The sequence below is a fragment of the Taudactylus pleione genome, unplaced genomic scaffold (assembly GCF_031769625.1).
Source record: "Taudactylus pleione unplaced genomic scaffold, aTauple2 ptg000381l, whole genome shotgun sequence".
Taxonomy (NCBI): Eukaryota; Metazoa; Chordata; class Amphibia; order Anura; family Myobatrachidae; genus Taudactylus; species Taudactylus pleione.
The window spans coordinates 9148680-9220768 of NW_028284782.1; positions in this window are offsets into that span (position 1 = coordinate 9148680).

A 72089-nucleotide genomic window follows, 5' to 3' on the forward strand; every position below is an offset into this window, starting at 1 on the left:
TAGTAATGCCCCCTTCAGCAGTGCACCTAAGGTAATGCCGGCTGAGGTAATGCCTTGTATTAATGCCCCTGTACTAGTGGCCATATGGTAATGTCCCCATAGTAATGCCCCTGTAGTTCCCATGTGGTAATGCCCCCATAGTTCCCAAATAGTAATGCCCCCTAGTAATGCCCCTGTAGTCCCCATATGGTAATGCCCCCTAATAATGCCCCTGTAGTGCCCATATAGTAATGCCCCTAGTAATGCACCTGTAGTGCCCATATAGTAATACCCCTAGTAATGCCCCTGTAGTGCCCATATAGTCATGCCCCTGTAGTGCCCCCTGGTAATGCCCCTGTAGTGCCCCCTGCTAATTCCCCTGTAGTGCCGCTTACACACACACACAAAAAAAAAATACTTACCTTAAACCCCGCTCTTTTGACCGCTGCCGTCGGGTCCACCCGGCTGCTCCTCGGAACTATGGGCGAGACGTCATTACGTCGCTCCCATAATGCGCATGGCGAGAACTGGAAGCTGGAGTTCAGGAGACAACTCCAACGTCCGGCTAGCGCGGTGCTGCAGAGAAGGAGCCGGGTGCCCACTGGTAATAAAACCTCAGCGGGCGTCCGGCTTGGAGCCCCCCTGCAGGGCCTGGCTGGAGGACACTGGCGCCGGGTGCAGCAGCGCACCAGGTGCACGTGCACCTCCAGCCCCCTCCCTAGTTGCGGCCCTGCCAATTACAGAGGAAGGGCCGGGCGCACAGTGACGTCACGATGCGATATGTGCCTGCGCCGCGGCCACACACAGTACAGGTGATGGGGCCGCTGGGGATACCATCCTTGGGGGAGCCGGGGATAATACTTTTTTTTTGTTGCCATGCAGGCGGCGGCAGGTCGGGGGATTTATTATTTACTATTAGCCACAGACTTGCGGCAGATGCTCTTTGTGTCCTGAGCCCTCGGGGCCCCTCAGAACCCCTTGTACCCCCCTGTCGCCAGGCCTGGGGATGGGCAATCTTCAGGGCAAACACTATTGTTTAATGTGCCATAATGGCTAAAGATAGAAGTTAATTTAATATGAATATTTATAAATATTTATATATTAAATGCTGTATATTATTTATTTCTTGATGCTTAAAACAAGAAACCCACGGTCACCTTCTCGTGTAAAGTCAGCCATGTTTAGAGTAGACACAGTATATCTAGCAGAGGGAGATGCAGAAGTAGGTCCGATAAACTAGTCCAGGGACCCGGTACACATGCATTCACTAACAGGGTTTGACAGGTGGATTGCTGGAAAAAAAAGGTCAAAGCAGTCAAATTTATACAGAGATGTGCACACTGGGTGTAATTTAGGGCCCTATTTACCAATATAATTATTACTAAAAAAAGATGAAAGGGTGTTTTCACACCCTTTTCAGGCGCGCACACAGGGGGGGGTTTCCGAGTACCTAGAAACCCCCCCTGTCCACCACGGCCCGCTGACCGATTTTTTTCTTTTACTTTTTAAAAGAGTAGCACTCAGGGACTTGTCACTGCCTTATGTAGGGGGAGCTGCAGCAGTAGCGTGCAGCTCCTCTTAGTATTTTCTCCCAGGTTATGAGACAGCTGGCTGGGCGAGCCAGTGACTGTCTTCACTGACTCTGCAGCGGCGGTGTCTTGCATGCCGGAGGGGCCTGGCGGCAGGGGGCTGTGTTCCTGTTTTTAGGTGAGTGACGTGTTTGTGACTGTGTGTGTGTGTGTCAGTGTTTTGTATGCGTCTGTAGAGGGCTGCATCCGGCCGCCCTGACTTCTCTGATCCCAGCCTGTGCGGATGTTAATGCAGGCTGCTGCTTCCAGCAGTGTGCAGGTGTACACCCCTCTCCATCAGGAGGATCAGGTTACTGAGAGCCTCTTCCTCGTGGATGACTGCCTCCATAAGTACTGCTGCTGGCCGGGGTATTTCCAGCGCTGCCTCGGCTGCACCATGGGAACAATTAAAAGAAGGGCACTTCCAATTTATTGCAGATGCTCAGCGTGTGGTCCGGTGCTCAGTGCTGAAACCTGACTCCCAGTGAGGGACCTTTGCTCCTTATACAGCCAGGACAAGCCTTGGTGCACAGCCACTGCCTTCTATTCTCACTACCATCTCACACAGCTAGACACATGTTATAGTGTTATCTTACAGTGCAGACACAGCTAGGAATTACAGAAGTAAAGTTAAACAAGAGACTCATATGCTCACTGCAGGGTTATTATGATGTCACAGCTCATTTCCTCATAATAAATAAATACATTCACATTATAGAAAACTGTATTACATCATTGAATATTTACTAGTGCTAAGCTGTTGATGTCATAAAGCTTACAAGCATTACCATTACACTTACACACCAGAAACAGCTATTTGTGACTATAGAAACACTTAAAGTACATAATAAAGTTTATGTTGCAGACTTATTCTGATTAGACGTTTTTGTCATTGGTTCTGTAACCAACTATTCGGAAACCCCCCTTTCAAAATCCTGCGTTTGCCACTGCTTTTCACATTATTTTAGTATCACATAAATGTATTAAAGGGCAATTAGAGTAGTTTTCATGAAAAACTACTCTCTGCCCTTTAATGTGCATACATATTTTTAGTATGCAGATCGCATTTCCCATACTTGTAATGGGAAATGTGATCTGCCTGAGATTTAATAAAAATATATTGTTAAAAATACCAGGGGAAGCCCTGTGATAATGATGCCACCTGCAGATGACGTTATCCAGGGTTTCCCCCGGTTCCCCGACACCTGCTCTGTGATCAGCTTTGTGGTCTAAATAAAGAAATGAATTGAGGCGCTTGGTTTGAAAAGGAAAAGCCAGCGGATATACCGGGCCATGCAGTTGGAGGCAGACCCACAGCCTATCCACTCTCCCTGGGGGACGAGCTGCTGTTTAAGCCGTCCAAACCGTAAATTCCCGCTGACGAGCAGTGGAAGCACCCCATATACGGAGATACAGAGGACCGGCTGGAATGCTGATTGTAACCATCTTGTGTGAGTAATTCATTTTGCGGTGATATTACACTGCCCGCATGGAACATTTTGAATACGGGACTTACCTGTACTAACACAGAACCTATTTACATCCATTTCTCTGGTTTCTGGACATTTACTACAGATTTACCGTTTTGGGGTTCATCATCTTATGTTACTGTATTACATCCATAGGAGAACGAATCACCATTAGACAGATTACCAGCAGAATATTGATAGTGTGATCAATATATATTTCCAAAATGCTCCCTGCACTAGTTCAATTGTGACTGAGATATAAACCAATTGAGATGTGTATTGGTATGCTCCCCTGAATGTTACCTATATAGATTGAGAGACACCACACAGTTTTCTTAGCACTAAATATGTTGTATGAATAAATTTATTTTTAATTAATTTTTTTGAGATTTGAGCATTTTTTCCTTTTCAAACCAAGCGCCTCAATTCATTTCTTTATTGTGCATCTTTCAGTAGGATTCGCAGATCCTACTTATTGAGGCAGCTATTTTGAAAGGTATATTGACCACCTGGGAGGCGCACCTACCATTGTTTTTTTGTGGTCTAAATAGATGAAAGGTGATCACTGGAAAAAAAAGTAAAAAAAAAAAGCACTAACCTGATTCCAGGGACCGGTGATCGGTGTTCCGGGGATGTCCTCTGGGGCTCCGGTCAGTTGTGAGCCAGGTCAGCTGCTGCATAGAACAGCTGACAGGGGTCACAGTGCAGGAGCCGGGAGGTCAGCTGACCAGAGTCCCAGATGGAGGACTTCACCGATCATCGAGGTAAGTGAAAGCTAAGCAAAGGGGGAGTCGTGGGAGGGGTTGGTGAGTTGGCGGTGTATTCGCGGACACCTCACTGTATTTTTTTTAAATAATACAGCGAGAAGACTGCTGATGGAATTCGCAGGGACAGACCTTTATCACAAGCTCGGTCCTGCAAGGGATTTTTGATAAATCCCTGTGATATTTCTGCCTGAATTCGAATTTAGGAAATATCACACTGCAACCGCATTTTAAATGTGAGTTGTAGTCAGGGTCAGATTAACAATGGGGCGGACGGAGCTTCAGCTCCAGGCCTCCAATGAAAATAGGCCCACCCTCTACAGAATCAGCTGGTGAAAAAAAGTTTTCCTTACATAGCCTCTAAGAGGCCGTCCAAGGCTCTGCGTGTTTAAACCCCACCGACCCGGCAGCAACATTCCACCCACCCCCATCCTTTCCTGCCCATTCGACAGGGGCTCCGAGAAAGCCGAGCATAATACAAATGGCGGCGCAGTGGAGGGCTTCACAAGCCCTCCCTGCGCTGCATAGGATCTCAGCGCATCTTCCGCACCACGTGGCGTCACGCTGTGCGACGTTACCTATATGCTGCAGCCACCCCACTGTGCCTAAATGAACAGGCATGCCGCGAGCACTGAATCAGTAAGTAGCTCAGCCCTGCCGGCTCATCAGCTCACACCATTACCTGTCCAACTGATGAGATCCAGCAGAGCATCAGGAACCAAGGTAGGTCCGCTGCAAACTGTCTAATGCTCCTGCCTTGCAATTCGTGACACTTTGACACCAAGTGCACCCCCTAACCTGACTTTTACATTACGCACATACTGTAAATGAATGGTTATCTTCACATAGAAAGTAAACCGTTATTCAGGGTATGAATTACCACATATTGTAATATAATAAAATGAAGTGTGTGTATGTGTACAGTACTAATATATATATATATATATATATATCATATATATATATATATATATCTAAATATATATATACACACACACTATATATATTATATATATATATATATATACTGTATATACATATATATATGTATATATATATGTGTGTGCATATATTATAAGGATACTGAATTTAAACCTCTATAAGCTGCTGCCTATACCTTCTAAAAACCTGCCTATACCTTCTAAAATTGACGCTATTTGCGTACGCAGTCATTCAATAAATAAATGCCTTCAGACTTTGAGAAAATGTGTTTCAACGCACAAAGGTTGCTATTCAAGCAAAGTACAGATTGTTACACTCTGTGATCTAAATACAATTTAGCGCAAAGATATTATACAGACCAAAGGTACAGGTATACATACGCACACGCTCTGGGACCAGATTCCGGCATCAACAAGAAACCTCCATCAACAGCATCAGCATGAAGACTCCAGATTGGGGTCAGAACACACATATATATACCCTTACAGAAATAGACAATACAATAGAGAGGTTTGTTGTGATCTCATTGGTTCTCCATCACGGTGCTTCTGTTACAGGACATTTAACAGGTTGATTCAAATGGACACAGGTCAGCCTCCGACAGCCTATTGTCTCTTCTATTACCCCTGCATGCAAATCTAAGCTGTTAATTTTACAAAGTACATTTTGGTGTTTTAACTCTCTACAGTCCATAAGTTGAGAATGCATGTTGCGATCTTCACACCGATGATACCGGGAAGCTGTTGAAAAAGTGCAGATCAGTATAATACCAAACACGGCTTACTTATCATGTATTAAACCTTAGATACCAAATAGTCTTTATTTCACAGCATTAGTAATAAATGGATAAAACTTGAAACTTATACTTTGAAGCTATGGAACCTTTTACGTGAATGTGCAGTGTGTATTAGGGGTTTGGGAAAAGACTCTAGTTAACTTGGGACAGATGCGTACACACAAAGCTAATAAACAGCGTTCACATGCAGGATATCATGCATTCGCTAAAGTGCGTTATGATAACAGCGCAACTGTGCGTAATGTGCGGTGCTTATGCATGTGAATCTATTTATGATGGATGTAATATATATATGTATATACAGTATATATATATATATATACATATATATACACATATATATATCATCCCTTACTAAATTTTTTAAACTGCAATGCAATGTGTTATGCGCAGTGAGCTTCACTCTCAAACACGGTGGAGACCCACCGCCGATTGCTGGTGCCATCCTGTCTGACAGTGAGTTTAAAAGCTTTCTTCTGCCTAATTAGGATACCTGTGTCAGTTCTTTTCAAGCAGATTTCTTACCATTGTTCATTCAGTAAAATTCAAGTGTCTGGGCCATATTACAATTGCCACAGCTACACCTGTCCACATGTGGGGTCTCTCCATTTACATGCAGAAACACCCACAGTTCCTGGTGTATTGTCTTTTTTAATTACTTTTCTAAGGAAGCTGTTTTTCTAGTTGTTTTAGTATTTTTCTATGCAAGGTTGTCCCCAGAATGGGCCTGTGATGGCTTCTAAAAGGATTACCAAGAACATTGCCATCTGTACTTAGCTCGTGAGTTGTAACTTAAAAAGGCACTGGGCGGCCATTCGCAAAATGGCGTCGTGCAGATTCTTATTTTTAAGATGGAGTCTGGTTGCCATTCCCATTTGTAGACTCTCACATTACATTACAGATAAAAACAAAGAGAGGAGGGAGACTGAAGTTTTTGAAGGTAGGTGCTGGTCACGCCCACTGCGGAAGCACACATTAGGCCTTTTATAAAATGCAGCTCCAGGCCCATGTTGACCTTAATCTGGCACTGGTTGTAGTAAATATGGCCCTCTGAGTCTAATGCTGTATCGATGGCGCACGCAGTTGGCCAATGTTTTAATAATACTTGTAATAAAATATTAGTCTAGTACTAGGTCTCAGTCCAATGATGTCCCATATAAAATTTGTTCACTCCCAGTTTCGCATGTGGGTTTTTTTCAAGTACCCTGTACCCTCCTCCCTGGTGGATCTGAGCCCCGCACCCGTGTGAGATACACAGTGCATCCGGAAAGTATTCGCAACACTTCACTTTTTCCACATTTTGTTATGCTACAGCCTTATTCCAAAATGGAATAAATTCATTTTGTCCTCAAAATTCTACACACAATGGACCTCATTCAGAGTCGGTCGAAGCGGCCACACGGTCGTACTGGAAAATGGTCCGGATATTCAAATGTTTCCCTCGCAAGTTGCGTCCCTAAGTTCGGATCAGTAGTTGGCCGACCAAGGGGAGGAAGCAGTCGGAAGACAAAAAAATACGCCCCCTTCTCGTACGCATTGCACGTCATCTCCGGGCATATAAGGATTAATCGAGACCATCGGGAACCATCGGAACTGGTCGTAGAGCTTAAGGTTGACCATACCCTCTCTTAAGCTCTACGATCATGTCAAAGTAAAAACCTCCCATGTCACATGTGCCATGACTCTACTTTGTTAATTATGCACTCCCATAATCCGTATGCACTCCCATAAAACACCGTTCACATCTCCACTCCCCCATTTTCCAGCACCTTCCCCTGTTACCACCCACAAACGCCTCCATCTGTCACTCAAACTACCGACCTGGCTGTGTTCAAGGAGAGAGAAATTTCTGATCGTAGCGGCTAGTTTGCGCACGCGCATTGCGAACTTTACGCATGCACAGTTTAGCGAACATCGGTGGCGTACGACCGTGCGGCCGCAACGACCGACTCTGAATGAGGTCCAATACCCCATAATTACAACGTGTAAAAAGTTTTTTTGAGACTTTTGCAAATTTAATTTGAAAAAAAAACTAAGAAATCACATGTTAATAAGTATTCACAACCTTTACTCAATACTTTGTTGGTGCACCTTTGGCAGCAATTACAGCCGCAAATCTTTTTGAATATGATGCCACAAGCTTGGCACACCTATCTTTGGGCAGTTTCACCCATTCCTCTTTGCAGCAACTCTCAAGCTCCATCAGGTTAGATGGGAAGCATCGGTGCACAGCCATTTTCAGATCTCTCCAGAGATGTTCAATTGGATTCAAGTCTGGGCTCTGGCTGGGCCACTCAAGGACATTCACAGAGTTGTCCTGAAGCCACTCCTTTGATATCTTGGCTATGTGCTCAGAGTCAAGAGCGCTCTGGAGCAGGTTTTCATCCAAGATGTCTCTGTACATTGCTGCATTCATCTTTCCCTCTATCCTGACTAGTCTCCTAGTTCCTGCCACTGAAAAACATCCCCACAGCATGATGCTGCCACCACAATGCTTCACTGTAGGGATGGTATTGGCCTGGTGATGAGCGGTGCCTGGTTTGCTCCAAACATAACGCCTGGCATTCATGCCAAAGAGTTCAATGTGCTTTTTACTAAAGAGTGGCTTCCGTCTGGCCACTCTAATATACAGGCCTGATTGTTGGATTGCTGCAGAGATAGTTGTCCTTCTGTAAGGTTCTCCTCTCTCCACAGAGGAATGCTGTAGCTCTGACAGAGTGACCATCTTCTCCCCTGATCGCTCAGTTTAGACGGCCGGCCAACTTTCTGAACTTCAATGTCAGGTCACCATGACAACAGTAACACCACCCATGGGGAGGGGCACAAAGGGATTCCCCCCCTATTAATGTAGAGACATTCCATGATGAACACCATGTCCCTGAGGAAGGCCATTTAGGCCGCAATGCGTCAGACTCTCACTAACATACTCAGACTCACTGAACTTATGATTGAACATTGGGGAGCTATGCTCTAACTAGACTAACTTCGGGCACTACCAAGTTAATACTGGACTTTACACAGCGATTAGCAGCACACACTTGACATCTCGCGATACTGCTGCACCCGGAAGTGACGTTAGTCACTGATACAAGCCCAGCACCAGCATCGAGTGTGAAACCAGGTACACACTCGCAACGAAGAACACCGGCAAGGCAGAACATCCGCACTCCCCACAATCCGGTGGGTAAAGTGACCGGCCACAGCGGTAGACCACTAGGCACACACTCCCACCAGAATATAGCAACACCGGACATCGACATTTACTATCAGATACACAAGTGCCTGGATTTTCAACAAGGGAAAGTTAACGGACCAGAGGGCATGGACCGCCGCCCCTCCAGAGCGTTCACCCCCACCATTGCTTTTTGTTCTCTGATTCTTTAGACTTTTTTTTTTCAACATTTTTGCTGCATTTCCCCAATTGCCTCTGTACTTTTTATTTTTATTTATTTTTATTTTTTCCAAGTACCAGCGATCACAGTGGATAGTGTGTTATAATTGACCCAGGCTAGGAGACATATAGCATTCTATAATTCATGTTAAAGTATTTACATATTTTGAGGAATGCGGTGACTCCTACATAATTTTATTTCATTAAATACATAATATTTGGATAGAATTATAGTTTTGTGTTCTATTTATCAATACAGACATATAGATTACATCAGCATAAGAGGACACTGTGGCTAAGCTCAGACACATTTGTTTCTATTTATCTTTATTTAAGAGGTTGTATTACCTCTTATACCCCTTTCAGACATGTCGAGAATCCCGGGAATTTGGCCTGCCTCAGCCAAATTCCTTGGTTGCCGCGTATGTCTGAAAGGTACCACGTTCCCGGATAGCCGACTCTTCAATCGACTAGGGAATTTCCCGGGACTTAAGTCCCGGAAATTACCCTGCTTATGTCTGAATGGTGCTACCCAGGAATTTACTACCCCCGGGCTGCACCAAGCAGCGTTTACATTGATTTGGCAGCGCAGAGTGTCCTATAGGATGCCCAGCGCTGCTGCTTTGAGTTGGCAGCGTGGATGTTCAGCACTGCTGCTTTGAGTTGGCAGCGCAGAGCGTCCTATAGGATGCTCAGCGCTGCTGCTCACCACCCCCAACGCTGGACGCCGGGGACACCCGCCAACGGGTCTCTGCCACAGCAGGCCGCCCGCACTCCCGCTGGACCACCAGGGCACATTTATATAATTTAATAATAATAAAATAAAATGCCTGAAGTGATTAGTCGGCTGCCTGCCATCATCAGCGGCAGCCGGAGAGGGGATAGGCTAGGGAGGGCAAAGGAGAAGCAGGTAATATTAAAAACTTAAAAAACCCTGCTTATGTCTGAAATGGGTCTACCTGGGAATTTCCTGGATAGACGCTGTAGTGTGAAAGGGGGGTCTCGACCAAATACCTGGGAATTTGCACAGGATAAATTCTCAGGTCTTAGCAGGAAATTTCCCGGGTTGTATGTCTGAATGGGGTATTAGTGTCAGCAGACAGCTATTACACATATAGAAGAGCAAGCGCAGGTTCCTTCTCCAGATTATTTCCAGAAGAGAGAATAGAATTGCTACCATACAGTAGATTTAGGTAATTATTGCTAGGTGTCTGTAATGATTTGTGCATTCCATGGGTCTTCAAATTTTGACTGGGGTGGAGTCAAGAGCCTGACTGCCGCTACCATTGCCCTATTCCATTTTCTCATTGACTGTTAGGGCATCTCAATAAATCCCTGCCTGAGGATTTCAGTGTCTTACTATAGAATAAGATTAAAATCTCTTTTTGAAAAGCAACATAGAAACATATCTGTATTATTGCCAAACTCACTGGATGTTATTGTCACCATCAATAAATAGTATATAATTTTGGTAGGAACTAGCAACATTATTTTTAGTTGTTATTTTGGCTAATTTAAATATCAAGACGTTTATATTTATATACACATGTGATTTACACATATAGGGATACTCTCTAACTACTAAATTATTTATTGAGCTCTGTGTATATACTGTATGGGAAAGATGTAATAGGGTCCGAGTTTTTTTTCCAAGATAAGCTCGGACCATCTCGCTTATTTAAAGGTCAGAGTTTGTCCCACAACTCAGCAAATGTAATAGACTGCGAACTTCGAGGCTGTAACATTATGCGAGTCTGTGTGAGTTTTCTCCTATATAAAAATAAAAAAAAGTAAAAAAAAAAAAAGTTAACGACAGGCGCTCCCCCCCCCCCACAAGTATTACCAGCCACGGGCTCTGTTGAGCCTGTTTTGGTTCTTAAAGAGAGAGGTGGAACCCCTTTATTGGGGGGGTCCCCATCTCCTTAGGGATCCCTGACCTGGGCTGACTAGTGGTCAGGTGTCAAAGCTTTGGCCGGGTAACCTGTTAAAAGGGTCCCCTGGCTGTGGCCCCCACTAGAAAGAGTCTGGTGAAGGTTATGGAAAATACAGGGGACCCCTATTCATTTGGTTCCCTTTAGTTCCAATATCAGGACTGGCTCACTGAGCCCAGTGTTGATGATGAAAATACAGGAGAACCCTATATTTTTTCCCCCCAGTATGTACACAACCAGGACTGGTTCAGAAAAGCCTGGTGCTGGTTATGCTTTTAGGGGGGAACCCCACATATATTTTTTTTATTTTTAGGGTTAGGATGCAGGAAGGGAGGGTTAGTGGGTGAAGGGAGGAGGGTTAGGATACATACCCAGCCCCTGTCGAGATTGTGAGCATCGGGATGCCGCTGTCTGTCTTCTGACCACCGGAATCCCGACTGCCAGTCTCCCATATGTATTCCATTTAAATTGTGTCTGTAATAGGCCTTTTAATTGCAATTGCAGGTGGGTATCTCATAACCAGTAGAAAACTAGCTACAGCAGGGGCGGACTGGGAATTCAAAGTGGCCCTGGAAAATAATCCTGACAGTGGCCCTATGAGCACGCCGAAGGCGGGCATAAAAGTGGGTGTGGCCTTGATGTGGCCTTGATGCAAGGGGCATGGTCTTGTGTGAAATGCCATGCCTGCAAGCTACTCTCCTTGTATTCATCATGCTGGGGGAATGCCCACCTCTCCAAGAGCAGATGGATATGCCCCCAGCCCTTCTCTGCAGTGTATAAATACAGCGGGCATGTGGATAAGTATTCTCTTACCTTGATGATTTCTCTGCAACAGGGAACCTCTGAAGAAATTGATCCTTCCAGGACAGGCAGTGTCTTTATTCAGTATTCACTATTCATGCAGGAAGTCACATGGTCTGAAAGCCACCTGTTTGCATAGGAATAAAGCCAATGTCATCAACATGCAACAGAGGTTCAATCAGATAATACATAGTAACATGAGTTTTGGTTCAGGGCAAAATAGGAGTTTCCCTGATAAAACAATTATATAAAAAATATATTTGCTAATATTGTATAATTTATATCAATAATATGGTTTCTTTAGAATTGTGTCTAACTAAAGATTACCGTTTCCCAGCCTTTTCTTTTAAACCTACCAGTGGTCCTACCTGTGTGTCTCCAGCACCATTCCCCATGTGTCTTTCCAGCACTATCCCTGTGTCTCTCCTGCACCATTCCCATGTCTCCCCTCTGTGCCCCCAGCGCCAGCTAGCCAGGACCCCCAGTGCCATTTCCCAGGGCCCCAGTGCTCTATTATATTACACTGTGACCGACAGTCACCTTCCCGGGTATCACACCAAAATATACTCGTACACTGTGTCCCACAGTAACTTGCTCCTGTATCACCCACAGTAAGTGCCACCCACCTGCTCCTATATAACCCTCAGTGCCCCCTGGCCCTGTTTCACCTCCAGTAAGTGCCCCCTGCTCCTATATCACCCACAGAAAGTGCCTCCTGCTCCTATATCACCCACATTATGTGCTCCCTGCTCCTATATCACCCACAGTAAGTTCCCCTGCTGCCCCTGTTTCACCCACAATTAATGCCCTACTGCCCATATATCACCCACAGTAAGTGCCTCCCTGCCCATTTCACCCAGCTAGTGCCCTCCCTGCCCCTGTATCACACACAGTAAGTGCCCCCATGCCCCACCAATAATTGCCCCCTGTAAGAGCCCTGCCCCTGTATCACACACAATTAGTGCCCCCATGCCCCACCTATAATTGCCCCCCTGGTAAGAGCCCTCCCCCCTCCAGCCTCCTTCTCACTGCCGTTGGAGCTGGACTGCTCTGTTCTCCACCATTTGCTGCTGATCTCGTAGCCCGGCTCCACCTGCCTCCCACATTGTCAACCACGACCCTGCCTCCTACGCTGTCCCCAGTTAATAAAACCAGGCTGGCGGCCGGCCCCACAGTGTGTCGGCCCACCGGGAATATTCCCGCTAAATTTAAAGGCCAATCCTCCCCTGAGCTACAGTATCATCATACTATTTCTGATTTTATCCATCATATGCATTGAATATTGTCTCCTTGTTAGTTGATGCATTTTTGGCTATCCTATTGCCTGCTACATGTGAAATAAAAATGAATGAGGTAACATGGTCTACCATGATGTGTGATACGGTTACCAGGTGCATGCTGACCCGGCTCCACCCACCTCCAGCCTCCTTCTCACTGCCGTCGGAGCTGGACTGCTCTGTTCTCCACCATTTGCTGCTGCTCTCGTAGCCCGGCTCCACCTGCCTCCCACATTGTCAACCACGGCCCTGCCTCCTACGCTGTCCCCAGTTAATAAAACCAGGCTGGCGGCCGGCCCCACAGTGTGTCGGCCCACTGGGAATATTCCCGCTAAATTTAAAGGCCAATCCGCCCCTGAGCTACAGTATGATCATACTATTTCTGATTTTATCCATCATATGCATTGAATATTGTCTCCTTGTTAGTTGATGAATTTTTGGCTATCCTATTGCCTGCTACATGTAAAATAAAAATGAATGAGGTAACATGGTCTACCATGATGTGTGATACGGTTACCAGGCCACTGATTATATGGAAGAGTAATCCTGATACACTCTTTCCTATCCTGCGCAAGTCCAATGAAACCTTGATACCGAATTGCTAAATAGATCTCTCTATCTGCTAATTACTTGACACATAAATTAAAAATAAAATGTATTTTATTGTCTACATTCTCTATATGTAGATTAGGGGTGAGCGGGTTCGGATTTCTGAAATCCGAACCCCCCCGAGCCCCCCCGATCCGAGTCCGATCCGAGTCAGGCTCGACTTTTCCCGCCTGACTCGGATCTGACATCGAGGCAAAACGTCATCATCCCGCCTTCCGAGTCTCGCGGGTTTTGGATCCTATATAAGGTACCCGCGTCGGCGCCATTTTCTCACTCGGCTGTGGACAGTGAAGAGGGAGGGTGGGAGTTAGTGCTGTGTAGTGTAGTGTAGTGTAGTGCTGCTGTTGTCCACTACTTCAAAGTCCATAGGGGCTGGCTGTGTTGTGCTGTGCTGCTGTTGTTAATAGGGGCTGTGTCCACTACTTCAAAGTCCATAGGGGCTGGCTGGACTGTGTTGTGCAGTCAGTTCCAAAGTCCTGTGCAGTGTCCCAGTCCTAAAGGGGTGCTGTAGTGTTGTCCAGGGGGTGCTCTGTCCATCAGGGGTGCTCCCCCCAAGTGCTAAAAAAATAATATATTTTCTGTGTTTGTGAATTGTGTGCGCAGTAGCCGCACGTGCATCAACAAAGTAGTGCCAAGCGTGCGCCTGTGTCATAAGTAAAGGGCCGGCTGGCTTGACCGTTAAGGGTGCTGTAACCCCCGAAAGTACACTCCAGTCCAAACCAAAAAAAAAATTATTTTCTGTGTTTGTGAATTGTGTGCGCAGTAGCCGCACGTGCATCAACAAAGTAGTGCCAAGCGTGCGCCTGTGTCATAAGTAAAGGGCCGGCTGGCTTGACCGTTAAGGGTGCTGTAACCCCCGAAAGTACACTCCAGTCCAAACCTAAAAAAAAATTATTTTCTGTGTTTGTGAATTGTGTGCGCAGTAGCCGCACGTGCATCAACAAAGTAGTGCCAAGCGTGCGCCTGTGTCATAAGTAAAGGGCCGGCTGGCTTGACCGTTAAAGGGTGCTGTAACCCCCGAAAGTACACTCCAGTCCAAACCAAAAAAAAATTATTTTCTGTGTTTGTTAATTGTGTGCGCAGTAGCCGCACGTGCATCAACAAAGTAGTGCCAAGCGTGCGCCTGTGTCATAAGTAAAGGGCCGGCTGGCTTGACCGTTAAGGGTGCTGTAACCCCCGAAAGTACACTCCAGTCCAAACCTAAAAAAAAATTATTTTCTGTGTTTGTGAATTGTGTGCGCAGTAGCCGCACGTGCATCAACAAAGTAGTGCCAAGAGTGCCCCTGTGTCATAAGTAAAGGGCCGGCTGGCTTGACCGTTAAAGGGTGCTGTAACCCCCGAAAGTACACTCCAGTCCAAACCAAAAAAAAATTATTTTCTGTGTTTGTGAATTGTGTGCGCAGTAGCCGCACGTGCATCAACAAAGTAGTGCCAAGCGTGCGCCTGTGTCATAAGTAAAGGGCCGGCTGGCTTGACCGTTAAAGGGTGCTGTAACCCCTGAAAGTACACTCCAGTCCAAACCAAAAAAAAATTATTTTCTGTGTTTGTGAATTGTGTGCGCAGTAGCCGCACGTGCATCAACAAAGTAGTGCCAAGCGTGCGCCTGTGTCATAAGTAAAGGGCCGGCTGGCTTGACCGTTAAAGGGTGCTGTAACCCCCGAAAGTACACTCCAGTCCAAACCAAAAAAAAATTATTTTCTGTGTTTGTGAATTGTGTGCGCAGTAGCCGCACGTGCATCAACAAAGTAGTGCCAAGCGTGCGCCTGTGTCATAAGTAAAGGGCCGGCTGGCTTGACCGTTAAAGGGTGCTGTAACCCCCAAAGTACACTCCAGTCCAAACCAAAAAAAAATTATTTTCTGTGTTTGTGAATTGTGTGCGCAGTAGCCGCACGTGCATCAACAAAGTAGTGCCAAGAGTGCGCCTGTGTCATAAGTAAAGGGCCGGCTGGCTTGACCGTTAAAGGGTGCTGTAACCCACAAAGTACACTCCAGTCCGAACCAAAAAAAAATTTATTTTCTGTGTTTAGCCGCACGTATATATCAAATCGATATAACATAAATGGAGGACCAAACTTTCTCCGATAAAAATAAAATAGAGAAAGATCAAGAACCACTTCCTCCTAGTGCTGAAGCTGCTGCCACTAGTCATGACATAGACGATAACATGCCATCAACGTCGTCTGCCAAGGCCGATGCCCAATGTCATAGTAGAGGGCACATACAATCCCAAATGGCAAAGTTCAGGAAAATGACCTTGAAAAAGACATTTAAATCAGCTGAAGAGAAACGTAAACTTGCCAATATGCCATTTACGACACGGAGTGGCAAGGAACGGCTAAGGTCGATCCCTAGTATGTTCATGACTAGTGGTTCAGCTTCACATGACGATGGAAGCACTCCTCCCACTAAAAAAATCAAAAGAGTTAAGCTGGCAAAAGCACAGCGAAGAACTGTGCTTTCTAAGAAGATATCACAAATCCCCAAAGAGAGTCCAAGTGTGGTGGTGGTTGCGATGCCTGACCTTCCCAGCACTGGACGGGAAGAGGTGGCTCTTTCCACCATTTGCACGCCCCCTGCAAGTGCTGAAAGGAGCACCCACAGTCCACTTGCTGATATGCAAATTGAAGATGTCACTGTTGAAGTACAACAGGATGAGGATACTGGTGTAGCTGGCGCTGAGGAGGAAGTTGGCGAGGAGGATTCTGATGGTGATGTGGTTTGTTTAAATCAGGCTCCGGGGGAGACAGTTGTTGTCCGTGGGATGAAAAAGCCCATCACGGTCATGCCTGGGCAGAAGACCAAACATTCCACCTCTTTGGTCTGGCAATATTTCTATCCAAATCCGGACAACAACTGTCTTGCCATATGTACCATATGTAAAGGTGAAATAAGTAGGGGTAGGGACGTCAACCACCTAGGAACATCCTCCCTTATACGGCACCTGCAGCGCGTTCATAAAAAGTTACTGTCAAGTTCAGAAACTTTGGCTCAGACCGTAAGCAGTCCAGGGACACCTAAATCCCGTTGTCCTGTTGTATCCAAGCGCCTGCAAACCACACCGTCAACTCCCTCCTCGTCAATTTCCTCCTTAGTCAGGATCGGAAGTAGTCCTGCAGGCCATATCACTGGCATGACTGACTCTCCTATCCGGGATTCCTCCGGAGGATCCTGCATTGCTACGCCTACTGCTGCCGCTGCTGCTGTTGCTGCTGCTGCTGGGAGTCGTTCATCATCCCAGAGAGGAAGTAGGAACACCACTACTTTTACTAAACAATTGACCCTCCAACAGTCCTTAGCGAGGAGGATGAAGTACGACAGCAGTCATCCTGAAGCAAAACGTATAACTGAGGCCTTGACTGCTATGTTGGTGTTAGACGTGCGTCCGGTATCCGCCATTAGTGCAGTGGGATTTAGACAATTGATGGAGGTAGTGTGTCCCCGGTTCCAAATCCCGTCTAGATTCCACTTCACTAGGCAGGCGATACCGAGACTGTACAGAAACGTCAGAAAAAGTGTCCTCAGTGTCCTGAAAAATGCCGTTGTACACAATGTCCACTTAACCACGGACATGTGGACAAGTGGAACAGGGCAGACTAAGGACTATATGACTGTGACAGCCCACTGGGTAGATGTATCACCTTACGCAGCAACAGCAGCAGCGTCACCAGTAGCAGCATCTCAGAAACGCCAGCTCGTTACAAGGCAGGCTACGCTGTGTATCACCGGTTTCAGTAAGAGGCACACCGCCGACAACCTCTTAGAGAAACTGAGGGAAATCATCGCCCAGTGGCTTACCCCACTTAGACTCTCCTGGGGATTTGTGATATCTGACAACGCCACCAATATTGTGCGGGCATTACATCTGGGCAAATTCCAGCACGTCCCATGTTTTGCTCACACAATAAACTTGGTGGTGCAGAATTTTCTGAAAAGCGACAGGGGCGTGCAGGAGACGCTTTGGGTGGCCCGAAAAATTTCTGGCCACTTTCGCCATTCAGCGACTGCGTTCCGAAGACTGGAGCGCCAGCAAACACTCTTGAACCTGCCCCGCCATCACCTGAAGCAAGAGGTTGTGACGCGGTGGAACTCAACCCTCTATATGCTTCAGAGGATGGAGGAGCAGCAAAAGGCCATACAAGCCTATACATCCACCTATGACATAGGCAAAGGAGGGGGTATGCACCTGACTCAAGCGCAGTGGAGAATGATTTCCGTGTTGTGCAAGGTTCTTCAGCCCTTCGAACTTGCCACACGTGAAGTCAGTTCAGACACTGCCAGCTTGAGTCAGGTCATTCCCCTCATCAGGCTTTTGCAGAAGCAGCTGGAGAAAGTGAAGGAGGAGCTAAGACGGAGCGATTCCGCTCGGCATGTGGGACTTGTGGATGAAGCCCTTCATTCGCTTTGCCAGGATTCCAGGGTGGTCAATCTGTTGAAATCAGACCACTACATTTTGGCCACCGTGCTCGATCCTAGGTTTAAAGCCTATGTGGTGTCTCTCTTTCCGGCCGACACAAGCCTGCAGAGGTGCAAAGACCTGCTGGTGAACACACTGTCAGCTGAAGCGGAACGTGACACGTCAACGGCTCCTTCTTCATTTTCTCCCGCAACTGGGGCTGCCAGGAAAAAACTTAGGTATCCTAAGCAACCCGCTGGCGGTGATGCAGGGCAGGCAGGACCAAGTTTGGACATCTGGTCCGGACTGAAGGACCTGGCAACAATTTCTGACATGTCTACTGTCACTGCATATGATACTGTCACCATTGACAGAATGGTGGAGGATTACATCGGTGACAGCATCCAAGTAGGCATGTCAGACAGTCCATACCTGTACTGGCAGGAAAAAGAGGCAATTTGGAGGCCCCTGTACAAACTGGCTCTATTTTACCTGAGTTGCCCCCCCTCCAGTGTGTACTCCGAAAGAGTGTTTAGTGCAGCCGGGAACCTTGTCAGCGAAAGGCGTAGGAGGTTGCTTCCACAGAATGTGGAGAAGATGATGTTCATCAAAATGAATTATCAGCTCTTCCAGGGAGACCAGCCTCCAGAAGGTACAGAGGGACCTGTGGTGGTGGATTCAAGTGGGGACGAGTTAATACTTTGTGAGGATGAGGATGTACACACTGAAGAGGGTGAGGAATCGGTGGATGAGGAGGATGAGGATGACATCTTGCCTCCGTAGAGCCAGTTTGTGCAGGGACACATTAATTGCCAGCTTGTTTTGTGGGGGCCCAAACGAACCAATCATTTCAGCCACAGTTGTGTGGCAGACCCTGGCGCTGAAATGATTGATTTGTTAAAGTGTGCATGTCCTGTTTATACAACATAAGGGTGGGTGGGAGGGCCCAAGGACAATTCCATCTTGCACCTCTTTTTTTCTTTGCATTATGTACAGTTTGGGGCCTAGTTTTTCTAACTGCCATCCTGCCTGCCACTGCAGTGTCACTCCTAGATGGGTCACGTGTTTGTGCCGCCCACTCGTGTCGCTTAGCATAGTCATCCAGCTACCTCGGTGCAACCTTTTGGACATAAAAACACTATTGTGAGGTGTGAGGTGTTCAGAATAGACTGGAAATTAGTGGAAATTAAGGTTATTGAGGTTAATAATAGCATAGGAGCAGAAAAACCTACAAATTCTGTGATTTTAGCTGTTTTTATGCTTTTTTTCAAAAAAATACAGATCCAAAACACAAAACCCAGAACCCAAAACACGGAAGGGTGGTTTTGGCAAAACCAATCCAGATCCAAAACACGAAGAAAGATCCAGATCCAAAACCAAAACACAAAACACGAAAAGTGGCCGGTGCACACCCCTAATGTAGATACAGTTACCTAGGTGATGGGGTGAGAAATATTGTGTTCTGCTGAACTTATTAAGTACTTGACCGTGCTGAATAGGTTAAAGTAAAAGGCTTTCTCTGTCCATCAACAGAACGGGAAAAACTTTGCAGTCGTCATAGCAACAGGCACATTGGTTATTGTGAGACACAGGGGAGCAGAGTATTAAGGGGAGAAGATTATCCATGACAAATCTCTATATACAGAAAAAGCCTACTGCTTAATATCTGCTGCTGAACTCCGTCTCAGTGTGATGGAGACATACAGACTGACAGTGCTTCTCTCCATTGCTACTGCAGACAAAAAAGATTTGTATTTCAGTGTTGTGATCTGTCCTTTACCCCAAATATCAGAACAAAGGATGAGACAGTCCCTGTGCAGGAATACTGTACTTTGTAAGCTTTCTCCAAAGTGCCATGGCATTCTAGAAAACAGAAATACAGTACTGGTGCTTTAGGAAATTATTATAGACTAAACCATGAGATATGAAAATGCAATGATGAAGATTATAAAATATGTTTAGGTCATCAATGAAAGGATTTGTGAGGACAAAAACAAATAATATAATAATATATAAGTCATTGTAAAGCATGAGGGTTCTAGAACTGGCTGTTTTTAGAAAGACCTAGTGAACAGGATGGTGTATGGCTATGTGAGAGGTTAATAACATTCATTATTAAAAATGCAATGCTTTAATGGAAAAATAAGGAGTTTCAGCCTATAGTTTCTTTGGCCATTTTATTTCTTGTAGAACCAATCGTGTCTCTAAAGCTGGGCATCCACTATACAATTTTCTGTCAGAGATCTGTCCAATCTGGCTGGTTGGAATGAAAACCTGGTAATGTATGGGAGCAAATATGTAAAAATAGGAGAAACTAATGAGTATTAGCGCTCCCCTAAAGACTTGATGTTAAAGAAAAGCTGCTGCCAAAATATGAAGGATGTGCAAATACTTCAACAAATATGTTTTAAAAAAGATGATTGGCTGCGCTTGTCAATAACTGTTAGAAGATTTTAATTAAGATATAAAATGGATCACAATATGTATGAGATCATATGAACAATAAAAAAAATCCTTCAACAGAATGTAGAGGAATTTTAAATTCTAATAATATACAATAGGATGCAGTACAGTCAAATGAGAAAATAAATATTCGTGGTGATAAATAAAATTAAATAAATAAAAAATCAATTGATTTTCAATGAATGGCTATGAACAAAACTGATTTGGGTAGAAGTTATCTAGTTAGGTAAGTAATTCAGATCAACTGTGCTAATTGGCAGTATGATGTAACCAAACGGCAGTTAGAGGATTTTTGTTTTATGCCAGCATAGATTGAAAAAAAGGGAAAATAAAATATGGTAGTCTGTTAAAGTAAGAGTGAGCTCACCCGTTTGGAGTTTAGGGCCGCAGTATCTGTGGGATATCCTGGCGTATTGTCTCGTAGGTAGCTGCAAAAAAGGAAAGGTGGGTGCACCCGTATGCTGGTCCAATAGAATATGTGTACCCTTGACAAAGGTGTCTAGGACACAGAAACGCGTTGAGCTTCAGAGCACCATGGCAGAGACAGTCCAACCACAGTACGAGGAGACTCTCTAGCCGGCACACATCCCCACGGAGGCATCTTTTCTCCTGCTACCACTCGATCCGCGCACCAGACACAGGAGGTCTTATTGCTGAGACCCAATTTACAGCTCCTGCTCAAGCGGCCCGTACAGTCCCAGCCCAGACCGCTCCACATACAGAGTGCTACACGGATCGAGGCAGAGCTGCACAGCGCTTCCATTTGATTGAAGTTCGGGTCACACTGCTGATCCTGTGTGCCCGTCCACAGGATACCCCGCTACAAGACCCTGCCTTAACTCAACTTAGCGAGTTTACAAGACTTACCTACTGTGCAGCTTGCACACCAAACAAGGGTACACGTATCCTATTGCACCAACATACGGGTGCACCCACCTTTACTTTTTTGCAGCGCCCTACAGGAAAATACGCTAGGATATCCCACAGATGCTGCGGCCCTAAACTCCAAACGGGTGAGCTCACTCATAAGCAGGGTATCCACTAAGCGATATACAAACGACAGTACGATTGCGACATTGCAATCGTGCTGTCGTTTGTATAGCTAGTGATGTGCTAGGACTGAACGTTCACTCGTTCAGTCCCGACACATCCCTCATCCCCGCACATGCAGAACCTGACGAGATCGTCAGGTTGACCTGCATGTACGGGCGTTGTCGGATGTCGGAAGCGACCCGCGGGCACGCGCATCGCGGGTCGCTTCCGTCCAAAACATCCCCGATGCATGCACGATGCATGCGCGATTTGCAAGCGATTGCACAATAACGACATCGTTATCATGCAATCGCTTGTTTAAATCACTTAGTGGATACCCTGCTTTACTTATACAGACTACCATATTTTATTTTCCCTTTTTTTCAATCTATGCTGGCATAAAACAAAAATCCTCCAACTGCCGTTTGGTTACATCATACTGCCAATTAGCACAGTTGCTCTGAATTACTTACTTAACTAGATAACTTCTACCCAAATAAGTTTTGTTCATATTCATTAATTGAAAATCAATTTATTTTTTTATTTATTTTTATTTTATTTATCACCACGAATATTTATTTTCTCATTTGACTGTACTGCATTCAATTGTATATTATTTGTATGTAAAATTCCTCTACATTCTGTTGAAGGATTTTTTTATTGTTCATATGATCTCATACATATTGTGATCCATTTTATATCTTAATTAAAATCTTCTAACAGTTATTGACAAGCGCAGCCGATTATCTTCTTTTTTAAAATGTATGGGAGCAAATGACAGTCGATCAAATGGTTTTAAGCACTGAAAAAAGGACAAAAAAAATTGTTCAAGTTGGTTAAATTTGTGTGTATTGCAGGTGAGGCACTGCCTCCCCGGTCTACCATTTCTGCACATCCCTGATCAAAACACACCAAATTACCAGCACTATATACTGCTGCACCTTTGTATAATGCCCACATGAACCCTCCGGTTCTGGCTCTGATACTAGCCAATGCCACCCCAGCCATTTACCTCCCCGCACATCACTGAACTCTATATAGCTGACAATCACGGGTCTCTGCAGAGCTAAGTAACACCATATAGAACCACTATCCCAGGTTCCCAGATTCTATAAGTTGGTGACAATTGTTTAATTAAACTGAGGTGTCTTAACCACTTAACTGGCAACGTCACATGTGATGTGACCGCAGCCAGAAGTGCTTCAGCTGGCAAGGTGGCATCACATGCAACCGTGCCGCCCCGCTCTGTGCCATGGCTTTAGAAGAGGCGATCCTTTCTGCACAAGTGCCACGGCGCTATGTGTATGTTTTTGCTGCATCCATCATAGATAAGCCACTGCAATTAAGCCTATGTCTGTTTAATTGCTCACATTATGTATCCCCGATTTCCATTGCGAATTTCATGTTTTTAATGCTTGTCTCTGGAAAAGTACTTATTTTTCCAAATTTACCAAATGTAAAGTTTTGTCCTAGGCTTGGTACACTATTGTCAGCATATCATTCGTTCGATCGATAAACAATATATCACATGTGCATCGACAGTGCAATGCCGAAGGTGGAGAATCCCGACTGCGGTGGTAAGTAACCTAACCCTCTCCCTACCCTAACCCTCCCTTAGTGGTGCCTAACCCTAAACCCCCTTTCCCGCTACCCTAAACCTAACCCTCCCAGGGGAGTGCCTAACCCTAACCTCCCCCCAATGGTGCCTAACCCTAACCCCCCCTCCCCGCAGTCTAACCCAAACCCTCCCTGGGGGGTGTCTAAACAGAATTTCCCCCCGGGGTCCCTAAACCCTTCCCCGGGCTAACGGCGCATACTTACCCAAATCAATTGTTCAGTCGAGATGCCAACGCCGGTATCGAGATGCCAACGTCGGTATCGTGATCCACTTCGGGATAGTGGTGTCGGCATTTTGGGGGGCGGCGGGATTCCAGCGTCGGTATATCGACGGCCAGCATCTCGTCTGCCGGCATACCCACTACATCCCGGTGTGTACACCCGATAATATCTGTGAACGACGTCGATCACAGAATATCAGGTCGGCTCTGTAGCACAGCCAATGCGGATATATCTTAAAGATATATCGGTGCATCTGGCTGTGTGAACAGGTGACCCGCCAACTGCCCGTTCAGTACACTGGCTGCAGGGACCGCCGTCAATGACATCTCAACTGGGTGGGCAAATTTAAATGCCCGCCCAATTGTGATGTCAGCCCAAACTCATCGAGCTGGAGGCAAAAGAGATATAGTTGCCAGTACATGTGTAAAAGATCATCTTGTCCATATTTGGCTTGATGTGCAAGATCACGAACAAGGTCTCATGCATGGCCTGCATCACTCTTAGAAATGTTAAATGTCACATGATGGAACGGTTGCACATGTTGGGCCTGATTCTGTGACATACTGTATGCTATGCCCAAATTCACTCCTCTGTACATGCCTCTGAGTCCAGCTTGCATGCACACAGAGGCGCACCTGTGATTGAGGCGCATTGCAGATGCATGGTCTGAAATATTTAGAAAATTTATTGGGCATTTCTGGCGGGTGACAGCAACATGGCTAAGCAGATGCACGGAGATGGTCCCATCCTATGAGCGAGGGTCTTGGGTGTGCCGCTGATAGTGGTTGCTTACACAGATGCATAATCATTCACATAGGAGGCCATACTCAGATAGAGATTGTGCACCTGCCATAGGGCTGGTGAAAGTTTGGATGGTGCGACTGATGGTGATGTCTAAAGACGTACCAAGTGGTATTTCAGCACATATGGATGCTTTATGTGGGTGTCTGAGTCCTTGTACATTCGGACATACATCTGTACACCAGGGAATGGCTTTGTAGGGACATTAGCATTAAGTCGCAGATGTGCAACTGGCAATATATGCAGAGACAAACATGGATGCATCCAATGTAGAATCAGGCTAACAGTAGTTATTATATGGCCGCTGATCTATGTTAGGGTTACAGTGTGAAAATGTTATATACTTCTTCAAGCACAGGAATGACAAGAGGTGCGTGGTTGGTTCTCCCCTGCCTGTATCACATTGCCATGTATGAGTGTGAGCATCAGGATAATGGATGTGCTTTGCAGAAAGGCAGAAGCATCGTACATGGCAGGATGCTTCATATATGATTCTATTTTGAGGTTTAGCAACCCAGTAATTTCTCTTATTAGTTAGATACAAGATACATAAATGACATATGTACATTTTGTTGTAGCAGTTGTACACATGGTACAGCAGGGTTACTGTTTTAGGTATGTGTGCACACAACTCTCCTGCTCACTCCTTTCTCATCCTATATTGCAAAAATAATGTAAGATTTAATTTGGAAAATCATAATAGAATGTAAAATCCCCTCACCAGCTCAAAGAATAATATAAACTGGTCTCATATGTCAGTGGCAACGGCATTGCCTGCAAGATCTGCTATTAATACTCAGTGTAGGACAGTTAGCTGGTCTGGGAATTTCATGGCTGTCAGTCTGATGCTCGTCACGCAGCTTCCCAGACAGGGGAAAAACACAGGTTCTTAGGAGAGTGTATCACACAGTGACGTAACAGGAAAGCTCTGCAGCAAATGCTAGCTACACCAAGTATTGCCACCCTGCATGAAAACTGCTACCTCTTTGCTGTTTACTAGGAAATACTGCTTGTTGTATAACCGTATTCAGGCAGATTCAAATGATCAAGTTCCAGGGAGAAGTACACAAACACACTAGCAATGACGGTAGAAGAACTTATTGTTTCCAAAGGAAAAAAGGAGCCAATGCACAGTACTGTCAAGTACCATAAAAAGTACTCTATCATGTTATATAAAGCTAGTTAATGTCAGTAAGGTGCGAATGTGATAGGAGGCTGTGCTATGTGTTGATATGTAATTAAATGGTCAATCGCTATATGTTGTCCCTTAAGGTGGGTACACACCTGACAGATATATTTGCAGATGATGGTCATGCATACACACTGAACGGCCATCATCTGCTTGTGCCCTCGGGTCCCGGCGGCCAGTGGGCGGGACCCGGCGGCCGGTTGGTGGGTTGGGGGCATGTCCCTTCCCCTTCTTCTCGGCTGCCGCTGTGTGTGTACGGGCCTGCCGATGGACAGATATGTCTGCAGACATATCTGTCCATTGGCTGTGCAGCACAGCCAATGCGATAAGTCAACGAATGACAACGTTCACCGACATATCGCGGGTACACACTGGCCAACGTGCAGCAGATATAATGGCAGATCAATTGATCGGCCAATGTATCTGTCAGTGTGTACCCAGCATTAGCTGTGTGTTACTGTGCTTGACTCATCAGTCTGAATAAACATCACATTTCTGATTTATTGTTATTCAACAGACTTAAAGGTCAGGCTGATTAGACTGCAGGTGCAAGGATTGTTTACTTGGCTCTATAAAAGGGTCTGCATGTGCACAAGCCTGTCACTGTGTTATTGGAGTGTCACAGTGCTGTACTGCTGTACAGTACTTAGCCCAAGAGAGATTGATACATTACACCTGTATCATGTTATCTTCAATAAAACCTACACTGGTTTGGAATAAACTTGTGAACTTCCTCCTTACTCACATCTGCAATGCACCTAACAACTTTTAGGCATCTGCCAATAGGTTATGGGCCCAGCACTGTGACTGTAAAGGACACATTCAACTTTGTATTGTGGGTAAAAATATATTCTCCAAGTGCAAGTATGAGCTTCATAATATTGAAAGGCTTGGAGAACTACTCTACTTGGAAATTTGCTATAGAAATACAGTTAAAGTGTGACAAGCTGTGGAAGGTCACGATTGATCCAGGAGACAACTCAAATCCCAATGAGGTGGATAGGGCTATTGAACCATTGGCTTAGCTGTGAAACAGCAAGTACAGTGTATTCTATTATTAATGGGAAGGCATCTGCAAAGACAATGTGGGTAACCCTGCATTAAGCTTACGAAGATAAGTGTCTTATGAGAATACATTTTAGATGCACTTTGTACAGCATTAAACTTATTCACTAGATTTAAAGGTCAGACTGATTAGACTGCAGGTGCATGACATCTTTACTTGCCTCTATAAAAGGGTCACCATGTGCCCAAGTCTGTCACTGTTATTGGAGCATCACAGTGCTGTGCAGCTGTACAGTACTTAGCTCAAGATAGATTGATACCTTATCATATTTACTGCTATTTATCTACTATCACCTGTATCCTGTTATCTTCAATAAATCCTACTCTGGTGTGGACAAACCTCCTTGCTCAAATGTGCTATGCACCTACCACTAGGCATCTGCCAATACTTTGTACCAACTATTTAAGTTTTGCAAACCATGCTCAGTTTTCACAGTAAAAAAGAATCTGCCATGGTCGCAAAAAGAGCCTGCACAGATGGCCAATACTGTAAGTCTGCTCTTTTGTCCACGAACCTGTGACTGTGCATTAAAATATGCTGCACTGTACTATTTTCTAGTATGTTAATTACATCTTCTAGCTCTCTCCCTTCAACCAGGTACATGCAATTCACCACGCTTCCCTTGTAATTGATCACACATCCTTGGCCACATAGACAGTCATGTAGCTATCAGTGTGCCGGAAAGCTTTAGCTATTTTCCTGTAGCACACATCATTCTTGCCGACTTTTTTCTTTTCCTCTACAGGACAAACCTGGAGAGGAGATCCAGGTGATCTCTGAGGGGTCAGGGAAACATGCTTCACCTCTTTAGGCTGCACCACTGTTGCTGCATTTCTGTTTGAGATGAGCTAAAATTATACAATTCTCATAGGATCACATCATATTCGCCCTACCCCCTACATACGTACTCAAGATTCCTGGCACTCCCCATTTTGCTCACTTCACTTGGATATAGGAAGCTGGAAGTCCACCCATCCTCTAGGGAAAATTTGTGATTCTTCTGGACATAACAGAAGAGTAGGTAAGTATGGCACACATCCATCTTATTCTTCCTTACAGTGTTTCCTCCATGGTGGGCAGAGAGTGATGTTGTCACTCCTATGTCGCACCCACCCATCGCGACCTGAGGGAGATCGGCAAGTTGGCAAGTATAATTCATTGTATTGTGAAGGAAGCACTATGCTGTTTGTGCTGCAAAAGGCTTAGTGGAACATGCATTCGACCACACAAGAGGCCCCATTTACCATAAAATTATGTGAAAATAGCAGTTTCCGCATGATTTAGGTATTGGAGCTACTTCAGAAGGGACTATTGCATTTGGCTAAATTATGCTGCAGGCTGCAGTCCCTATTATTCTAAATGGGGTCTGTGGTCTGGATATTCAATCTCCAAAAAGGAATAATTATTAACATGGTCTATTTTGCAATAATGATAAATAACCACCAAAGTAAGAGAGATAAGAGAAAAAGTCAGTTGAGGATACAAGCTCATATCTTAGGGACACGGTAGCCAATCACCAGTATATCTACTGAATATGAAGTAGAATTTGTGTTCCTTCTAACAGCATGCATATTGGCGTGAATGGGGAAAATTAGTAAGCTGTTAAAAGGGACAACCTGCTGCAAGTAAAACCATACTTGCCTACCCTCCCAATTGGGCTGGGAGCCTCCTGAAAATTGGGTGCAGCTCCCAGCCCCCCGGAAAGGTAGGCAAGCCTCCCAGGGGCCGCCGACCCCTCCGACTTCCCCCCCACATTAACAAGAAGAACCCGTGCAGCAGGGGGAACGGTAACACCCCCCCGCTCTGCCCACATATACCACCTTGTGCTGGCCACGCCCCCCCCCTGCTATGCCGATCTGGTTGCTCCCTCCTGGAAGGGGAAGCCAGAATATCGGCAACACTAAGTAAAACTTAATGCCATGTTTTGCAACTGTAATTTCTTTCTCTGGATATGTTTTTTTTCTGTGTGTCAGTAATATGGTTTAAAATTTTGGTAACTATGCTGATTTGCATGCTGTTGTTTTGGGAAAATGTTTCATGGCCTTTATCTTGTTTGTTTTTATAGCATGGTTGGTTTGTTTATTTGCTCATGGATGCAGAGCTGCTTAAAAACATTGCTCTTTAGTTCTTTGTTATCCAGAATTGGAGTGATGGTTGGCATGTCATTATGGTGGGAATACAAACTATTATGTTTTAATGTTTGTCCAAACAGGACATTTTCTTGCAGATTAGGAAATGTTTGCTAATCATGACAGTAAGGAATTGGAATCTTTGTCCATGTTGTCAGAACAGAAGCATCTACAGTAGGGGTCAGCAATCTCCAACACGCGTGTTAGACGGCATGCGGAACAGTTTTAAGTGGCACTCTGAAAACACGGATGAGTTTACCAGCTGGGACCAATACGTAAGCTCCAGAATTAAAGTTAGGCCAGAATATTTTATAATTAAAACAGCAATTAATTCATTTATTCAGTTACAGATAGCAAACAGTATCAATAAGCCTAAACCGACTGATTTGCCTATACGCTCTGCCAGTGTACTAGTCTTGCCAACTGCCACCAAATCTTTGATACTATTGCTCTCGTTACTTCCCCCACTTTATAGTCAAGTGGTTTGAAATGTATTACATATTTTCTAAAATTTAAAATATGTGTATGTTACAGTATTTATTGGCCCTATTAGAATTAATTAATTATTATTATTATTATTATTATTATTATTATTAATAATAATAATAATAATAATAATAATAATATAAATGTAGAATTGGCACACTGAGCTTAACTAGATTTTAGAAAATGAGAGGCTAACTATTTGGGTGCAGGTTCACTAGTAGTGTTGAAATATTTGTCCCAAAGGATATTAGTGTGAGGGGTCCTTTGTATCCAAAGTGTAAAATAAACTGCTTCAGAATTGCTTTACTAACAAATAAAGTTTTATTGCTATAACACTCTTAAACAAATAATAAAAATATTGTCAGATACTGCGATGGTAGATGGCACCGATGTGCGATGGAGATTAGTCCACATGGCAAATCAACTTAACAAGAGGATGGTTTACCAGTAGAATCAGGTACACATCAAAACAGAGTTAATGGTAACGCAGCAGGTCAGGGACAGATTAAAGGGGGGCGAAAGGGGTGGTCGTACCTGGGCCCCCACACATCAAGGGCCCCCACACCCACCAGGGGTTAAAGTGGGCCGGAATAGAAGACAGAATCTGTTCTGCCTCCTCCGGCCCACCTAACCCCAGCGCCGCAAGGAGGCTCAATTAGCTGGGCACCTGCTGATATTTTGTTAACAGTGGGCACCCAGCTCCCTCCTCGCAGTGCCAGCCGGAGGCTAGAGCTCACACCTGAGCTCCGGCTTCCGGCTCCCACAGTGCACTATGGGAGAGACATCATAACGTCTCTCCCATAGTTTAGAGGAGCGGCCAGCCAGATGGACGCGGACGTGGGAGCGGGGCTTAAGGTAAGTTAGTGTTTTTTTTGCTTTTGCTTTTTTTCTTCAGTATAAGCGGCTTCACTACTAGGGTCACTGCATCTGGGGCATTGCTACTGGGGCCACTACTACAGCAGGCACTACATCTGGGGGCATTGCTACTAAGGGCACCACATCTGGGGGCATTGCTACTGGGGCCACTGCTACAGTGGGCACTACATCTTGGGGCATTGCTACTAGGGGCACTACATCTGGGGGCATTGCTACTGGGGCCACTACTACAGCGGGCACTACATCTGGGGGCATTGCCACTAAGTGCACCACATCTGGGGGCATTGCTACTGGGGCCACTGCTACACCGGGCACTACATGTGGGGGCATTGCTACTAGGGCACTACATCTGGGGCATTGCTACTGGGGCCACTACTACAGCAGGCATTACATCTGGGGCATTGCTACTGGGGCCACTACTACTACAGGCACTACACCTGGGGGCATTGCTACAGGGGCCACTACATCTTGGGGCATTGCTACTGGGGGCACTGCTACAGGGGGCACTACATCTGGGGGCATTGCTACTGGGGCACTACTACTTACTACTGTGGGCACGACTACTGGAGGCAGTACTACTGGGAACACTACTACTGGTGGCACTGCTACAGGGGGCACTACTATATCATCCATATTTAATAAGGGCCCCCACAGTGTGTTGCCCAGGGGCCCCCACAGACCTTAATCTGGCCCTGCAGCAGGTACATGATGCAGAGAACAGCCAGTTGCAGCCTGGAGTGTACAGGGTAATGCTGAGTGTTGTAGTGCACCTGCAGTGTACTCACTATATGCAGTGTCGAAGCCGAATGGTTGGCTGAGACCTAAATTGTAAAGATAATATCTGCACGACACCATTTTGTGTTGTCTGCACGATGCCATCTTGCGGCGCCTACACGATACCTCCGTGTACGGCGCTATATTATGATTATTAGCGTCGTGCGTCTGCCACTGCCCTACATTAAAAGTCCTCATGATACAATACGTACATTTATTAATACACATAATATGAACAACCCCGCAAAGCACGTACCATGGTGTACTCCACAAACACGAAGATGCACAACGCATACTAGCGTCTTTACTTAATATCCCTACACTCACACATTGCACACTTACACTGAAAGGTTCCCTAGCATTAAGGTTAATATTAGAGGTTTTATTCGTTATCAATTATGTTGTGAAATTAATGTATTTGATATCTAAGGTTTAGTACGTGATAAGCAGACCATGTTTGGTGCCATTCTAAACCACTGTTTATTTTATCTCCGGTTCCATCGGCAAAGAGATCGCAACATGCGTCTGCAAGTTAAGAATTATAGAGAATTAGGTGATAGAATGTACTTTGTATGTAGTGTCTATTGATTAGTTATTTGGCGAGAAAACACACACAAAGAGCTGTTGGAGGGCTGAACCACTACTGTACAAATTGACCTATGAACTTTATCGTAACAGAAGAACCAAGAGGAAGAACCAATGGGACTATGCCAACTCGTTTCTACTGTATTGCCTACTCTCAGTACGGTATATATTCAAGCGCTCTATGTCCAGTAGTTAGTCATCTTATTCTTTCTTTTGACGGAGGCTTCACCTTTGATGCCAGGAAATCTGGATCCAGAGCGCCTGCGTATGTATCGACTGTACCTTGTGAATTTATAATCTTTTGCGCTAAACTGTATTTAGATCACAGCATGTAACTGAAAGCATTTAATGTGAATAATAACTTTTTGTGCTTTGGAACCACACTCATAGTCTGGAAAGCAATTATTTCTTGTGCGACTTACAATGCTAAATAGCGACATTAGGGTATAAAGATTATTAAGTATTCATAGCAGATATATGCAGTGGCAACGGGATCTTTAATAAACACAGCGGTGATGGTATAATGTTAATTTGGGTATTAGTACTCTGTTTATTACCCTTGTTATGGGGGAGATACTCAAGAGCACATACATTAAGGAGGACTCTGCAAGAGAAAGGTGTGCATTAACTTGTGCATGCGCAGAAGCACAGGTCGGAGTTCATATCATCAGGACATCTGGTCCTAGTGCCTAGCGGCTAACGCCGACAGAGGAAACGCCAAGTGCTCCTCTTACAAAAAAGGGGGGGTTTCATTGCTATTCTAGATTTTAACTGAAACACTAATAACAAAAAGGGAGCTAATCCCTGACCTATAGTCACTTCATGGTTCACCCAGCTGCTGCCACAATAGTAAAAACAGCAGATCTTTTGTGGGTAGTGAATAGTGATGAGCTGTTTGGTTTTGCTGTAAACCGAACACACATGAACTTTGGGTTTCCAAGATGAACAGAGTCCCAGCTCGGAAAACTTTGGGGGCCGAGTAGAACAGAGTTCTGACTCAGGTCTTCTCACCAAGTTTGGAACTCTGATCTACAAACTAGAGATGTGAATAGACCCCAGTGTTTTGATTTTGGAAAAAACACTCTCAATTGTTTTGGATATTTCTGTTTTGGTTTTGGAATTCTTTAAAATTAATAAAACAGCAAAAATCATGTAATTTGGGCATGTTTTTATTCCTTCAGTATTCTTAACTTCACAGCTCACAATATTGATTTTACCCATATTGGCCAAAGGCTGCAGACAGCTGGCTGGCTAAACAAAGTGACAGAGCAGCGACACAAACACATGGCAGGTTTAAAATAATATAGCACGTCTATGAAACATAGTGGCAGTGCAGTTGACAGAGAGCATGGCAGTTTAATATAAACTACAGTATACAATGCTAAGGAATGTTTTTATTAATCAAGAACTAGATCAGAAGCCCGAGGTCCACTACAGGTAAATGGAAGGGGGGAGTATTTAGTGGAAGCCAGGTAAAGGATTGATGGATGGATGTATTGATTGATTACAATACTAATATAAATCTGAAACATGGCAAACACTATTAAAAAGCAAGAATCTAAAATACCAATTATTTTTAAAGTGGAAACTGAATCCAAATAGCAAATCACATCCATCAGGATTCAAGGCATAGTAGAAGCCTAGTCGAAGATAATTAATTATATGATTTGATGATACTAATATACTATTATATATCTGTGAAGAAGCTGCCAGAACAGGGGCCTATATGCCTGGATGAGAAGCTGGTGATGGATGATCTTGCAAGATACAGAACATCAATGCCCCAGGAAAGTACAGTAATATACACTGCCTGTCAAACACACACAATAGTATATTAAAAAGGACATTTACAGTTTAACAAGACAAGCACTTCAGTGCCAGGGATTGCCACTTTTGTTGTTGAAGTGCTTGATTTGTTTGGGCCCCACAAAACAAGCTACCAATGAGCTTAAGGCAGCTAACAGTGCTGTTAATCATCTCTATAGTTTGAAGATGTCATTATCATTCCCAAACCATCACCAGTGCTAATATCATATCCACACAATATTAGCTCATCCCCACTGGAATACACGATTACAGAAGCCTCTGTACTTTCTTGTAAATGGTGGCAAAGGTCTTCCTTAGAATGTATATTTTGTTTTTGTGAACATCAGTTTTTCCATATTTTTTGGAAGTAGTCTCCTACACCAATCGCTTACAAAGCTTCCAGCTGTACACCAATCGCTTACAAAGTTCCCAGCTGTGCTAAACACTGTTTCTAAGTACAGTACACACTGGAGGGTGGGCATCTTAAGTACACTATAACTACAGTAGTTTGTACAAGGGGCTCCAAATTGCCTTTTTTCTTCCACTATTCTCAAAGGGATTGTGTGAGATGCTATTTTTGTATACTATCATTAAAGTACTCCTCCACCATTCTATTGATGCTTACTATATCAGATTGTGTCATGGTGGTACAGGAGTTTGTATGTGCAGGGGTCTATCCATTTTGCTGGTAGCTGATGGTGGGCTGCTTGTTATTATTTTACATGATTTTCCAGATTCTGATAGTTTGCATGAACTCGCTGCAAAAAACATAACAGGGAGGAGGTGCCTAAATGACTAACGTGCCTACCTCTTGGCACTACAAATGCCACAGATGCCTTTACAAATGTTGTCAGGATTTGGGTAAAAATTATTCCACGTGGAAGAGGTGTATTTTTTGGTCTTATGCCCAGGCATGACAATGTTTTTTTTATCACTGGCAAGAACTGTTACCACTGGTGGCTGGCTTACTTTGACACAAACATCATCATCCTCGTGAATTTTATCAACTTGTTCTTGTCCAACACATTTATCATCAACATCCTCATTAGTGCCAGATACAATTATCCCCCTCCTCCTGTTGCACTTCCACAGTAGCATCCTCAATTTATATGTCTAAACCATCATCCTTATTACTTTTAGTGCTAGTCATCATCACATGTAAGTATATTTTCCCTGTGTTTTTTTTTTTAGTTAAACTCTTGAAATGTTTACCTTGTTATTGGTTTGGTATGTGCATCTTGTTAATACAGGTAGCTATAAATCAATTTAAAATCATATAAACTTAATAAAGTTTTTAAAATAAATCAGGTTGCAATATCTGCCTTGACATGTGGGTGCCTTAGGTGTGTTGACATAAAATCCATCTGTGTTTTCTCATAGCCAACTATGGCCATAATCATGTCCATTGCAGGATATCTTGTAGTTGTTGCTTGTGGAGCAGGGGTGGGATCAGTAGTTGGTTTTTCCCTAGGTTGTGCAGCTGGCAACAAAGGAAGTAAGTGAAGGCTAAACATGTCTTCCTCCACTTTATCTGCAGGGCTTCCATCCCGTGTTTTTGCATACTCCTCTGTTATGATATCATAACATTCTGTGGGCGAAATATTCATGTATTTATCTGTGTTATATAAATGATTTTTTTTTCAATTGTAAAAAATGAAAGATCTATGCATTAATTGCTGTGAAGGCGTAAATGCTAAAAATACACCATACTTGAGAAATAAACACTGTTGAAGTTACAGTGTTTTTTTGTGATTACAAAATTATGGCAATGGTACAAAATGAAAAAGTTAAATAATAAATAATTACATAAATAAATAAATCTGCTTAAAAAATCTAACTATCCCTTTTACCATTTATTTTAGGCAAGGTTTCACCCACCAGATGTATCAACAGGCAGTGTATGCTTGAGACAATCGTGTCAACATTGGAGCAGAAGATGGAGCTCACTGACCTTGATTATACATAGATAACTCTGCCTCTGCCCTTGATGTACCTTTAACCACAAGACATTCTGTGCTTTGAATGGACAAACTTATGAAATTTTAATAACACAAATAGATAAAAAACACAATTCACTTCGAAACTCCTCATCAGCTTTGTGTGGCCCTGGTTGGACATTTTTTTCTTTGGTGGTGCTGAGAACAAACAGTTTAAAAACTTAAATGATTAAAAAAATATTTAAAGTGTCTGCCTAACTTTTGCAGTGGTACTTAAGGCCCCCATACATCAGAGATTGATTGCAGCAATCGTGCAATTTGCAATCGATTGTGTTTAAAAATCTTTCCCTTTTTCAATCGATTGTGACAATTCAGCAATCTGCAATCGATTGAAAAAGGGAAAGATTATTATACACAATCGATTGCAAATTGCACGATTGCTGCAATCAATCTCTGATGTATGGGGGCCTTTACACAAGTGAAATGAGTGTGCAGATGATTATATAATCACATGTATGTGTTACACATGTTATACTAAGATAAAAAAAAATGTAAATAGGAAATTATATACACTCACCAGGCTGCGGTGGCTGTGGATGTACATCAGAATCATAGGCATTTAACCCTTGAATTAATTCTGGTGATAAGATACTCCACACTGTTTCCTTATTCTCCAGGTTCTCCATGGAGAAGGGAGCCCGCCACCTGTCCTGCGTGCTGCCTTGCACTCATTGGCCATCTCCTTACTCTTTTTGTCCCAGAAGTGTTTTATATAATAATATAATTGTGCTCCTCTCCCACCACCCCACGGGCTCCCAGCAACAATCCATCCCCTTCAACTACTTGTTTTATTTTTGTCCTTTTGTACAGCTAAGAACATCCTTTTCTGGGCTCTGGACTGTACATGTGGCTGCTACCGAGTCCTCCCCTACGCATCATGGGGATGTAGTTTTTGTTGAAGAGTGGCTTCTGTGTCCAAATAGCCACAGCTGAATAGATGCACTGAAAGCTTTGATGCGGGGGTCTGCTGTGCCGTCCCCAGCTAGTGGCGCTCCTAGACATATGCTTTACGTACCTAGTGGAAAATCCACCACTGCTGAGGACCATATCTGGTGTTTCCTTTTGACAGAGGTCTTTGCTGTCTGACTAACAAAAAGGACTTCAAAGTTGGAAACAAGAGCAGATACCAGGTCCACAATCTCATCATAAGGAACCTCATATTACACTTTTTCTATAATAGGCCTGTCTTTCTTACTCTGACTGCACCTCCTGTGCATACTTCCCTACCCCTTGCTCCCTGTCCCCCATTCTACTCATTCTCCTTTCACTATCCATAATAACAATTAGCAGACACTTGTAGTACAGTGATCAATTTTAGAATGTACAAAGGCAATCACTAACAGTACACTTTAATGGTTGATGTACCAGCAGCAGCCATTTTGTATTAGCCCATACAATGATTTCTTTAACAGATATACTTTTCCCGCTAGAAATGCATCAACATTGTAATGTCCCAGTGGCTCTATGTATATTTTCGTTTGGAAATTATTAGATCTATAAAGGGATAAGCATGCAATTGTATTATTTCTACATGCCTGCTCTTTGTGTAGGGTGCACTGGGAGCATATGTTGGCTAGGCTGATTTTTAGGTGGCACACTTTGGGCCTCATTCAGACCCGGTCGCAAGAGCTGAGCTCTCGCAACTGGGTCGATGGTGGCCCAGAGTGCATGCGCACAACGGAGCCGGCTCCGTCGTGTGCATGCGCGACACCCGGATAGCGATGGGCAAGCCGTCGCTCTGGGTCTCGCACCAAAGGTTGAGTGACAGCACACCCCCTATGGTGGGTGGGCTGGGGGGGTGGCTGCCCAGACGGAGGCGTTCCCATGAGAACGCCTACCGTCTGGAGGCGGCCCCACTGACATCACAAGTGATGTCAGTGGGAGAGTTTTCGGCTCTGTTTGAGCCGAAAGCTCTCTGGGGCTTGCGGCAACAAGACCCTACCACAAGGGTCTTGTCACAAGCCCGATGGTCGCGATGGTCTTGACCATCGCGACCATCTTCCTGGCCGCTCGCTATAGCTGTGGGTGGTCACCCACAGCTATGTAAGCTGCCAGGAGGCCATTCTAAAAAAAAAGACCGGCCCTGATTCAGAACGAGCGCTCTATCAGATCGACCAGCTCTGAATCAGGGCCTTTGGGCCTGATTCAGACCCACTCGTGAGCGGCTGTCTGCTCGCAAGTGGGTCGATGTTATGCACTGAGCATGCGCACGACGGAAGGAGCTCCGTCGTGCGCATGCGCCAGACACGACGAGCGAAGGAAAGTCCTTCGCTCGTTGTGTCCGATCAAAGGGGGCGTGCTGTCAATGTTGATTGACAGCACGCCCCCTTTGGTGGGCGTGCCTCTCTGACGGGGGCGTTCCCACGGGAACGCCTCCCGTCAGAAGCCGGCCCACTGACATCACTAGTGATGTCAGTGGGAGTGATTTTGGCTCTGATAGAGCCAAAATCACTCCGGAGCTTGCGGTTGAAAACCTCAACCGCAGGCTCCGGCTCGCAATTTCGATGGTCGCGATGGTCTCGACCATCGCGGCCATCACAAAGCACACTCGTATAGCCTGTGGGTGGTGACCCACAGCTATACGAGCGTCCAGGAGGACGCTCCATGAAAATGGAGCCCGGCCCTCATTCAGAGCGTGCGCTCTGCTCAGAGCGTACGGCTCTGAATGAGGGCCTTTGTCCGTTAGTCTGCTGTTTTTTCTAACATAAAAAGATACAGGAATACAGTTAAAGTAAGAGTACAGTTCAAAGGAAAAAGAATTGTATAATACACCACCATTATGTTTAGTGGGGTTAGAATACTAAAAAAAAAAAAAAATACTCTGTGGGATATGGTTTCAATGACAAGGAAGGATGACTTATGTTTTTTGGAGACTTAGGACCTCATTAAGACTCGGTCATTGTGGCCGCACGGTCGTACGCATACGATGTTTTTGGTTCTGCGCCTGCGCACGGCTAGCAGTGCGCATGTGCGTACGAGCTCTACCGATCACAAATTCTGTCGGTCGTAGGGCTACCGACACGGAAGTGGATTGCTAAATTTGATTAACAGGAAAGGCCGTTTGTGGGAGTATACGGGGTGGTGGTCTGGAAACGGAGGCGTTCTTCAGCGTTTCCAGGCATTTTAGGGGAGTGCATAAATTACCTGCTTCGTACGACCAAGAATTGCGGATGCATGAAAACGTCACTCTACGAACAGGCTGATCGTCCAGGCTAAGGTAGGCAAGAAGCATCCGTAAGCCACAATAGTACAATCGTTAATCTGATGTTACCTGCGATGTTTCGATTTGGAACCACACAAACCAAGCAGCTAAGATTGCTGCATTGTAACTATTAACACTGCTAATTACCTTGTAACTTATTTCACTTGCATGTACATTAGGGAATTCGTTACCAAAATGTTTCTTTGTGCTTTTTAAACAGTTTTTTAAGCAAACACTTTTTAAAACATCTAGCATTGTGTTTTGCGTCACAGCCTTTTCAGATACCACACTGTTTAAACCTTGTATACATTAATATAGGTAAAAATAGACATTTTTGGGTTTAATTTTTTTTTTTTTGTGAAATGTGCCTTTCATCACAATGTCAAGAATAATTGTTTAGGCAACATTTGTATATAATTAAAATAAAGAAATTAAAAAAATAAATTATATTTTGGGTTAAAAATAAAAAAGAGCTTGAGACATTGGTGACAAGAAATATGGGGACTGGTCAACAGGTGAGGGAGGAGATATCCAGGGCTACTTGCGTTGTTTGGGCCAGCTCGGAGGAAGAGGTAAGCTACGGACAGCCGACTGGCATGTAACACGCCGACTGGCCTGGCCAGAGGTAGATGGGATTTCCTCTGGCCTAGGCATAGGGCTCTCCATACTTGCAGGGGTGGCTGTTGGGCTGCCAGAGGTGGTGGTCCTGGGAGGAAGGGAGTCTCGCGCCATCATGGCAGGTGGGTTGGCCTGATCCTGGGTATTGGCCAAACGATCTAGGGCCCCAGCAATGGTCTCCAGGGCCACCGCCACCCTCACCAGAGTGGTCTCCTTCCTCAGAAGAACACATCTGTTCTCCTGAGTTTGGGAGACCAACCTGGTGAGGAGAGGCACTGCTCGATCTTATGTTTGCCCTGGAGTCGACTCCACAGGATCCCCAGATGGAGTACTTGGATCCTCCCCTGCAGAGTCCCCATCTGTGCTGGACCCAGACCTGACCTCAGGAGCAGGCACTACCTCCTCTGAGTCTGGAATATAAAATTAAAAATGTTATTTGTTTTCCACTCAAAAAAAACAGAGACGTTTCAGCTTTATACTTTTTGCCTTACAAAATTAAATTACCTTCTTGCACATGTGGAGCGTTGAAGTCGGCCATGTCAGTGTCCATAGTGGACACGCCGACTATCTCCTCTTCCGTCACACATCCCAACCTTGTCAAAGCCAGCTCCTCAGGGATGGGACCACCACCTGTCCCCACAGCATGGTCCACCCTACTCCGTAGCTTCCTCTTCAGTTGGTATTTGAAATCCGTCCAGCTGTCAATGTTATTTTTGAAAAATTAAGTGTTATTTTTAAGAAATAAGATCAAGCTTTGGCCTTCAGTACACTCACAATATAATTTTCTTACCGTTTTTTTTACGACTTTCTGTTTTCTGTAGGTTGTCCCCACAGCATTAACAGCCCTGGATATCTCCTCCCAAATCCTGTCTTTGGCTCCAGCCCCCATATTTCTGGGTGCATGGACTAGGTTCTCCATTGTCATGGTCACCAATGTCTCAAGCTCGATCCGTGAAAATGGAGGGTTTCTTGGCCTTGGCCTGCTTGGGCCCGCCTCCTCCTCCTCTACAGCTGGACTTTGATTCTCAGCACCTACCAAATTATATAAAATAGTACAATTTTTACAAAAATTGTATGGGAAATATGACCAGTTCTTGTTTTGTGTAAAAAATGTGATTGGAACTTACCTGGCTCAGTTGGCCTCTCACCATGCTCCTCGCTTGCCATTCTGCTAACCTGTGAGAGAGCATGAAGAATACTGCTTGTGCAGACTTTTTTATAGATGTGATCGCATCCCTGGATTGGTTACCCGTGCATCCTTATTTCCCTAACTACAAATGCACACCTTTCCTGCATTCCCTAATCACTGCGTGGGTTGGGCTAGATGTGAGCGCATCCCTGGATTGGTTACCCGTGCATCCCTATTTGCCTACGTACAATGCACACCTTTCCTGCATTCCCTAATCACTGCGTGGGTTGGGCTAGATGTGAGCGCATCCCTGGATTGGTTACCCGTGCATCCCTATTTGCCTACGTACAATGCACACCTTTCCTGCATGTTTCAATAATTGCTGTTTGGTTTCTTTATTTAAGACAAAGCCAAATTTTCCCTTACTTGTGGGTTGTAGTTGGAGTGTTTGGTGGTGCAGGAGGTGTTGGATAATAGTAAAATAGTTAGAATTTGATTGCGAGGTGCTTGTGTGTGTAGTTTGTGAGGTGTTTGTTTGATTTTGATTGCGAGGTGCTTGTGTGTGTAGTTTGTGAGGTGTTTGTTTGATTTTGATTGCGAGGTGCTTGTGTGTGTAGTTTGTGAGGTGTTTGTTTGATTTTGATTGCGAGATGCTTGTGTGTGTAGTTTGTGAGGTGTTTGTTTGAAGTTGATTGCGAGGTTCTTGTGTGTGTGTTTGTTTTTGTGTGTGTTTTTGTGTGTGTGTTTTTGAGTGTGTTTTTGTGTGTGTGTTTGTTTTTGTGTGTGTTTTTGTGTTTTTGTTTGTGTGTTTTTGTGTGTGTGTTTGTTTTTGTGTGTTTTTGTGTGTGTTTGTGTGTTTTTGTGTGTGTGTGTGTGTGTGTTTGTTTTTGTGTGGTGTTGGTTTTTGTGTTCCTTTTTTTGGGGGGGTTGTGTTTTTTTGGTTTGGTTTAGTCAAATTTGATTGCTTTGGATTTGCAAAACACTGTTAGTTTTTGGGCTTGTTCCGTTTTTTTTTTGTTTGGTTGGCCGGCCTTTTGCCTTCCTAAATCCAACGTTATTTGACGAATCAAGTAAGTGTGCCAGCCTACTGCATTTTGTTTGTTTTTATTTTTGGATCATCAATGTGAATCTTCGTTTTTTTATGTTTTGTAATCTAATTTTTATTTTAAATATTTCTTAAAGGTGTTTAACACTCCTTTTTGGTCTGGAATCCGGTAAGTGTCTATTTTTTAAAACATACACTTATTTTGTAGTTTAATCTATGTTTGAAAACAACATTCTTGTGGAATATTGTTTTTTGTTCTATTTTTAACTTCTAATTTTGTACATTTAACAACAATTCATATTTGCTAGATTAAAAATTAAGCATGGTTTTAACACTAAAAGTAGTAATATTGGTTTGTCCTTAAAAAATGTTTTATTTTTATTTTTCCCTCTCATTTTTAAAACGAACAACAAATACACATGTAGTGATTTCCGAAGATGGCACTGCCCGACCCTGTAAGAATATGCCCCATTATTATAAAGCTAAGTATTTTTGCACAAAATTTCACAATACACTATGGAGAACCAATTAAAAATATAAATTTAACTTTACAGAGCGATGTTGGACAGCTAATAGTGGCCATGTTGACCCCCACCAACCTTCCTCAGCCTCCTCCTGGGTGTAGGCATAGGAGGCATGCAAGGGCCAAGATATATAGAACACATGTCACCCTTTTTGGAATGCCTGATGATGTGGTTGTTACCACTTATCGCCTGCCTCCTAATATTATCCTAGACACTCTTTCAATAATAAAGAATGATCTAGAAAGTCAGATTAACATTCCTACAGCAATCTCACCACTTACACAGTTGTTGGCGGTGTTACATTTCTGCACCTCAGGGTCCTTCCAAACCACTGTGGGGCTGGTGGGTGGCCTCTCCCAGCCCTCATTTTCACGGATCCTGAGACGTGTGCTAGATGCATTTTTCAATCATCTAGCACATTTTATTAGTATGCCTTTGGATACAGAAGCCCTTGATGTGGTAAAGCTGAAGTTCTTTTAAATTGCAGGCTTTCCACATGTCATAGGGGTAGTGGATGGCACTCACATAGCACTTCAGCCCCCTGCATGCAGGGAACAAATATATAGGAACCACAAACATTTCCATTCCCTAAATGTAATGGTGCTATGTGATGCCTCCCTCCGATCCTCTCCCTGAATGCGAAATTCCCAGGCTGCAGCCATGATGCGTATGTGATCCAGCATTCAGGGATTTGGCCCAAATTAAGCACACTGCAAGCTGGTGATGCGTGGATTCTTGGTAAGTAAAAATCCAGTATGTCTTTATAGTAATAGTGTAAACAGGTTCTCATGGTAAATGTATATCTTTTGGTGTCCCATTTCCATCAGGTGACAGTGGATATCCTTGCACACCCTGGCTGCTGACTCCTTATTTGACTCCCACACCAGGGCCCCAAACTCAGTATAATGCCACATTTACTGCCACCAGGCAGGTGGTGGAGTGCTGTTTCGGCCTTTTAAAGGGCCGGTTCCGGTGTCTCCATCACTCTGATGGTGCACTCATGTACTCACCAGATATGGTTTCTCGCATTGTGGTCCTGTGTGGGATTTTCCACAACATTGCAATAAGGAGTCGAGTACCCATGCAGCCAGAGGAGCTCTTGCCAGAGGATGGCCCCCCTAGAGGAAGGTGTTGTGATGCTGTCGGGGGGGGCCAGATGCGATGATGTTGTTTTACGTTTTTTTAGGTATGCATATTTACATTTTTTTTTAAAGAAAATACAATTTTGCTAAATGTATTTTAATGTGGCCCTTTTTCTTTTGTTTACTTTTCCGACCAACAAAATCACAACACTTTCCAAAACATGGATAAAAAATGTAACCCATTGGCAATACCCTGTATGTTTTTGGACTACTAACACATTTTGCACGGATATCCCCCAACATGTTTAGTTAATTTACCTTTTGTTTTAGTAATTGTTATGTTTTCCATTCCAAAATCAGTTTGTTTTTTACTAAACTTGTTTAGGTTTGACTAAGCCAGATGTTTAATTTGCCCAAACCATGAGGACATTTGTTATGTGTGAATCTGTTATGTTTTTATTTTTACCATTAAAAGCCTGTTGGCAACATGTTTGTTATGTAATAAATGTTTTAAATGATGAAAAAATTATTGTTGCTATTTTTTTTAAGAAATTTGTAAGTCATTTTGAGGTGTATAATGTATGCCAAACCATAATTGACAAATAAACAACATTACTGCAAATTTTCCTTAGGTTTAGTAATACATGTTTTAAGTTCTTACACTATGGAAAAGCACCCACCTTTGTTCCTAAAATTTTGCCCATGCAGAATTACACCCCTTAATGTTTGGCAAAAAAGAGGACAAATGTTTGAAATAACACAACTTTTATTTTTTTTAATACAAATGTGAAAAAAATGTAAACAAAAAAAAAAAAAAAAACTACACAGCCTCCAAACGCCCCACTATTCTTTGGAGGCAGCAGTATTCCTGCAATAAGTAGCCCGATGTCTCGCGCAGCTCTGCCCGAATATCCCTCAGGATGTGGGTTAGATCTGTTGAAAAATTGTTACAAATGCGGATTAAATACTTCATTACAATTAGAAACATTTGAACATTACACATTATTCAATGTACCAAAAAGTGTTTAAACACACTGATGTTATGGTGTTTTTGAAAGTATCAGACACACAACATTATTAATAGGTTTCTACTTTTCTGTTGTTCAAAAAATTTTAAACACTAACTATGTGGCATAATCCAAAATCCACTATGATGATGTTACAAATAATGGGAGGTGTATTCTTAAGTCATGATGGCCATATCCTTAAAACACAATACACGTATTCACTTCTAGAATGTTGTTGATAAACCAAAAATTTAAATTTTTTTTAGCCTATAAAAAACATCACTTTGCCTAAGTACATTAGTACATTTTAAACACAGTGTACACAACATCAACAAGGGTAGTCTGGTTCCTAGGACCTTGGCAAGTTTGGTGACAGGTTTTTGGACATTGTAAAATACTAATCCAAATGTAATTATTAGTTCCTCAAACTACAAAAAATATTTAAATTTAAAAAAAAAATTTGAGGACCACAAAACAAAAAATAGGGCCAGACAATAAACATAATGTTGAATTTGTCAATAAACCTTTTAATACATTCCTGCCTATAAACCTCTAAGATTCACCTGCCTAGAACCTCTAAGACAAAACCTGCCTGTACCTTCTAAAACCACAAGATGTCGCTATTTTGATTATACCATTAATGAAATACTGAGACAGTTGAATAGCGGTCCAAAGCGCTAAAGATTATTATTCAGGTAAAAGTACAGATGTTACAACGCTATGATCTAATAATGAGCGCAAATAAATTGTACAAGCATTAGGTCATAAGGTACAGTTAATATACATGAAACGGTTATTAAAGATCAAAATACAATGAGCAATATGAGAGAGAGAGAGAGAGAGAGAGAGAGACAGACACCAAAATACAATGAGAGAGATATCAATGTCTGCTGAGAGCACATGTTCAAGATGGCTGGTGATGGTGTGTGTGTGTGTGTGTGTTTGTGTGTGTGGGGGGGGGTTGGGAATGCTTCCTGCCCTATTGTCCAAACCGCATGGTCTACAAACAAACTCCATTATGAAGCTATCTCATTGAAATCTCCCATAATGCCACAGTTAATTAAATATGCACGCTGGATATCATATGCCAATACATCAGGCAAACACTGCACCATTTAATATTCCAACATGTACAACATAAGCTGATTCCAATATACAACAATACCATCCTACAACAGACCTCATCCAGTAGTCACTAGACCGTGGGGAGGGGGAAGGGCCGAAGCACATGTTTTTCCTTTGTTTGCAAGCCTCATGATCCCTAGGCAAACTCCATCCTGCACCAAGCTGCAACTCCGCAAATCATACATCCATCAATGACCACAACCACAACAAAGACAATATACCTATCTGACCCACACAACACCACAACTGGGCAGAATCACAATTTCCCTTGTTCACCCCACATGGAGGCAAGCCATCTCCAACAAATCGCAGACAACATACCCATCTGACCAACACAACACCACACGGCAACCACCCACGACCATTCAAAGCTGCCATCAATTCAACCTCCATGATACAACACTGACACCACCCTATGATCACATTCATGAGTATACAACACACACCAAGCCCATCTCTCCCAAGCAGAGATACCGTTCAAGCACATGGGAAGGCCCCAACACAGAGCACACCAGAGGGTCTCAATCAACCAGCATCAATCATCCACAAATATCACGACAACTCCACAATCAATCCCTTTCCTGCATGCTGACAACAGACCACTGTACCCTACAGTGCAGATGAAAAGCACAGACCAGACAACACATCATCCACTGCATGCCACCACAGACCCATGAATATCCCCAGAAAGCCACAAACCACAAACCATGCCAAGCCAACAACAGACTAACACCAAAAATAGCCACAGACACCCAAATAGGCTAAATATTGCACAATTTATACTTAGCTATAACCCAGGGGAACTGAGATCCATTTTCCGTTGTCTTGTGAGAGAGGAAACCTCTCTCTCCTCCAAAGATCTGCCAGTGTGTGTGCCGGCTGCCGGCCTTTTTTGTCCTCAGAATGTGCACGCTATGGTTCCCACCCCCTTTTACCTGTGAGCTCATCAGAAAGGGAGTATCCTTTTGATTACCTGAAACTACTGTTAATTAGGTTCTACTCCCAGTTAGCTAGCTCTATTGATTAGACTGGAATAACCAGTGCTTTGGACAAAAATGTAAACAGGCCTACACCATGTTATTGTCTTTTGGTAAAGGTTAGAAATCTGTTCCAGGGCATTTATTGGACAATTCCAAATGGATACAAAAGGTCTCCAACCTCCTTTTGTATCTCCCACATGCAAATCTAAGCTGCTATGGCAAACAATATTTCAAACAGTTATTCTCTCTAACATTCATATTTCATAGCCGCATGTTCTGATCTTCATATTGATGTCACCGGAACGCTGTGGAAACAGAGTAGATCAGTACGGCTCCACACACAGTCCAATTGTCATTTACTAAGCCATAGTTACAGAAAACATTCATTTCTTTATATACTGACATTGCGTTTAAACCAAGTAATAATTATCCTTTTTGCGTTACGGGACCATTGCTTTTAAATGTATGTATGCGGGGAAAACACCACTGCTTTGCTGTTGCTCAAATATAAGTCTGTGGTGATTTTAATGTGTTGGAAAGTTATTTTATGTATTCTGAACACTGTCGGTATGTGTTTGGGGAAGATTGTTAAAAAGCTGTTCGTGCTACTTTTAGCAACTTTGCACTGTGGATTGTGTACTATGTATTTTTGACAAAATGGCGCTTGTGTAAGCTTTCTTTTCTAAAATGGAGTCTTGCTGCCATTCACAAGATGGCATTGTGCAGGTTTTTCTGATTGCAAACAGATTCTGTCTTACCCAATTATCCGGTTTCGACAATAAGGTTGTAAGTCTGAAAAACAGCATTACTGCGCAATGATGTAAAACATCCATCCAGCAAATTAAAAAAAAACAAAAAAAATAAAAAAACAAAGACATGGCTAACAACAACACCCCAAAAAATAAAAAACAAAAAAACATACCCTGAGAGTGGTCAGATACACCAACAGATGATGCCAGCAAAGCTTCGGGGGAGGGTGAATATTCTGGAGTGGGGGGAATGGTGGAAGGGGAAATGGAGGCGGCAAGATCACAGGGTGGGGATATTTGGGACATTTGGGATGAGTGGGCAGGGGAGGGAGGCAGACTTGGGGAGGATTGGAAGAGAGAGGGAGGGTTACTGGGGGAGTATGGTGGTGGGGAGGGAGGGCTGGGTTGAGGAGATGCAGGTGAGGGCTGATGGTTTAAAGCTTGTCTTCTCTATCGCCGTGCCCTTCTCTGTCTCCGCTGGGCTCCTAAAATGTAAAATAAAAACACAAACATAAAGTTTTGAATTTCGGTTACACAATACAAGTACACATTCTGTACAATAGGGACAACAAACAGGAGGGTTTTTTAACATTGACTAAAATAATTGGCAAAGGAACATACATTTTTAACAGTCCACTAATTAATACTTAAAAAAACGCATACTTACGCCTGCATATTTGCAAACGCAAATTACTGAGGAGCGCTGGCGACCGGCGGCCCAGGTCCGACCAGCGACGCTCTAATTGAGCAATAGTCCTGCGAAAGCCCGCTGATCGGAGGGCTCGCCTCACCTCCGCATAGGCGGCCCGTTTTGCCCTATTTGCAATGGGCGGCACAGCCTGGGTGATCCGCCTGTCCATAATGTTCACCAGGATAATCAGCTCTCTCCTGGTAAACGCTGCGGCTCTCATGATGGCAATGGGCGTTTTTACAGAAAACATGAACTATACATGGGGTAGAAAAAATACGATTGGCTAAAATATTTACACTTTCATCAAAAACACCACTATTGGCCAATCCTTTAATCATGTGTGCCGAAAAATAAGGTGACATTTGATTGGCTACAACACGCAGTGTGCAATTGCAAACATAAGAGTGCAAATGATCCTAACGCAAAATGCACATGCATTTATAAAGTTAACACAATTAGCAAACGGACATTCACAGTTAATACACCTTACTTTGTTTTTAAGATTGTGTGAAAAAATAAGAACGGAGAAAACAAACACGAAATGAACAATAAAGTTTATTGACACATGAGAAAAAACTTGTTTTAAATAACAGCAAGAGTTAAACACTTAATTAGATAATTGCCAACAAGCTAATAACAAGCTGATCGATAGTCCATGTAAACATGACAGCACATACGGCCGCAAACATCAGAACATAATTAGCATACAGCGACTGACAGCGCCTGACTACGATTGACTCGTTCGTTCAGATCAGTCGGTAGCTAGAGGAGGTGCAGTGCTAACAAATGGGCGTCACTTTGTTTACGATCACCCTGCCATACGATTGGATTTTGTGGTCGTTGGTCGTACGACCGTGCAGCCGCAACGACCGACTCTGAATGAAGTCCTTAATCCCCTTGCCATTAAAAGTAATCATTTGATCAACATGTAGTAAATAAAGATCAAGCAATTCTGCCCTTAACATACATGGAAACTGCTATCTCCACATGTTTAAGGGCAGAATTAAGTGTCACTGCAATGTAACAGGATAGAGAGCAGGAGATATCAGAAATATCTCTTGTTTTTTGGACACCAGTCCTTGCTTTAGCCATCCCCACAATTTTCTTTGGGGATGGTATTTAATAAGATCCCCAAGTGTAGCTCTCAAGATATTGAAAGCATGGGCTAATGCCATATTCAGATCTTGCGAACATGTGATCCTCTCTGGTGGTCTAGAGCTGTTTGCAATTCTAATATTTTCACATTGTGCATTTACAGTCGAATAGTTGTGTATGCACAGTTGCCCCACCGGGCTCCGTTTCTGGAAAAAAGATTATCAAGAAGTTTCTAGAAGGAAACGGTGTGTGGTGGACTCTCAGGCATCACCAGCACTAAAAGGCAACAATATAGTTTCTGAATTATATTTGAGTTAAGAAAAGGCTTAAGCTCAACATGGGCTGGTCAGGTCTTGTAACAAAAAAGGTTAAATCATTGCAAGGTACAGTAGGACAAAACAATAAACCATCTAAAATAGAGAGCAGAAGGGTACCTACATACACTGCGACACATAGAGGAGTAACTACAGAGGAAAGAAGAGGCACCAAGATATGGGGCTAAGGCCTGATTCAGACCCACTCGTGAGCTGTCCGCTTGCAAGTGGGTCGATGGTCTGCACTGCGCATGCGCACGATGGAGGGAGCTCCGTATTGCGCATGCGCGAGACGCGACGAGCGAAGGACTTTCCTTCGCTCGTAGTGTCTGATCAAAGGGGGCGTGCTGTCGATGTTGATTGACAGCACGCCCCCTTTGGTGGGCGTGCCGGGGGCGTGCCTCCCAGACGGAGGCGTTCCCAAGGGAACGCCTACCGTCAGAAACCGGCCCCACTGACATCACTATGGATGTCAGTGGGAGTGATTTTGGCTCTGATAGAGCCAAAATCACTCTGGGCCTTGCGGTTGAGAAACTCAACTGCAGGCTTCTGCTCGCAGTGGCGATGGTCAAGACCATCGCGACCATCATCCTGCACGCTCGTATATGCTGTGGGTGGTGACCCACAGCTATACGAGCATCCAGGAGGACGCTCCATATTTATGGAGGTGGGCCCTGATTCAGAGCGAGCGCTCTGGTCAGAGCGTCCGGCTCTGGATCAGGGCCTAAATGTATTAAGTTTGGTGTAGTTTCAAAACCACCAGAAACAGCCACAAATTGGTGGCAGGTTTCAGGTCTAATTGGGAGTATTTACTGTGGCAGTTTGGTGCCTAAACTGAAACCGCCATTGATGTGTTCTGGTTTCTAAATGGCAACCCACCGTAATGTGTTCTATTGGTCAGCGGTTTCTATCGAAACCACTGTGGAATAGAAGCTTTGCCAAGGTTTGCCAAGGTTTGCCAGTGGTTTTCAAAACCGCTGCTTGATAAATTTGGTGTTTCTATACGATTCCCTTCAATGGTCTAAAACATTGATGGTGCTTTGATACTCTATTCTATTCGATTCTAAAGTATACTTTCTCTGCGGTTTTGCAGCGGCTTTAGCCTTAGTAAATCAACATGTTGCAAAAAGTGCCAGGATTTAGAACCCCACCGCTTAGTAAATTTAGCCCATGGTGTTGAAGTCCCATTATCAGTTTAAAGGGAAAGGCCTACTTGAACCCGATTACCTTATCTCAAAGGTATTACTTTAGCTTTCTTCTTTTGGCTATGGTTACTTTGGGCTAGTCCTGATAGGATTGCAATTAACTGTTCTCATGTATAAAATGTGGGTTGCCCTGAAGTGATTCCGTAATGCAGTCTTTACCTAGAACAGGGCTAGCCAACCCTGGTCCTCGAGAGCTACAGTACCAACAGTGCATATTTTCCAGGTCTCATCATAGAATCACAAGTGAAATAATTAGCTCCACATGTGGATCTTTTCAAATGTGTCAGTGAGTAATGAGTACACCTGTGCACCTGCTAGGTGGTATGGAAAACATGAACTGTTAGTAGCTCTCGAGGACCGAGGTTGGCTACCCCTGGCCTGGAAGCTTGTGAGATAGATGATGACATCATGAGGTGTCTGATTTTCTTTTTGCTTACCGTGGAGAGCCCTATGTGTGTTTTCTGTTGTTATCATACATGGACTGAGGTCGAGAGTTATAGTGTATGGGCATTGGCAGTATGTTTCTAGTTTATCTTGAGTAATGGTTTCTGGTAGATTCCTGATTCACATGTTATTGAGGCACTCACTGTTCCCAATATAACCATTTTTATTCCTGAGGTCTTTTAGATCACTGTTAAAATACTTGGGGCTCTATTTATTAACATTATTTTTACTAAAATAAAGTGAAAAAGGGTGTTTTCACACCCTTTTCACATTATTTTAGTTTCACCTGTATTTATTACAGGGCAATTGGAGTAGAATTAGTAAAATTCTACTCCAACCCCCAGTATCACTTATTTTTAGTAAAGCAGATCGCATTTCCCATAATTGTAATGGGAAATGTGATCTGTGTGCAAGTTACTAAAAATAAATTGTAAAAAAATACCGGGGGAAGCCCTGTGATAATAACGCCACCTGGAGGTGGCGTTATCCAGGGTCTCCCCCGGTTACCGGGCTCCCACTCTGCTCTAACGGGGAGAGCAGAGGCGGGAGCCGGTACCAGTAATCAGCTATGTGGTCTAAATAGACCGCAAGCTGATTGCTGTATAAAAAAGAAAAAAAAAATTAAACATTTTTTTTTTTACTTACCTGAATCCAGGGACCGGTGATCGGGCCTCCGGTGATGGCTCCTCTCCGGTCAGCTGGTCTCCCACAGTGCACTGGGGCCCGGTCATCAGGTGATCGGGCCCCAGTGCAGTATGGGAGATCACCTGATCGGGAAGCCCGAAGAAGACCACCGGAGGCCAGGAGGATGCAGGTAAGTGTAATGAAGGGAGGGGGGGTCGCGGGGGGGGGAGGGAAGGTCGCGGGGGTCCGCGATCGCGGGGGACGGGGCTTAGCGTCGGTGGGGGGTAGTAGCGGTGGTCGGTCGGTGCATGCGCGGGCTCTTAGTCGCGGTATTTTTTCCGAAAATACCGCGACTAGAGTGCGGATGGGATCCGCAGGGACAGAGCTTTATCGCAAGCTCTGTCCCTGCAAGAGATTTATAGTAAATCCCTGTGATATTACCTGAATTCGCAATGCGAATTCACTCAGTAATATCACACTACAATCCGCAATCAATATGCGGATTGTAGTAAATAGAGCCCTTGGTGTCTTCCTGAAACTTGTGGACAGCCAAGTATGAAATATCTACCTTGATGGATTTAGCAGATGAGGGTCAAGAGATTGCTCAAAGTCTGAGATGAAATCCTTTAGAGCTAGAATTTTTTCTTAGTAGATGGAGCTGGAAATAATTGGTTCTTTTGCTCCATAGGCCTTTGTGGTGATGGTAGTGGTTCCTTTTGTGAGGCTGTATTATCTTGTTTGATGAAATGATGATTTAATCATCATGTTAGACTCTTTTTTGGGGGATTTAGCTATTGAGTGCTGCATGGGTGGATCGTTAAAGTGAATTGATTCTTTAAAACTAAAAGCTGAAAAGCAATTTCCTGGGAAGGTCGGAGAGGTGGTGATCACGGTGTTGAGGGTAGCTGATACTGGTTACACCACACAATGACATGTGCTATTTGTTGTTACACTTCTGCAGTCAGGGCCTGATTCAGAGCCGGACGCTATTTGCGCTCGCTTGTTCAGAAAAGGGGCCGGATATTTAAATTGAGCGCTCGCTCTTTGCGGTCTGTTGATGCCTCTATGTCTGAGTGAGCGAACGAAACATGCGCTCGCTATTTTGTAAAGACGCCCCCTGGCCGCTCGCATCCTATGTCATCTCCACTATTTATTAGATTAATCGAGTACATCGAAAGGCGTCTGAACTGCTCGCAGTGCTTTTGGTTGGATTTTCCTACCGCAATCATGCGAACAGTTCAGGCTAAAAAACAACCAAGTGACATGGTCGATGACGCTGCTTTGTTAATTATGCACACCCTTAAAACGCCCGTTTTGACCGTTTGGCATGCCTGCGTTCGGATCTCCACTCCCCGTTTTCAAGCACCTTCCCCTGTTACCACCCACAAACGCCTCATCCTGTCACTCAAATTAGCAGGCACTCGCTGTTTTGCGAGCGCTCGATTTCCAACCGCAATGTATGGTTGGTGCATGCGCATTATGACCCATACGCATGCGCAGTTGTGCGAACATCGCTCGGAGCGAACGAACGGCCGCTTACGAGCGGCTCTGAATCAGGCCCTCAGTCTGGCAGGAGCTCAAAGAAATGTAAGTGCTTTATTAAAAGCAATGTAATGAATAACCATTGGAAGGTAGACAAATTCTACTAACGGGTAATAAAATGAAAGAGCGCTATAATAAAACTATAAGTGAATGAACTAATAGTGGCAGCATTAAACAGATATAGGTAAGAATTAATTTAAACAAAAATTAAAAAATCATAAATCATAAATAATAATACAATATAAACTAAAGTAAATATGAGTATGTTAAAACAATAATGGTAGCTCTTCTGAGACAAGGGCCCTGATTCAGAGCCACTCGCAAGCTCTGTGCGCTTGCAAGTGGCCCGATGTTTATGCACTGTGCATGCGCCGCGTCCGGCGTCCGTGTGCGCGGGCCCCACTGAGCAACTGAGGTTCAGTTGCTACGGGGCTCACAACAAGATGGGGTGGCTGTCGATGGTGAGTGGCTGCTCGCCCCGTTTTGTGGGCGGGTACGGGGGGTGGCTGGACAAATGCAGGCGTTCCCTTAGGAATGCCTGGCGTTTGTAGAGAGGTTTTACTGACATCACTACTGATGTCAGTAGTGGATTTCCTGCTCTATTAGAGCAGAAAGTCCACTCGGCCTTGTGGAAGCCTAGACTCTATCGTAGGGTCCCGTCGCAAGGCCGATGGTCGTGATTATCGCAATGGTCTCCTGGCTGCTCGCACAAGCTGTGGGTGATCTCCCACAGCTTTGAAAGCGTCCGGAGATCAAAAAAAAATGCCCACAATCCCAGCGAGCGGGCAGCGGTAGCGAGCGGCTCTGACTCAGAGCCAATGTGTGTAAAGTCTCCAACGCATTTCAACAATAAGCTTGTCTTTGTCAAGCGTATTGTTGAAACTCATTGGAGGCTTTACAGCGGGCGCAGACTGAGAGGAGTTCCGACATACTGTATACCAGACACGCCGGACATCTAGTGTGCCTTTTCCCGCAAAGACCTGCCATGCCACCGAGTCAAACTGTATCAGTGAGGAGGCTGTATGACACACAGTGCAGGATGGAACACTGGACGCGGTACACCCGCACGAACAACCACCTGTGACAGCAGCCGGAAAACCGATACCAAGTGAGGCAGTAGGGTAAGATAGGGATAGTTTGAAATCCTGCAGTCCTTAATTCACAGGATCAAACACACGTTGAGCATATTCAATTTGGAGCGAAAAGCCGTGATGCCATTTTCGCCGATTTCATTTATCCTTGTATTCAATTGTAGCGTCTTTTCGCCGGTGCGAAAACGCAATGCAATGTAAATGGCGATAAAGTTTTGCCTCTGAATACCTGGTGGAACAAAGGACCTCATTCAGAGTCGGTCGTAAGCGGCCGCTCGGTCGTACGCATCCGATGTTTCCAAACCACGCATGCATACGGTTAGTTGTGCGCATGTGCGTGCGAGACATTGCGATCCAAAATGCTGTCAATCGTACGGCTTACAAGCAGGAAGTGGCTTCCAAGAGTTGATTGACATGAAAGGCCGTTTGTGGGTGTTGACGGGAGTTTTGGTCTGAAAACGCAGACGTTCCTCGCCGTTTTCAGGGCGTTTTAGGGGCGTACATAAATTACCTGCTACGACCGACATAGAAGGGCGGAAGTAGTAATACGTCAATCTGCGAGCAGGTTCGAGGGCTGGCTGATCATACAGTTTGAGGTTGGGTACGTGCTCTCTCAAGCCCCAGAGTACATTCGATACTATCAAATGTTACTGATGTTAGGAGTGATGTTTCTATTTTGAGCCACACAATGCAAGCAGCTAATAATCTTTTGTTGTAGCTAATAACACTGCTACTTGGCATGTAATTGATTAAGCTGCGTTTGCATTAGCGAATAATAATAAATATATTTCATGGGGATGGCTTATTCTATGTGTTTTTTTGTTAATTTTTGGTGTAATTTGCACTTAACCATTAGAAGAAAATTAACATACAGTGTCTGACAATGACTGACAACGATTGACTCGATCGCTAGCTGCTATCACTCGCTAGCTACAGGAGGTGCATTGTTCACGTATGGGCGTCACTTTGGTTGCGACCAAATGCCCGTGCGATCGCTTCCTTATTCAGCTTTGCGGTCGTTAGGCGTATGACCGGGCGGCCGCTTACGACCAACTCTGAATGAGGGCCAAAGTGCAGACCACTCTGCACCCTTTGTACACCCCCCTTGACGCTAACTGCGTCAAAACGCTAAAAAACACAAAGGACACACCAAAAAGGCACTTTGAAAAAGTGGGCAAAAAATTTCAAAGTGGGGGTACAACTTCAAAAACTAGCGAAATAGCCTTTGGGGGGTCAGCAAGTATGGAGGAGGTTTTTTTTTATTGCAGGTGCTTGTTGAAGGTGCATTTTTTGGTGCACTTTAAAACTTGATTTTAGTGATTTTGAACTATGCTTGCATCCATTTTCATGTACCCCAAATTTGATGAGAATACTTATTTTGGCCCAAAAAAGTTGTTAAATGCTATTCTACACCACTCTCCCAAAGACGCTAAATTGCTCCTATTGACACCATTTAATGAAACCAACTACCTTTAGCAGGCCTAATCGGGGGTACACATAGTGAGCTCCCATCTCAGAGCATCTTTAGGGAGTGTCAGGATGATTTCCCCAAAAATGACTAGACTTTCGCCGATTTAGGTTTCGCCGGGTCCCGTTTTCGCCAATTTGGAATTGAATACGGGGATACGCGGGGAAGTGCACGATAAGTTTTCGAAGGCAAAACCTCCGATGACGGCGAAAAGTCTGGCAACAGACTTTCGCTCCAAATTGAATATGACCCATTGTCTCAGAAGAGTTATAAACGGAATTATTGTCTGTAAAACCTTTTAAGGTTCTACTATTATTGTTTTAACATACTCATACTTACTTTAGTTTATATTTTATATTTTATTATTTAGAATTTATTATTTTTTATTTTTTGTTTCAATTAATTCTTACCTAATCTGTTTAATGCTGCCACTATTAGTTCATTCACTTATAGTTTTATTATAGCGCTCTTTCCCTTTATTATTTGATGATTCACACACACTCAGGTGTGTGTTAAAAAAGTGCTGCTCATTTATATAGGGAGCACTGGTTTTTATTTATTTCTGTCTACTAACGGGTAGTTAGTAGATGAACATAAATTATAATATAAAAATAAACTTTGTAAATTTAGTAGATTTGTGTCTGGCTTAATAATTTTATAGCAAATCAACTTACTTGCTATAAAATGAATCTATGTTGTTGGGGAGTCTGTGGGTCTCATTCAGAGCCGCTCATAAGCGGCCGCTCGTTCGTTCTGAGCGATGTTTGCACAACTGCGCATGCGTACGGATCATAATACGCATGCGCGAACCAGTCAGTGCGGCCGAAAATCGTTTGTTCGCTAAATAGCGAATGCCTGCTATTTTGAGTGACAGGAGGAGGTGTATGTGGGTGGTAGCAGGGCAAGGTGCTTGAAAACGGGGAGTGGAATTCAGAACGCAGGCGTGCTTAAAGGTCAAAACGGGCGTTTTAAGGGTGTGCATAATTAATACAGCAGCGTCATTGACCACGTCACTTGGTTATTTTATAGTCAGAACTGCTCGCAAGAATGCGGTAGGAAAAACCAACCACAAGAATAGCGAGCAGTTCATAGGCTGGTCGATGTCCTCGATTAATCTAATAAATAGTGGACATGACGTAGGATGTGAGCGGCCAGAGGGCGCATTTTTCCAAAAAACGACCGCATGTTTTGTTCGCTCGTTCAGACCTAGAGGCGTGAACAGACCGCAAAGAGCGAACGGTTCATTTGAATAGCCACCCCTTTTTTCTGAATGAGCGAGCGCAAATAGCGTCCGGCTCTGAATCAGGCCCCGTATCCTTCCTATAATTGTCAGCCATCTCTGCTTAGTAAAAGTCCAACTAATAAGCATCAGAGCCCCAGAGCCATCTCATGAAGTGAATTCCAGCACCCTCTGGAAAGGAGAGTAAAAACTTCAGGGGATCACCTGGAAGTAACTGCTGTAAGTCTTCTGGCCTGTCTATAAGCCCACTATGCCCTGAGGCGTTAGATCCTTACACAGGTGTTATTGTCTTAATTGACCTTAATGAAGACACAGACAACTGTAGTGGAATCAAAAATTGAACAAATATTTATTAAAATACACATCTCTTTGGTGGCGAATAAAAGCATTGCTTTCCGAGCTCTAGCCCACGAATAAACTATAAATGAGGCTACCTGAAGGCCTCTGACGCAACCTGAGTTACGATAGGCTACACCCCCTTTCATTTGGCTTAGTACTACAGAGCCCCACCTCTAGGAAGAAGCCCAGGTCCCCCCTTAAGGGCAGAGACAACTTGTCCTGGGAAAGGCAGGCGCCCCGCAACTACCACTTGCGCCCTGTTGGGCCGCTGAGAAGCAATGCTTTTCCGCCAACGCTAGGTCTAAAAGAACCGCTAGGTCTAAAAGAACCGCAGCACGCCACCAAAACTACAATTCCACCCCAAATGCGGAGAAAAGGCTACGCAAAAACAGAGTCATACCCGCTTCATTAAGGTGCACCCCGTCAGAACGAAACAAACTGGGGTCATCATATTTGACATAAGGGTGTTTAATGACAGAACCCCCTCTTGCTGTAACGAAGTTACCAACAGAAGCATTGACTTTCTTCCTCGTCCGGTCTAAGACCGCTGCGCTGTAAGGGCATCGCCACACTTGACGTTGGGTGATGTCAGACCATATTATTCTAATGGGACCCCACCGAGACTGCACCTCTTCTAAATCAGCTTTAATACGAAGTATAAGGCTGATACCTGTCCCTCTCCCCAGATCGTTGCCACCGGCATGCAAAACCAAGTACCCGGGTGTCCCCCATTTTGCAATGGACTCAGTGACGAGTGGAATGATTCCCTCCCATCTAAGCCCCCTGACACCTAACCACCTAACCTCCCGACCGCCCAATAGACCTGCTGCCCTGGTGGATAAATGAGATTGCCCCGCCCAGTAAATGAAGGAATGCCCGATAAACCAAATAGGCGAGCCGTCTTGAGATGTATCTGTAATCAGATTAATCCCAAAACAGTCAATGCTAATCCATTAACAAGGACATACAGGCCAATACAACAATTTCAAACAAACAACACCAATATGAAACAAAAATTGGGCAGCCGAGGGAAAGGAGGGGGGAAAGAAGGGGTAGCGCGATAATGAGGAAAGGAGCAGACGACCCAGGCGAAGGTAAAACCATCTAAAAAACCCTCGGGGGTATAAATTCTTTGTCATTTCTTTGTGTTTTTTTTTTTTTGTTTGTTTGTTTGTTTTTTCTCTTTTTTATATATTTCTTTCTTTATTCATTCATTTTATTTTGTTTCATTTCTTTCTTTATTCAGTCCTTTATATTTAATTTCTTTCTTTCTTTCCCCCGAGGTAAAAAAAATTACTTTCGGCCAAATCCCTTCACACCCCCACAATAGTGACGAGTAAAAGTCTGGGTCAACCCCGCAGGGAGCGCATTCCTAGCTGCTGGTGTTAGGCCGGATGTACCGCTTGTAAGCGGACAATTTCCAGCGGCCAAGCGACTGTATGCTGCTAACTGACATGCCCTCCTCCGCAGCGCAAGTGGCAGCCCCTATCCAGAAAGAATGAGTGCCGTACGCAGACGTATCCAATTTTAAGGCCATTAAACAATGCTTAAATACAGCTGAAAATTGGAATTTTGTGAGGGGAGAGGCATTAGCGTGCGCCAGCCAGTGTGAACAGCCATCGGGGCGTAAACTGGCGAACTTAACTGCCAATGAAATGGGGCACGCTGTTGACTGAGGCTGCTCCTTGAGGGTGATCCATCGTCCCCGGCCCAGCTGATCGGTTTTTGAGCGGTGAATTTTGCACAACAGGGAATCTGCCTTAAGGACTACATTCTCTGCTAACATTCCAGAATCCAACGATCCTTTGGATGACGCAACCAGCTCGCAAATTCTAAAGGCCCCGTAAAAAGCCATTGAAAAAGCAACCAGGAACAGGGCTGCCTCGTGTGGATCCGCAGCTACCGTCTGGACTATTTCAACTAGCGAACGCAACAACAAAAGGTCAATGGGCCGCCTCCTATCCTCCTTGGGCTTGTCGCAACGAGCCCATCCTTTCATGGCTTTAGAAACTAAAAAGGATTTAGTTGGATCTGCTCTGCCATATAATTTTGAAAAATAAGTAATACCAGCTAGGGCCGTGCTAGTGGACGGCCTGGATCTGCCTCCTTCATAACAGCCCCAGACAAAAGCGCTAAGACATTGCTCTTCTGTCTTACCTGAAGCAACCTCTGACCTGAGGAAGTGCTCCCAATCCCTCCAGGCCGCAAGGTATGCGCGACGCCTAGACGGCGCTAAGGCCATGGTCGCCAGCCCTTCTATGCCGGCTCGACAATCTGCCACACAGAAGGAGGACAAATTAAACCTCGCAAACTCGCCTTCAGAGCTAAGCCCCTAAACCTCAACCACTGGAAACGTGACAATGCATCTGCTATACAGTTGTCAGTCCCCGGGACGTGGCACGCCCTAAAACCAATATTCGCCTCTAAACAACGGAGGACCAAATGCCTGACTAAGCGCAAAGCAGGCATGAAAGACGACTTTTGGTTATTAATGGCTTGCACAACCTCCAAATTGTCGCACCAGAACACAATGTTCCGATTACTCAATTTGTGGGTCCAGAGCTCAACAGCAACAATTATTGGAAAAAGCTCCAATAGAAGCATATTAGCCGTCAAACCCGAGGCATGCCAAGCCTCCGGCCAAGGCTCGGTGCACCAATCGCCATCAAAATAAGCGCCAAAACCGAATGCCCCGGACGCATCTGTGAACAGCTGGAGACACTTGCTATCGACGGGCGGGGAGGGCCAAATCCTAACTCCATTGAACTTGTCCAAGAACGACAACCACAAAGTTAGATCGTCCTTGATTTCCCTAGGCAGTCGCAATTTGTAATGGGGTAAAGATATACCCGAAGTGGCCCTCTCCAGCTTCCTACAAAAAACTCTCCCAATTGGTATCACACGGCATGAAAAATGCAACAACCCTAACAAGGATTGCACTTCCCGTAACGAAACCTTATTTGCCGCTATGCAATGACTAATCTGCTCTCTCAACCGCTGAACCTTGTCCCCAGGTAAGCGACAACAACCGGCCGATGTGTCTATCTGTATGCCCAAGTAGGATAAGCACGTCGCTGGACCTTCTGTTTTCTCATGCGCGATGGGCACCCCAAGGGTATGGAACAATGAGTTAACTGAAAAAAGCACATCGCCGCACGTGGTCTGACCCGCTGGTCCCACAACTAAAAAGTCATCCAGGTAATGTGTAATACCTGCATGACCAGAACCCGTCTGAATGCACCATTGAAGAAAAGTACTAAACTTCTCGAAGAACGCGCAAGAGACTGCGCAGCCCATAGGCAAACAGCGATCCACGTAATAAGAACCATCAAACTTAAAACCCAGCAGCCGGAAAGATTCGGGGTGTAATGGCATCAAACGGAAGGCCGACTCGATATCCACCTTCGCCATTAGTGCCCTGAGCCCAAAACTTCTAACTAGCCGTAGTGCATCGTCAAAAGATTGGTAACTCACGCTACAAATGTTAGGCTCGATGGCGTCGTTAACAGACCGGCCGAGAGGGTACGACAAGTGTTGTATGAGCCTGAACTTACCCGTGACCTTTTTGGGGACTACACCCAGTGGCGATACGCACAAATTGGGAATGGGAGGTTCAGAAAAAGGACCGACCATGCGACCCAATCTCAGCTCTGCACCCACTTTTGCTCTGACCACGTCGGGGTACATTCTGGCCGAGCGCAGGTTGCGAGAAGCTACAGCTGTAACAGGTGCTACAACCGGGATGCGAAAACCGAATGAAAAACCGTGAAATAAAAACTCTGCGGATGCCCTATCCGGGTAAAAACTTAACCATCTGCTCAACGCCGGCAAACGAATCGGGGACGGAGCTAACTCCAGACTACTTGGCGCTGTCGCCACGAGGGGTGCTTGAAGACCCGACTGTCTTGGTGCAATCTTTGGCGGAGTGGTTTCCGCTGCAGCTAGTACAGGAGTGACGAAAATGACACTTCGCACCCCTGTCGCATTGTCCACTGTTAAAGGCAAAACATTTCCCTTTAACGAAAGGAATGGCCTGCGATTTGCCTGTGACCGGATTCTTACGCTTTGGGGCGCTGTCACCCACAAATTTTCGTTGCTGCGTAACGTCGAGCCATACTTCGACGTCCTTGAAACCCAAATCCATGGTTTTTTTACCGTCCTGCTTCCTACGAAAATCTTCATCGTAGGAACGCCAGGTGGTGCCTCGGGCCTTAACCTGCATGCCATGAATGAGATGAATGTACCTAAGTACATTCATGTGCTCCGCCGGCCTTGTCTCTAGGTAACAAGCACCGAAAACCAGCATGCCAGTCATCCAATTGTCATAAGAACGGTACGCTTCTTCGCCCATTCCTCCCGCGGCTTTAGCTGACGCTAAGCTTTTCCTGCCTAACTCCGTAATTGTAAAGATGTCTACATAGCGACCTTTGTTAATCTTCTCCTTAATACGCTTCCTAACACCTCTAGTGATAGCCGTATTGGAGCAATGTACTAAATCGGCCTCCGAAGCCGCAGAGGCTGCTGGCGCCCTGGCTGGCTTAACCCCTACTCCTGCGTCCTTTCCTTTAAAATGCCTCTCTAGCATGCGCATGAGCTTGTGCGGCCTCCTAGGCGAACCCGAGGTAGAACTAGAATCGCTGGTGCTTGAGCTATCACTGCCAGGTACAATATCATCATAACCCTCCTCACCAACGCCGGCGACCGCGGTCGTAGCTCTTCCATCTTTATCTGTTGCTTGCGTCTGTAGGGTCTGCGGGGTCCCGAGCGAGTTCTCCACTCTGTTCTCCGGATTTTCGGAAGGGGCTGTAAAAGAAAGAGGAGCAGCAGTATCAACAAGCCCAACACCGTGTGTCGTATTAGCAACAGGAACTATCCCTACAGATTGTGGTTGTTCAATCATGTTTGACGACCCGCCCTCTGAAGCAGGGTGTAGGCCGACGAGAGGGGGTTGGTTAGAACTTGGCGGCGTAGTAGACCCCCAACCTGGAGGAGCCCAATAGAGGTAAGGACCCGTCGCAGCAGACCCTTGCGCCAAAGGCTGGTAAAATGTGGGCCAATAAGGAAACATTGAGTGTTGCGGTGCATGCAAAAAGGAGGCTGGCATGGGTGCATGCATCCATGGGGATGTGACCTGTGAAGTGTGCGGAACACCCGACCCACTAAGGCCAGGGTGGGCCCCAACACCTACTGCGGGTGAAAATGCGGGAGCGTTAGGGACGAAAGCCGGGCGTGCGATTGCGGAAGTTGCAGCTGGCGTGAAGCTAGTATTAGAATAACTGACCTGTGACAGTGCAGGAGCCTGCACCGTGGCCAGACCAGCGAGAGCAGGGAAAATGTTCGCCTGCAGGGGGGGCTGCGGATCAGGAGTAGGGGGCAGCGAGTCATGTGAGCTGCCCCTCTGAGGCCTGAGCTGTGGGGGGGCCTGATAGGGGACAGCCACCAGGCAGTCTCCCTCATCGTCTGTGGAGACTGCCTGGTGTGAGGGGGGGAGGGGGGCCTGCGTGTGGGGGACCTGCGATCGGGCCTGGGCGCCTAACATAGGAGCTGGAGGGGGAGGGCGCAGCTCACTGAACGCTGCGCCGAGAACCGGCGTGGCTGAGGCGGGGTCATGTGACCCGCGAGCCGGGAGAGCAGGGGCAGGCTGGCCGGGAGTCAGTGCAGCGCCCGGCAGCACGCGCGGCTGCATGGCTGGCGGGGGGGGAAGAGGGAGCCGGTAGGCCGCTGGAAGCGCCCGGCACTGGGACAGCGCGGCCATCGCTGCGGGCGGAGGAATGGGCAAAGGAGGGTCGTGAGCCCGCGCTGTTCAAAACTGGTATTCGGGAAGGAGGGGGGAGGCGGGCGGGTTGTCACCAGATACTATGCCCAGGAGATTAATGGTTCCTACCTGATGTGCAAATTGGCTCTGGTGCAGTTAATTGATCCCATGATTGTATGGAATTAGTAAGTAATACCAGCGGTCTATAAACTGCATCCCATTTAAATGGCTGCAGTGGTAACGTGTGTGGCAATGCTGAATCATCAGCTAAGTATTATTTTCAGTATTAAGCTGGGTACACATTAAACATCTTGCAAAAGTTACAATGTCGTTAACGATTTCCTGTGAACTCCCCAAAACTTAATCTTAAAGATTTAGGGGGCTGTACTAAGAGACACAGATGCATGCACAGATCAGTGAGATCCGTGCATGCATCTGTGTAAAAGCTTGTAAAGTGTTAATTTTTTAAAATGTTATGTGGGTTCCCCCCCTAAAAGCACAACAAGCCCCGGACTTTTCAGAGCGTCCTGGTTGTCTAAATATGGGGGACAAAAGACTTAGGGGGTCCCCTTTATTTAGCACAACCAGCATTGGGCTCAGCAAGCCGGTCCTGGTTTTGAAAATACAGGGGACAAAATGAGTAGATGTCCCCTGTATTTTCCATAACCAGCACCGGACTCTTTCTAGCGGGGCATAATGCCACAGCCAGGGAAACCCTTTCACTTCAATTGGCTTAATTAGTCAGTAATACTCTCCTTCTGCAGCACTGTTTTCTTCCTCCTCCACTTCCCCGACTGAAGTCTTCTGCCTCCATCTTCTCCAGCAGAATGAGTGTGTGTGAGTGGGCGGTGTGTGAAGCATGAGGAGCACTGGAAAACAGGCAAGTGTAGAGTGTAGGTGGTCACAATTCCCACAGCGGGATTTTGCACACAAAACAACTGTGACCATTTTTTAAATCAAATACCGTGGTCATCGGAAGAGCACATACTCGTGGTAATTCAAAATTAGGCGTGAGATCCGCAATAATTTTTTGCGGGAAAAATCCTGCACCCAATTGGATATGCTTCTAAATATATCTCCTGCATGGATTTTTCACCATGCATCTGGTCCAGAGACTTGAATTCAGTATACCGTGCATTAGATTGACCAGCACCCCCAATAGAGGTAACAATGCCATATTGGAATTCTGGACCATGCTACTTTCTGATGCGGCTTATGACATTGGGCAAAAAGCCACTATGATAGTATTGTGCGAGACTGTAAACACCCACTGGGTGAGTTATCAAGGACCAGAGATGATTGACATTGCTTCACTCTTGTAAGTTTTAATTTTTTGTACTGTAGGTCTGTCTGTGTTTAGTGCTGATAGTAGAGATGTGCGCCAATCCCCGTGTTTTGGTTTTGTATCTCCCTTGGTTTTGGATCTGGATTGGTTTGCCAAAACCGCCAATCCGTGTTTTGTTTTGGGGTTTTGGTTTTGGATCTGTATTTTTTCTAAAAAAAAATCATAAAAACAGCTAAAATCACATAATTTGGGCTTGTTTTTGTTCCTACAGTATTATTAACCTCAATAACATTTATTTCTGCTTGTTTCCAGTCAATTTTGACCACCTCACAGCTCACTATATTGTTATCATCCAGTTTAGGCCCAAATTTGCACCAAGCTGGCTGGCTGACTAAGCTAAGTGGCAGCAGTGGGCAGCACAAACACTTAGCAGTTCAACTTCCAACATGGCACATCAGGAAACAAATGTTTTTATTATTCAAGAGAGGCCTGAGGGAGTTGGAGTATGTATGTAGTCTTATGGTGCATACACACGATCAGATTTTTCCTTCAGATATGAACGATAACGATTTAAAAATCGTTCAGTCGTTCATATCTGAAGGAAAATCGTTCATATCTGACATGCCTGAACGATGGACGATCAACGATGCGCGTTCCCGTTTGTCAGATAACGATATCTGACATCTGATGGGTTTGCAGTCAGACTTGGACGATTCCATTCATTTTAATGCAGTCAAAAATCGTTCAATCGTTCAAATCGTTCAAATCGTTCAAAACTTTGGTCAAATCGTTCAAATCATTCAAATCGTTTAATCGTTCAGTCGTTCATCTGACAAATCTGACAAGTCTGACAAATCTGACCGTGTGTATGCTCCATAAGGCAGGGACAGGAAGGGTTGATTGGTAGTAAATTTCATTTAATTTTTTGATTCCGAAGTAAATTTATAAGGGAGAAGGGGAGGGGAGAAGGGGAGGCATTTACAATTTTTTTTTTACAAATTCACATCAATCCTTGCCCCAGAAGAATCCTTGAGCGCCATGCCTGCTGCTGGGAGTGGATTTTTGTTTTCATCCCAGAAAGGTACCAGGAAGACTTCTAGTATTGCTTTCCAAAACAATTGACTGTTAAATAATCCTTTGCAAAGCTTCCACATGAAAAAGCATTTCACAACCTGTACAGGGACATTAAAAAAACATAGGGCCTGATTCAGAGCCACTCGTAAGCGGCAGCTCGTTCGCTCCGAGCGATGTTTGCCCAACTGCGCATGCGTACGGATCGTTATACGCATGCGCGAACCAGTCAGTGCGGCCGAAATTCATGTGCTCGCAAAATAGCGAATGCCTGCTAATTTGAGTGATAGAATGAGGCGTATGTGGGTGGTAACAGGGGAAGGTGCTTGAAAACGGGGAGTGGAGATCCGATCGCAGACGTGCTTAAAGGTCAAAACGGGCGTTTTATGGGTGTGCATATTTAAAACAGCAGCGTCATTGACCACGTCACTGGGTTTTTTTTAAGCCAGAACTGCTCGCAAAATTGTGGTAGCAAAAACCAACCACAAGAATAGCGAGCAGCTCATACCCTGTTCGATGTACTCGATTAATCTAATAAATAGCGGACATGACGTAGGATGCAAGCGGCCAGGGGGCGTAGTTTCCCAAAAAACAACCGCAAGTTTTGTTCGCTCGTTCAGACCTAGAGTCGTGAACAGACCGCAAACAGCGAACGAATGATTTGAATAGCCACCCCTATTTTCAGGACGAGCGAGCGCTATTTGCGTCCGGCTCTGAATCAGGCCCATAGTTAGTTAGTGGCCTACAAACTGCCACTTAACCAGCACAGATATGTGGACAAGCACAAGATTTAAGGTCTTATGTTGTGTCTTTGTTGAGAATCTTGCGCCAGCTTCTGCTGTTAGGAGTGGATTTTCATCCCAGAGGGGGACCAGGAAGAGTGCTACTGCTTTCCAAAACAATTCACTATTAAATAATCCTTTTCAAAGCTTCCACATGAAAAGCATTTCCCAACCTATATAGGGACATTAAAAAAACATAGGCCCTGATTCAGAGCCGGACGCTCTGACCAGAGCGCTCGCTCTGAATCAGGGCCCACCTCCATAAATATGGAGCATCCTCCTGGACGCTCGTATAGCTGTGGGTCACCACCCACAGCATATACGAGCATGCAGGGTGATGGTCGCGATGGTCTTGAGCAGAAGCCTGCGGTTGAGTTTCTCAACCGCAAGGCCAGGAGTGATTTTGGCTCTATCAGAGCCAAAATCACTCCCACTGACATCACTAGTGATGTCAGTGGGGCCGGCTTCTGACGGTAGGCGTTCCCTTGGGAACGCCTCCGTCTGGGAGGCACGCCCCCGGCACGCCCACCAAAGGGGGCGTGCTGTCAATCAACATCGACAGCACGCCCCCTTTGATCAGACACTCCGAGCGAAGGAAAGTCCTTCGCTCGGCGCGTCTCGCGCATGCGCACGACGGAGCTCCCTCCGTCATGCGCATGCGCAGTGCAGACCATCGACCCACTTGCAAGCGGACAGCCGCTTGCGAGTGGGTCTGAATCAGGCCCATAGTTAGTTAGTGGCCTTCAAACTGCCGTTGTACCCACTGTCCACTTAACCAGAGCAGATATCTGGACAAGGGGAACAGAGCAGCAAATGCAACATTTCAGATTTAAGGTTTAAGTCTTACATTGTGTCTTTCTTGAGAATTCTTGATCACTAAGGACCTCATTCAGAGTTGGTCGTAAGCGGCCGCTCGGTCGTATGCCTAACGACCGCAAAACTGAAAAAGGAAGCAATCGCACGGCCGGTCGGTCGCAACCAAAGTGACGCCCATACATGAACAAAGCACCTCCTCTAGCTAGCAATCGAGTCAATCGCACGGCCGGTCGGTCGCAACCAAAGTGACGCCCATACATGAACAAAGCACCTCCTCTAACTAGCGAGTGATAGCAGCTAGCGATCGAGTCAATCATTGTCAGTCGTTGTCAGTCGCTGTATGTTAATTTTCTTCTGATGGTTGCGGCCGCTTGTGTTGTGTGCAAATTACATAAAAAATTAACAAAAAAACGCATAGAATAAGCCATCCCCGTGAAATATATTTATTCTTATTATTCTCGAATGCAAACGCAACTGAATCAATTACAAGCCAATTAGCAGTGTTATTAGCAACAACAAACAATTATTAGCTGCTTGCATTGTGTGGCACAAAATAGAAACATCAAACATAACATCAGTCACATTCGATAGTATCGATTGTACTCTGGTACTTGAGAGAGCACGTACCCAACCTCAAGCTGTACGATCAGCCAGGCCTCTAACCTGCTCGCAGAGTGACGTTTTACTACTTCCAGCCTTCTATGTCGTTCGTAGCAGGAAATTTATGTACGCGCCTAAAACGCCCTGAAAACGGTGAGGAACGTCTGCGTTTTTAGACCACCACCCCTGTCAACACCCACAAACGGCCTTTCATGTCAATCAACTCTTGGAAGCTACTTCCTGCTCGTAAGCCATACGATCGACAGCATTTTGGATTGCAAGGTCTCGTACGCACATGCGCACTACTAACCGTACGCATGCGTGGTTTGGAAACATCAGATGCGTACGACCGAGCAGCCGCTTACGACCGACTCTGAATGAGGTCCTATGCCTGCTGCTTGGAGTGGATTTTAATCCCAGAAGGGATGAAGACATTGTTTCGTCTTCCCTACGGACACAGATCTGAAGAGATGTAAAGAACTACTGGCAGGAAAAAGAGGCAATTTGTAGACCCTTACACAAACTGCCTTTGCTTTACTTGATCTTACTTCCAGTGTGTACTCAGAAATAGGTTTTTAGCATAGCCGGGAACCTTGTCAATGATCGGCCTGAGACTACTTCCCCAAAATGTGGGAAAGATGATGTCCATCAAAATGAACTACAATTTCTACGAGAAGACCTTTACCAACAATTACGAGCAAAAATTACAGAGGCACCTGTAATGGTGGACTCCAGCAGGGACATATTAATATTGTGTGAAAAAGATGATGTATACATTACCCCAGATTATACCATCACCCAAGCCTATATCATCATCCCATCCTCTGTTGTGTATAAATTACAACTGCGCTCCCTGTTAGATCAGGGATTCATTGTCCACTTTAGTGGATGTGAGCTTCATTTTAGTCCATATCATCACCACACCCCCTACACATCTTCTGACCTGGGCTACAGGAGGAGCAGATGCACTCTGGAATGCGGTTGCATGGAGTTGCCCCTCTGACTCGCTGAAATTCAGGTAGAAGGGCCATGGGCAGGGAGTAGGGACACTTTAATCAGAGAACGCAGTTTTAGCTGCGTTATTCCATTTTTTAAACCATATGCTCTATTTTCACCTTTTGAAAATGTTTATGCAAATCTCAGCTGAGGCGTTTGTGATATTATGGCTAATGCACACACACACACAGGAAAAAAATACACTTTGATTGATTGATTAATTTTTTTTTGGCACCTGGGGGGGCATCCCTGAATGAGGCAGCAGCCCCTTGATAAATGACACAGGCCGCACCCCTACACAGCTACGTTGTTGGTGATAAGTGTGGCTAACATGCATACAGACACACAAAAAAAACATATTGATTGATTAATTAATATTTGGGGGGGCACTTGGGGTGGAGAGCACCCCTGAAAGAGGCAGCAGCCCCTTGATAAATGACACAGGCAGCATCCCTGCACAGCTACGTTGCTAATAAGTGTGTCTAACACGCACACACATACACAAAAAAAACATTATTTTTTTCACACTGGGGGTGAAGAGCACCCCTGATGGACTGAGTACCCCCTGGACAACACAGCCAGCCCCTATAGACAACAGCCAGCCCCTATGGACATTAAGCAGCCAGCCCCTGACAAGTGACAACAGTAGCCAGCCCCTATACACAGCAACAGCACAGCAATCACAGCTCCCTCCTTCTTCTTCACTCTTCACAGTGGGAATGAAAATGTAGGCGATCGTTGGAACCTTTTATACAATACAAAACCTGCACGAATCCGACAGCGGGATGATGATGCTTTGCCTCGTTTTGAGATCCGAGTCATGCGGGAAATCCCGAGCTGACTCGGATCTCGGCTCGGATCGCTAAGTTCAGGTGGGTTTGGATCTTTGATATCCGAACCCGCTCATCTCTAGCTGATAGCAGCCTCTATGTCACAGTCAGTTGGAATAAAAGATCCCAATAGCAGATCCAGTACAAAATTACTGAAGGGTGCATGGCTTACAATATTGGGGATGTGGCTATTGGGGATGTGGTTATTACTTGGCCCTGCCCCCCCAGACTGGACCAAAGCTAAAAGCATATATCCACTCTTGTAGAATTTTCTTTTCCACTGCAAGACATTTTTTTGAGGATCACATACAAAATATTTTGTATTTACACTGCCTTTCAATAAAATTGTAATCACCATATTGTAAGAACCATACTTGATTTTTCCATACAAATTTACACCACTGCTACCCCTGGCAACTGTGCATTACATAAATAAAGCAAATAGCCAGGTTCGTTTACCGGCCTTCACCATTTTGGTTTCTCACAGAGAGTACAATATATTATGGGAACAAATACTAATAGCCTTCACCAACCACCTTACACCTCTGTAGAGGGAGCTGCTGGATATTTATAATGTGGGGAGGATGTGACAGCAGGTTGAAGCTATGAATATGTCAGGTTGAGTATAGAGTATGGGAAACAAAGAATTTGTTCAGAGGTGGATGGTGCTGTGTCTGCTCTTGCATCTGTTGCCGGATTTTGTGGATGTATTAATATGCCAATGTTAGTTTTAGCCTACCCCTGGTGCAGAACCCAGTGTCTGAATGAGCAAGCCCTGAAACACCCACTTTTAGAAACTCTGCATGCTGTATCATTGCCGGTGATTATTGACGCGTGCACCATTGGCACTTGCACCAGCACTATGGCCGGTGCAGTTTCTCCTTCTAACATGGCCTCTGCGTCTGAGAACCCAGCTGTATTCACTAAAAGTCCCATAGCACGCCCATAAGATGGACTTTTTTCGCCATCGCTTCAGGCCACCTTTCAGTCACCACCTAGGAATGCCCATCACTTTGTCTCCTTATTTCTGATACCATCTTTCCAGATCACAATGGAATCATTGTGTGTACACTCTAACACATGCACCGTCTGGGTTTGAAGGACTTTTCGTGCATGCGCAGTTGTAAATAATCGCTCAACTACGTGAACATCGGCATTGCATTCAAATTGTGCACACCTCTGAATCAGGCCCATAATGTCCACAATGGACTATGACATAGTGCATTTTCAGTAGAATACAGTATATCCTCAGACCTGAGGCCTCGGGACACTCCATATGGGGTAAATGCTGATTCCTAGTCCCAGACAAAAAAAAAACGCTCATCATAAAACTGGGTTAGAGCACACATGCCTACCCTCCCAGTTTTTTGCGGGAGGCTCCAGATTTTTCGGGTAACCTCCGCACCACCCGGAAGGGTAGGCATTTCTCCCGCATTCTGCCCACTTCCTAGTAAAGTGGGCAGCATGGGGAGAATTTCCATGGCGATTGCGGGTCCCCGGTCCCCATGTAGGGGGCGGGGCTTAATGATGCAATTCTCCATGAATCGCGTAATTTAGTCCCGTCCCCTATTTAAATTTAAACCAATCGCGGCAATTTTTCACAAAGGGGTGGGGCTTAATGATGAGACCCGTCAGGCCCCGCCCCCATCACAGCCCACCTCCTTGTCCTCCCCAGGCTTCTCCCGGGGAGGACAAGCTTAAGGTAGGCAAGTATGGGTTAGAGATACCAGTATCATAAAAATATCTCAAGAGAACTTGTCATGTCTACAGTCCTCTCAATGCCAAACAGGACATGTTTTCATGATACTCACTAAGAAACTTTTATTCACAACCTATCAACCTTCCTCTTTTCTTGATTACAGTAAACAAAAGATGGTATCTGAACTTAACACAGGCTGAACCAGGATTCTGGAATCATTTTCCGGACTGTAGATCAGATGATTTGGATTAATTCAGAGGTTCCAGGCAAACCATTGTGATGCACTGGAAGTTACTATAGTGATGCACCACTAGCCCCAGGTTCAGGTGTGCTCGGTATGCTTTTGTAGCTAAGATAGGACACACCGTGACAGAGAGGCAAGCCTAAGTAATACCACTTATGCAGACACAATGACCAGTCAGGAAGGAAGGTACAACGCTATTTAATTATTGCAAATAGATAAACAACAGTTGATATAAAATGTAAATAATAGACAGAATACAATCTTGCAAATTTCAATACCAAGAAAATTCCTTAACACCTCCCTGTCCTCTACCGGCGACCTCAGCTGGCAAGAGAGTAATGGTGCCCACACACAGCGACATTTTAAACGATTTGGCCGATATCGACGAATCGTGACGACAAATCGGGTAAAAAAAGTACAAATCGTGAGTTTATACTCACGAGCACGATGCCGATGCGCGTCCCCGCTCGTCGTACATTGCATCTTCTGATCTGCCGTGCTGTAGGGCAGATTAGCCAATCTGGGATACAATGCATTGGCTGCAAGATAGATCTTTAGTCAGATTGAACATTTTTAACTCCAAATTGTGATCACGACGGCAAGGGAGCTCCGTGAAAGTTCATGAGGAAATTGGCCATAAAATCGTATCGTGAGGACATCGGTATGTGTGTGGGCACCTTAAGAAATTAAAGAAACAAGGATAAAATATGACTAACCACACCCTGTCCAGTTAGCACTTTGGAGAACGACATATGAGGCAAAGCAACATTGCAGAAACAGAGAATAATTACTTGCATCATATACTGTAATTACAGGTATTTATGCAGTGCATATTAATCTGGAATGGAGAGTACAACACACACAGACTGTAAAGTATTTGTAGTGCACCAGCTATAACAACAGCAAAATGTCTATGCACAGTTATTTGGCTCCAAGCAAGGTAATGCACATGCAGGCCGGGTAAGTATTTGTAGTGCACCGCCTATAACAACAGCAAAAAGTCTATGCAGAGTTAAATGGCTCCATGCAAGGTAATGCACAATTCACTTATCCAGAGAGTTTTTCCAGCTGAGGTCAATTAGGGTTAAGAGATAACCAACTACCAGGTGAATGCAGTAATTAAGCAGGTACAGTCTTAAGGTGGGTACACACCTGACAGATATATCTATAGATTGTAAGCTTGCGAGCAGGGCCTTCTTACCTATATATCTGTTTGTAATTACCCAGTTTTGTTCTGTTAATGTTCCAATTGTAAAGCGCAATGGAATATGCTGCGCTATATAAGAAACTGTTAATAAATAAATAAAATAAAATATATCTGCAGATGATGGTCATTCATGCACACTAAACGACCATCATCTGCATGCTGCAGCGGGTCCCGGCGGTGGGCAGGGGGCGTGGCCTAATCGCAGAAGGTGTGACCACGCCCCCTTCGAAAAGAAAAAAACATTTGCGGTGCTGGGGAGGGGGCGCTGTGTGCCCCTCAGCCCAGCACACAGCCAATGGGGGGGCAAGATCAGCGTGATCACTCCCC